Below are 72,089 nucleotides of genomic sequence, written 5' to 3'. Positions count from 1 at the left end.
TAACACTATTGTATCTAAACGATCCTTAATGTCCCCATAATATTTTAGAGCCGCAGGCAACTCCCAACTGCCATTCACTATAACTTCAGACACCGTTCCTTTAAGATGACCACGAAAATCGGAGTCGAGTTGAATCAAGTCTACCAAAGGCTCACCAAGCCAATTATCGGTCCAAAAATGAATTCGCTCACCCATTCCTACAATCCACAAAGAGTTCACCATAACTGTGCTAGTCTGTACTTTTATGCCCGACCAAACTGAGGATTTGAAGTAGTGCGTGATTGGTTTACCATTAGAAAAATAAAGCCTCATGAATAGAATAGACCATTGAGAGTCCTTTGCCATTAAATCCCAAGACAACTTCAGAATCAAAGCTTCGCTAATCAAACACGTAGGTTTGATATCCAACCCACCTTCAGACCAAGGCCAACACATCCACGAAATAGTGCAAACTTTTTTTGTAAACGCAGCAGTCGTCTAGGCCAAAAATAAACATAGAATAAATAAACAAGAATCCCATGTATGATTGATTTTACTAGCTGCACCCTGCCCATAATTGAAAGAATGCTGCCTTTCCAAGTAGCTAATTTATTTCTAATCTTGTATGTAATCATACGGAAGTGAATTACATTTGGTTTTCCTTGAAAAATAGGACACCCAAGATACAAAAAAGGCACTGATCCAACACTGAAACCCAACATATTAGCAATTATATTTGTCCGAGTTACAGACATTGAACTTGTGAAGAAACAGCTTTTTGCATTGTTCACAATCTGACCAGAGACCTCTGAATATTTATGAAAAATACTAAGAAGCTCCGGGATGTTACTCTTCATACCTGTGCAAAAGATCATGATATCATCACATGTGTCGGAAAAGAAGTCCCACGGCAATAATACATAGGAATAAGCTACCCCTAGCTGCAGAAGCAGAGAGGGCTCTGCTAAAAACCTCTTCAGCCAGACAAAATAAGAGAGTGGAAAGAGGATCTCCCTGACGAACCCCATGGGAACAAGTGAAAAAACCAACCACCTTTCCATTAACCAAAATAGATAAACGAGCAGACTTTAAAATAGTAAGAATCAAGTTAATGAAAGTTGTGGAAAAACCGAAATTGCTTAGAACCATAACCAAAAAATTCCAATCTAAAGTATCAAATGCCTTGGAGATGTCGACTTTGAGAGCAATATTTCCACCATAATGTTTATTTTCAAGAGAATTGATCGCTTCAGAGGCAAGAATAACGCAATCAGAGATGTTGCGGTCCCTGACGAAGCCCCTTTGCTCAATAGAAATGATCCGAGAAGTAATACAAGCAAGCCTATCCGCCACAATTTTAGTAACAATTAACACCTAATCACGACCTAATCACTGATATATATCTATATATATATATATATATATATATATATATATATATATATATATATATATATATATATATATATATATATATATATATATATATAGCATCATGAAGAACAATGAATCACCGACTTTTAGATCCTTTGCCCGAACAAAATCATACAATCCTTTGGTCACATATTTCTCCTTCCAATTACAAACAACACTATGAACTTCACATTCATATGTTTCCTCAGAATTATATCATCAACATGTTGAATTTGAACTTGATTCTTTTTTTTTTTTTTGGTTACAATTTTGAACTTGATTCGCATACATACTTTGAGCACCAATATCATTAGGAATATGATACATATTCCAAAAAAAACAAATACAAATAAAAATTAATATTTTCTAGGCTAAAATATGATTTTGGTCCCTGCAAATATAGCGAATTTGGGTTTTGGTCCCTGGTAATTTTTTTTTTTGATATCCATCCCTGCAAATTTTTTTGTTTTTTAAAAAGGTCCATGGGCCCACTTTCTTGCTTATTTTGCTAGTTTTTGCATAGGTGGCAGTTGATGACTATACCGATTTGTACATGTGGCACACACGTGGATTTTAACTAATTTATTACATTTTTAAAATCATTTTAATTAAAATAAATTTGTTTTCATAATTAAAAAAGAAAGATATAATTAACATAAAAAGGGGTTAGAGTTCTAAATTCAAACCCAGAATATCATCCTTCATCTTCTTTACCACCACAACACCTAACCTTCAACCTTTATTTCTTGAATCCTTCATCCTTTCTTTCTTCTTACAATTGGGATTTTCTGATTCAATTTTTTTTATCTATCTCTTGTTCATCGTCTCTTTTCCTTGTGTTCCTGGATTAATCTTTATCAAGATTCTATGTGAATCTATTTGAATCTTCTTAAACCTTCAGCAACTGCCACCTATGCGAAAACCAGCCAAATAAAAACAAAAAATTTTGCAGGGATGGATTTCAAAAAAAAAATTTACCAGGGACCAAAACCCAAATTCGCTATATTTGCAGGGACCAAAAGCATATTTTAGCCTATTTTCTATCATCCTCACAACTAACCAGTATTACATTTCAGAAAATAACATCGAAATTCATAACTAACTAAAACATTCCTCCCATCAGCCGGATCAACCCAATCCAACCAGAAGTGTTGATCCGCATTTTGAAAATTATTAAAATATGCAAATTTTGGGCCATCAACCTCAAGATCACCATCTATTACAGCAAGAGGTTCAAAAATGTCAATGGAATCATCCCACTCTGAATCGATCATAGTACTGCCATTACAAAAATTAGTTACGAAATTTGGAATTTTCATTAATACCAGACAAATGAAATAAGAATGGGCTTGGCTTATTGAGGAAAACCCTATGTCGCAAATGACCCATTTGCAGGTGAACAACATTCATTTCATTCTTGTGTTTTATGTTGATTCGAAACCACATGACAAATTTTACTCCTTTTTCATAAAATTTTTCGATTAACTTTGAAACAAATAATAAATTTAAAACAATTAAAAATTTAAACATAAAATCCAACGACATTAGAGCATTACCTGATGTCCGAAGACATTGTATAATCACAATATCCAGCACCAACCTATCGAACAATGTTTCCGGTGCCGTCGAATAAGGAGATGAAATGAAGCCATAAAAACTCAACCGTGTTATATGTTTTTTCAAGTTGGGCTATGGCCCGAAAATTTCTTACCCGGGTATAAACGGCCCAAAAAATACACCAAACTTCTTCCACCTCTTTGTCGCTGCGTGACCTCCATGGCCATCCTGGATCTGAAATTTCCGCAATCTGCATCTTCTTCTACTTTCACTAACAGAAGACAAATTCGTACAACAACCATCGAACAATTGCAACAAATTGAATTAATATAATTTTTCTTAAAAATTGAATTAATTCTACCTCTTTATCTTTTTATTTTCATATTCTAATTGAATTAATTTTTTAAGGTTTTCTAATTGAATTAATTAAATTTTCTAAAAATATTTATATTAAATTGATTAAATTTTTTTCCAATTTAAACTATGTTAATAAAAATGATAATTTTTTTACGGAATAAAAATGATAATTAGTTAATCAAATTAGTTAATTATTTTTATATAGTCTAAATAAAAACTAGAATATATTATTCATGTTTTCTAATTGATTATTCATTTTTTTCAGCACAGTCAATGAAGTACAAAATAAATTTAAACCACACTCTATTGATCATATTCTTACTGAATTAAAAACACAAGTGAAGTTCAAACTTATCCCTACATGGATCAAACGCCGTCATGATGTTTTATCGTATATTCTCCAACAAAAAACAAACGTTTTATCGTATATTTGATCACTAAAAAGGTCAATTAATTTGTTTGTTTCACATTTAGTTCCCTACTGAAACACATCTACTAACTATCTATAAAAATAACATATAAACGAATTTACTTTAATGCCCTCCAAAAGGGCATTTAAGTAATCTTCTAACTGAAATAGCTTCTCAGCACTCAGCTTCTCTAAAATTTTGGGGCAAAATCCCGCCTTTTGAAATTCAAATTCTCATTTTTTTTTTCTCTCATCCCAATCCACTTTTTTTTTCTTCATATTTCTCTCCATTCCTTCTTTCTATCCTATGCACTTACTCTTCTCCAATTATCATGTTCTTCTCTTTCATTTTCTACTTGAATATATTCAACTTTCGCAGAGTTATGAAGATGAATGTTTTGGATGACTTTGAAACAATTCATGTTTCAAGAGGTAAATTTGTTAATCCATGTTTTTTCTCCAAAGGATTCATTTTAAAGTTTTGCTAATAATAATTTTTAATTTGACACTACATTCTAATGAAATTTTATATGTCATTTGTTTTGAAGGACTGCAGAGAAGTTCATCCAACGTTTGTTAAGGACTTTCATTAAGAATTGAGTAATGAGTGGAATTTAATAGATTCAAATGGAAACTCACATTTGATCAATTTTAATGTTGACTTGAGTCACTCAAGTCTGGGCTTAACGAACTTAGACAATTTTATCATCTCCAAGGACATCAACAAATATATCTACACTACTTAGGACATAATCAATTTCACTTCGCCTTCTAAAAAATAATTTAGCAGGAGTAAAAAAATTGGTCACACTTTGTTCTTTGATGTTGCTTTGGGAGAAATGAAGATGTCTTTAACATCAGAATTAGTTGAGTCTTCAAAATCGATATTTTCATTTATATGTTTGTCTATCAAAAATCTTATATCTGTACCAATCTTATGTACTTTTTTTGGTAGATTTTGCCAAAGAAATTTAATGAAGTCTTATGGGACAATGATTTTGAGTACTTGGTTCTTAGTGGTAAGAGAGGTGTGAAAGGTTTTTGTGATATTCGTTACCATAATTATCAATTACTGACTACAACACTTGATGGAAGGGAGTACATTTGCAATGAAAATGGATTCGAGATTGGAGATATAATCCGTTTCAATTTCTTTGATGGCATTCTCAGTCATATGATTCATGTTTTTAAAGTTAATGAATGCTTAAATTAGTTCATATGTTTTTATGCATTATGTGATGTTGTATTTTGCCTTTAACTCGTCAGTTTTCTTTTCAGTTAAGAAGTTGATTAAACAATGTACTCTAATCCTGATTATCTATGAATGAAATCGTGTTTGTTGTTGTTCTATTTAAAATTCAAGTTGATGTTTTATGAGCATATGTGATTAGAACTTGGTTGCCAAAAGAATTAACAGAAGTATAATAATATTACTATCGAAAGTCATGTATATAAATTTGTAATTACGACAAAATCTGTGACCACTATCCAATAAAGTAACTAAGTTTGCAACAAAATCTAAAGTACTAATGTTATGGAGGTATCAGAGAAAGGATATACAACAGATCTTATAGTAATCTCAACAAAACCATCGTTTGGTTTTAGCTATAAAATTTCTTTATATACACGTATCAACAACATTTCGAGAAATATATATCATATTATAACATGAGTTCATAAATAGAATTCAAATTAAAACCTTTGGTTTTATTTTCGATGAGTAAATTAATTGACATGATATATTTTCTATATTAAATAAATTCTTTTGATTTTTAAAAAAAAAAAAATTTAACCAGTGTCTAGCACAGGTTTTTAACTAGTTTCCTTTAAATTACAACTTTTCATAGATCAATAAATTGAGAAAGAATCTATAAGAGTTACAAACAATCGCTCATAAGATAAGAATATCTACCTGAAGAAGAGTCATGCCTAGAAATCACACTAATCTGTATTCACTTTGGCCTGTGGAGACTTTTTAAGAAAGCAATTCAGAAGTCTTCTTACTTCCTCCGGGTCAGGTGGTATATATAACCCTTTCACTTTCAATTTCAATGACTTCAATCTAACAAAACAAGGAAGTTTACTTCTAATTGAACATGAAGTTGGGTGAATTAGAACCTGCACCAAACAAGGTATTAGACATATTCCAAAGAGGCGATAATGCTATACCGTAGCTATAGTACTATGCCGTAGCAGAATTTTAACAAGTCACCATTGTTCCGCGATAGACTATTTGGTACAAAGTGTTGTCAAATACTGACCATACAGGCACTTTAACATTGTAATATAGCATAATTTGAACAAACCTCTATTTTCCACAATCCGCGATTGAACACACTAATATTTTAAGAGAGACTGAGTATTAACAAGAGAGTAGAAACGAAGAACATCTTACTTGCAATATGAAAATTAAAAAGGAGACAAGATAAACAAGAGCTTACCTCAAGGGTACTTGGAGAAACTGTCAATATCTTAACATAATTAGCGATAGCTTCTAGCCAATTAATTAGGCCTGAAATACCATATTTAGGACATGGTGCAACATCAATATTTACTTCTTCAAGAAAAGAAAGGTTGCATACAGAGACTTGGTGAACGAGACCACGCGTGAGAGATATAGAATTAAGGTTTGGAGTAGAAAGCACAACTTTGTAACGTTCCGGAACGGTACAACCTATGGACAAACTAGATAGCTTAGAACTAGATATGCAGAGGACGTTTGCATTGCGTTGTAGAGTCCAATAGTCAAGGACCAAAGTGCTTAACATCTTACAATTTGAAAACGGATCCACAATGCCATTATCATGTGCAACAAAAGTGACAGAGATAAGATGCAAGCTTTTCAAAGCAGGCAATTCAAAGGAAGGTGGAATTTTTGTTCTCCAAGGGACACCCCAAAAGGAAAGCTTTAGACGTGTCAAAGATTTGCAAGAAAAGATGCTAGGGCGCAAAGTGTAACCGGGTTTAAAATTCAAATAAAGTTCAAGTGTGAAATTCTCGACATTATGTGACATAGCATATTTCATGACCATGTCCACAAGTTCAGGTTCAACGCCTCCTTGATGTCTTAAATCAATATCTTGTAAAGAAATTGAGTTGTCGCGATGAGACAGAACTGAAAACACAAATTGATTATAATTGGGTACACCATGAGCGAATTTTGAACTATTCAGTGCAAGAGTAGTGACACATCGCCAAAGTTTCTTCCATCTAGTCGACAATACACAAGTTTGAACAGCTTGTTTTGTGTCCATAAACTTCATTATATGGAGCAAAATAGAATCACACAAGTTACTAAGCCGGTCTCCTTCTGTTTCTTTTCTTTCTCTTTTACTCTTCATCCTTTGCTTCGACTATCCCTAATCTTCCTTTTCTTTCAGTCACACCCAACCTAAGAAATTTAAATATATATCATAAGAAATTTAGATAGAAGTATTTGTAAAAATAAAAATAACAAGACGTATAAGTGAGATACCAAAAGATGACATTTGTATAAGTGAAATCCAAAACAAAATTCCATATTTTATTTGCAATAATAAAATACAAAAATTAGACTTAAGTGGTTTGGACATGTAAAGAAAAAATATGTGGATTCAGTAATAAGATGGGGAGATCAAATAAAGAGAATCAAATCACTAGAAATAGAGAAAGACCTAAAGAAACACAAATTATTAAGAAGATTTAAAAGATCAATGGAATAAGCCTTGGTTGTTGTTGAATAATTACAAAAACTAGGGTTAGAAATCACCTTTTGTTAGAAAAGTTAACCAGATACTGACATATAATGAAGATCTAGGGTTTGAAATCACCTCTTGTTAGAAAAGTTAACCAGATTTCTTCAAAAAAAAAAAAAAGTTAACCAGATATTGGCATGAGAAAAACTAGGGTTTGAAATCACCACCTGTTAAATAAGTTAACCAGAAATTGGTATGAGAAAAACTAGGGTTTGAAATTACCTCTTGTTAAAGTTATTGACTGGAGAATCTTTTTTCAAGTTGGCTGCTTAACGCGTCTTGGATTCTTGTTGAGGGTGACGAGTGTAAGAGCTACGTAAGTTTAACGACTAATATTACAAGAAGTTGGTAAGAACTAATTTTGCAAGCCCAATTACAAAAACTCACGGACAAAGTCCAAAAATCTGTTTTGCCCCACATAAAAAAAAAAAAAAAAAAAAAACTCCAAAATAAAAAGATTATTTAAATGGTTTGAGAGAGTTGACAAAATGACTATATTTCACTCTTTACAAAAAAAAAACTATCTTCCACAAAAATTACTCGATCTCTAGATTTGTTCATTTGGAAGGCATACCGGGTAAAATAAATAAATAAACCAACTGTCTCAATGACAGCTTGAAGAGTAGTGTTATATATGGTCCAAAAGACTCAAATCGTGTGAATGGGCATCTACTTGGAGTCAAATATTATACCATAGCTAGTCCAAAAGACCTAAGATGCGAGAATCTTAATTTATACCGTAGCTAGTCCAAAAGACCTAAGATGTGAGAATCTTAAGGTGCCTATTGTGTCAAAGATTTAAATTACGATGTGTTAGAAAAAAATTTATATATCTTCAAACACCGAAAAGTTTGAAATTCTAGATTTCATATACTTTGATCCCATGCGGCTTCTGATCTCATAAATCGCATCCATAGGAATTTCAATGATACTGTTGAAGATGTTGTCATCTGGAGCAATAAAAAAATGGTACTTATTGTCCGAAAAGTGGTTACAATTGGCTCATTCATAATGCCGATCCAGCTAGTCGAAATTTGTCTTCACTCTCTTGGTCTTGGATTTGGAAGCTCCAACTGCCAGAAAAGTACAAATTCCTTTTTTGGTTGGCTTGCCATAATGTTGTACCAACTTTATCGCTGCATAGCAATTTAGCTCCTTCAGCTACTTGCTCTCGCTACGGTCTTCAGAATGAGACCTTTATACATTGTGTTCATGACTGTACTTTCTCCGCTATGTTATGGAACCACTTAGGTTTCACTAATCATGAATTCCTCTCTTCTATTGATGCTTACGAGTGGCTTAAAGGGGGGAACTAAGGGTTTCCATGCTATCACTTTTTATGTCAGAAGTTTGGTGGTCTTGGCGACATCGAAACCTTATGTGTTTGGCTCGTGAAACTTGGTTTTTACATCGTCTGGTTTGTAACAAATTTTTTGATTGAAAGCATTGTAATCAGCTTTTCTCCTTCTCCTTCTGCTTCTGCCGTTACAACTAACAGGTACATCAGATGGAACAATAACAATTTTTCAGGTGTTATTCTTAATGTGGATGGAAGTTACCATCAAGGTTATCAAAATCGGGACTTTACTTCAAGTCGAAAGGGAGTAGCAAAATCGGGACTCGTAAAATCGCAATCAAAATCGAAGGATTTTACCCAAGGACTTTTGTAGAATCGATATAGGATAGCAAAGTCGGGGCTCATAAAATCGCAATCAAAATCGAGGATTCTACCAAAACAAAAATAATGTTAAATATATGTTATATATTGCATATAGTCATGACTAAAGTTCCAAGTCCACAAAATACATATACATAAATGTGGGGGGCGAAGTGAAAGACTGAAAAAAATGTGCCTTTTGGGTATTTATAGAACGGGTCATGGATTCAAATCGGGTCAATTTACGAACCAGGTCAAAAATTGACCCTTATCAACAAAATGAACAAAATCTTTCAAAATCCTGCGATTTTGAATGGATTTCACGATTTTGTGCGACTTTGATAGGATTTTGCCTGTTTTTGGGACTTTGTTATGGATTTGAGTCGTTGAAGCTACGCAAAGTTGCAAAAACCAGGATTTTGGGACTTAAGTCGCGTTTTTGATAACAATGGTTACCATGGTACTCCTATCAAAATCGGGTTTGGTGGAGTTTTGCAATGCATGTATATTCCTTTCGGGCTTCTCTGGTTGCATTCCAGGTTCAGATGACATCTTGCTAAGTGAGATTTCTGCTATCTATCACGGGCTGATCATGGCAAAGGATTTGGGATATGCAGAACTTGCTTTCTATTCTGTTTCTCTTGCTTGCATCAAGCATATATATGGCTTGCATCAAGCATATATATGGCCCCATTGACAGGTTCCGTGTCTATGTTGTTATCATACAAGACATAAAACAAATGCTTCAACAAATCAATGTAATAGTTTCTCACAATCTTAGAGAGGGGAATCAATGTGCAGACTATATGGCAAAGCTTGGAGCTTCTTCTGATGTTGAGTTTCTGCTTCATGATTTCCCCCCTGCTGGTCTTGTTGATCTCCTAAGAAGCGATGTTGCTGGCACTTTATTTCTTAGGGAGTAGTTAGTTTTTTCTTTCTTTTTTGTTTTGTTTCTCTTGTTTTTTATCTTTGTAACAAAAAAAAATACTTTAAAAAGTATTTTTCACATTTTGAGAAAAACTAAACATGAATTATGTTTTTGTATATTTTATAAGAAAAAGTAGGGTTAAATAGTTTATTGTTCCTAAAAATGATAAAATCTAGATTTTTATCATCATAAAAGGAACGACACGTTTTCGTGTCTATAAAATTTTTGTTGAGGTATTTTTAATCCTCATTATTAAGTCAATGTGTAAATGAGTTCAAAATTTGATTTATAAGTCAAGATTTTCGTTACTTCTATTTTGAATGTTTGAAATTTAAAAATTCAAATTTAAGTCATCCCATGTTCTAAAATTATAAATTTTATAATCTTATAAACATTTCTAAAAAAATTTATTCTAAAACTTTAATGTTAAGAATAAATGCATAATTTTGAAAAACAACCGACTAAAATTGTGTGTAGGTAAATTTTGTAAAGACTAGAAAAGCATGCCTTTTTTCTATGGAAAAGAAAAGAAAATTTCATATTTCTTAGAGACAAAAACTTATTTAACGCAAAAAAAATATATTGAAAAGAACTCTGAATTTGTGTTAACATCCGTCAAGCCGGCCTTAACCTTTTTTTACCCAACAAAAATGAGTTTTTAATAGAATATTAAAAGCCATCAAATCAATTTTCTTGAACATAATTCAGTTGACAAAGACATTACGTTGTATATGCAGATTCGGGTAAGAACTCAGATTCCGTACTTATTCACCTTAAAAACATCGGGATTCTAACAATTATGCTACTCCCTCTGGTCCTATTTATAAGAAAAATTTGACTTTTTAGAGTCATTGAATAATTGATGTATCTGGTCTAGAATAAAAAAATCAAATGTTTCTTATAAATAGGACTAGAGAGAGCACATGACAAAGAAAAAGCCGTCAAATCAAGTGATGATTGAAATTCACTATGGAACTCTTTGATGCTCTGGGTCGTAAACCAAGGTTGACAAGATCATGCATCATGAAGAACTTTTTAAATTTTCCTCACTATCACACCACTCTGTTTATATAGAGCAAGCTTTCTCTCAATTGAAATTGTGTTTTGTGTACAGTTATCTTATCAGTATCAAAACTTGTATTTAGACACACATGATATTCTTTCTCTCTTAATTCCGAAGATGAATTCATTTTTGTTTCAAAGGTATTAGTTATTTTTGATGTAGTCGTTTTTGGGCATGGATTCTCTCCTGTGAAGTTTTCACTGGAGCAGGTCCAGTGCATATCCACACCATTAATTTCATTTTAATGATTAAAACTGCATTGATTATAAAGTAAACATGGGATTGAGATTTCACAGGACAAAAACTGCACTGGAGAGAATCTCCTCCCGTCGTTTTTCTCTGAGTGATTTTCCTTTAGATATAACCTTTGCGGTTTTTGACATTTCTTCTTCCTAGATGTTTTCTTTTTGCATTGATTTTGTTGAAATCACTTTTTTTTTTTTAGAGATTTTCCTTTAGGTGTAAACTTTACATTTTTTGACATCATTTTTTTCTGGATTTTTTTCGTTTACAATGATAAGTGCTCAAACCTTAAAGGTAGAACTCTATTGAAGTGAAAGAATTAGTCACAAAACGGGGGTTGAACCGTAACCCTTTTTAAATTTTGTTCATACACTTAATAAATACTTTTCTCAAGCATTGTCTTGGAAAAACAATAATGAATTAGAATAGATTTTTTTTTTTTTTGAGAAGTGAATTAGAATAGATAGTGTGCAGTGATTCATATATACTTAATATAAAGATTAAAAGTTAGAGAATTCACACACAAGAAGTATCTCGTTCACCTAATGTGGGATAGTATAGTCTTCACATCTGCGATATTTTCACCGTAGTCGTTGGAGAAATTCCCTCTAATCCGCACTTTCACTTAAGATCTTTCTTGATCTTATGATATGTCATTTCTTAGTCTCAATAGGCTTACACGCTGTTTTCTTCTTACCTTATCAGGTTTTACACAAATTCACTCAATATAACTTAAAACTGATGTTTCGAAAACCAAATCAAATTGTTCAACCAATTAAACTTTGAACTTGCATGCCTTCACAAAAATTCTTTTTTTGAAAAAAAAATACAAATCAAATTGTTCAATCCTCAAGGTTACGCACGGAGTTAACCAATTGACAAAGCCTTAATGACCAGTCATAATCTAATTTAAATCGAGCACAAAACTGAATGAAAAACTTTATTAACAAATTCCAACAAATAAGAAGGGGTTCATCGTGGAACCCTAATCAGAGGTTTAGTTTCTCATGGCAACAAACATCATCAGAAAACAATAGAAAAAGATACCCTAGAGAGAACAAAAGAAGGGTGAATCCTACCTTGAAACTCTGATACTTAACATTTGCCTTCACTGGCAAATGTTTCTGAATGAATAAAATAGTGTGCAAGGGTCTCTATTTATAGCATGAGGTTACTTAGGGTTTACAAGAAAAAAATTGGGCTTTATCTGCCAATCCAGCTTGGAAAACAAGCAAAACGCGGTTTTTACCCGCACCTGGGCGCCTGAGGCAGTCCCTCATGTGTGATTTCTTGCGTTTTCATCTTATTTGTTATCGTTCTTCCATATGAAAACGCCTATGAAATTGAATTGAATTTTGTTCACTTTGTATTGTCTTCAACAACCTTCTAAGAACCTGTGATCTTCAATTCCATATCCTTGATTCTTAACGTGATGTCTTGATCTGCTGATTTACATGATTTCTCACTACAAAACACTTATAAAGTTGCATGATCTAGGATAAAACTGAATTACAATGACTCAAGTGAAAACAATACAATATGTTCCTCAACCCATTGACAACTCCTCTAAATATCATCTTATTTGTCTTCAAATGCAAATAAAAAGTAATAAAAACATAGTCAAAATGTCATATGATGCTCTGATATCAAGTACAAGATTTGCTACCTCTTCTTCATCAAAGTTTGCATCTAAATCATCCCATGTTTCCATGAGAATCTTATTCACCCTGCTCTTAAAGTTCTCCTTCAACTTCCGGTAAATTCCTCCCTTTTCCGCGTTTGGCGCTGATCTGTCTATTTTCTAGGTTCTGAGGGTGTGTAGGTGCTACTCCTACTTTGTTTTTTGTTTTTTTGTGCATCTGAAGGTATTTAGTGCAACTGTCATAAAACAAAGGTGATTTGTGGTTTTTGCAAAAGGTAATTACATTGTGTCAAGAAGTTGGAAAATATTGGCAATGGGTCAGAGATACTGATTTTGCCCTTCTTTTCTTTTAATTGATTCTGACATTGTGTATATAAAAGATGAAATTTATGTGCCCTCTTTTTGCTATAAAATGGTTCTTGTTGCGTTCATTTCATCTCACAATAAATAATATTCACATAGCACTGTGAGGGATGAAATCTGATTGTTAATTTGTGTGATTTTCGTTTGCTATAAAAGTTCACAAGGTATGCCCATTCTTTATCATGTTTTATGTTTATTTTTCATTTTTGTATCTTCTTCGAACCTTGCATTTTTGTTTATTTCACATCAACAATATATAGTTTAGTGATTCAGTTATTGATGTTTTTGTTGTGCATATGGATTGAGTGTGTATTTGAAAGCTAATTTACTTATATCTTTGAATTTGTGTTGCTATTTTTTCAGTTTCATATATGCACACAATGTGTTTCATAAAATGTTGAGTAAATTCTCATCAACATTAGCATCACCAAGTTTGATGATGTTATTTTTCTTATTCATGAATATTTCAATAAATTTGGTTATTTGTTTTTTTTTTTTTTGCTTTGTCATAAACCCAATCCATATCTTGCATATAAAGATTGTTAAATTTCTAAATGATTTATAAAAATTTAACACCCTATTATATTTATCTTTCTTTCTTTTGCTCTCCATATTTATTTGCAAAGAGAGGGAGAGAAAACTTGTGATAAAGAGTACAACTTTTATCATGTATGTGTAAATTTAGCATATTATATTGGATAGTAAGATAGGTGAGGTTTGTTGTTTTCAGAGGAAGTTGAAGCAAAGCCAGGTTTTTCTTTTTTCATTCACTTTTGCCTTCCACATTTAATGAATCATTTGCATGTATATGCTCATACAGGTGAGATTTTGAATTCATACTTTATTTAACAAATTTGTAGTGGTTTATTCACAGGGTTGTAAATTTTATAATGGTTTGTGTCACTATGGATGATTAAATTTGCAATATTAAGAATAGAAACATGCTTTTTTTTCTTCTTTTTTTGTTACGAGTTATCTTAGTTATTTGTTTTGATAACATGAAACTGCATTTAATCATTGTTAAGATTGTCGGGCTTCTTTGTTATGGCTTTGGTTCAACGCCAGAAATGTGGAAAAAGAAGCTGATATGGGTTGTTATTCGGATACAGGTTGTGATTGATCGTTATCCAACATGGTTAGTTTACACCTTATTTATTTGTGAACAGAAAAAATGTATATGGTGAGTATGTTAGGCTGCTATTAGTAAAGGGATTTATTTCCTCTTCCTCTTCGTTGCAACAAACTTCTGATACTGATGTGCGGATTAGGTTGGTGTACCAAATCGTTTACAAGTAATAAAGTATAAGTAGAGTATCGTATCCACAGGGATTGTCGTTTCGTCAAAACAATTTGCGTTACTTATTTTATAAGTTGACGATATAATAAAAGATATAGTTGCAATTTTTATCTGTTTGCAACATAGCAGTTTACTTGTTTTTGGTTGCAGAAAAGTAAGCAGCGGTTAGGATTCTTCAAATCCCCCTATTTATATTGTTGGATATTAAATAACAATAATGTCGTGTATTTGCCTTAGATAGATTAAACAAGTTATGAGGCCGTTGAGACGTGACTAACCTAGAAGGTTGGAAGCTGCACCTGCTGATCACACGGTGATCCTTACGTGTGGGGTCTTACCGTCTCTATGGTAATTGAAAGCATAAACTTAAATTGCCATTCCAGTTTTTCCTAAGGCAATTAAGGCCAATTAAGGTTCCATTAGTTCATCCCTTCTATGAATCTTAGGACACTCATAGCACACTTTCTCACACTTACTTAGTAGTTCTACAAACGAGCAACCTTAATCTACATCAACCTTACTAAGGGTTTAAGAGAATCATTCTATTTAAATGTATTCCCCGGAGTTGCTTGTTTCCTTAATTACTAACCAGTTACTAAAGGTAAGAAAAACACAAGAAGGGGGGTTGAATTGTGTTAGCTTTTTCTTCTTTTCAAACTAAGTCCAGAGTTCAGAATCTCATAGAGTTCAGATTCTAGAACAATGTTCAGAGTCTAATGCAGCGGATAATGTAGAGTGTAACAACCCGATTTTTCGCTAGATTTATTTTATTTATTTATTTATGTGTGTTATATGTGCTCTTGTGTGATTATTGCCTATGTGTGTATTTTTGGTTGGGATTGTAGAATTCGGTGTTAGAGGGGTATTTTAGTCATTTTGGACTTAGGGGCATTTTGGTCATTTTGAGAGCAGGGGTAATTTTGTAATTTTTGCTGGAAGTTATTTTGAGTGCTTAGTAAGAGTATTATTTTACCAAGTTACTAGAGGGTGTAGTAATTATTTTATTTACCGGTAAGTGACCGTTAGTGTTATATTTTACTGTTAAGTGAGTAGTAACATTTTTGAGGTTAGAATAGAAATGGGTTAGGCCCATTAAGGTTTGTGAGATGAGCCCAATTAAGTGAGCCTATATGAACTAATGTTAGTAAAGAGTTAGGGTTTTTCACCAACATTTTTCATTTGAGAAGAGAAGAGTTAGAGGCTATAGGGAAGAACAAGAACAAGGGTTAGAGGCAAGAGGGGATTCATCATCTAAGAACTAAATTGAAGCTTGGGTTAGAGATTCTTTGTGCTAGAGGTAAGAGGGTTAGGTTTCAACCATAATTCCTAACTTTTCATTTTTACCCATTTTGTGAAATTGATGAATTGAACCTAATTGATTGTAAATTTGGGTTCATGTTTAGATGCAATGTTTGGGTATGTAAATTGAATGTTAATTGAGTTGTTGATGATGAAATTACATGCTTAAATTGTGGTTATATGTATGCGTTGCAATTTTGTCCAAAAATGATGATATGAGGTGTTGTTGTGATGAATTGTTGATGAATTCATGATGATTAGTTGCTGTTGTTGTTGAGAGAGGTTGTTGTTGATGATTAAAACCTTGGGTAATCATAATTGTGGAGTTTGCTATGACTTTGTGTGGTTTTTGAAGTTTTGATGAAAAATGGGTCAAATGATGATTTTTGTCAAGAGAATGTTTTGGGGCAAATTTTATATGGAATTGAGTGTCTTTTCATGTTTAGAAATGTTTAAACAAACTTTGGGATCAAATTTGGGCATTGGGAAGTCAAAAATTGGGGTTTTGGGGTGAAAATGGCTCTTTTTCCCGAGACTACTGTCATAACTCGCAACGCACTTTCAATGGCGAGTTGGATGCGAGCAGCAGGGGCTCCCTGGAGCCAACTCGCAATGGCGAGTGAATTTACTCGCAGTTGCGAGTTGCACAGGGCAGAACCCCCTGTTTCGCATTCTTGCATCTTTTTCCCTCGTTTCTGTCGTGAACTGGTTTTTGGTACAAACATGAAAATTGTAGATAATATTTTTAGCTTTCTAAGGGCGTTGGTTTGACTTGAATATGATTCTTGGTTTTCAAGTTATGGGGAAAATACTCTTGAAAAGTTTTGTCGAAAAATCCTGCATAACTAGTTCTAAGTCGACCCAATCCTCGTGGAATGTTTTTAATCTTTGAAACTTGATTTTTATGAGTTCAACTAAGGTGGTTAAACTGTGATGTAGTGAACCTACTTGTTTTACTTATAAATTGGGAAATTCTTTGAAAAATGATAATTGAGACGAACTTTGTGATTTTCATGAATTCGTCGCATTTGGCCGGTGAAACGCCAAGGTATCCTCTACTGCATTCATATGTGACCTAGTGGTATGCCTAGTTGAGGCATTGGAACTCGTTTACTTGGTTTTGGTTAAATGACTCAATTATTTTCAATATTGTGATTTTTGAGACGAACTTGATTGAAAATGATTATTGAGGACCAATTGCTTATGAACCCTTTATGATTAGATTGATATGATTATGAGATGATATATGAATGGTTGTTAGGTGATGAATATCATGTTTGTGATCATATGTTGTAATTGTTCTTTTATTTGGAATGTAAGGAACTATGTGGAGATATGAAACTATACGATATAGTTGAATGATGATTATAGCCGTTGACTTATAGCCGTTGATTATAGCCGTTGAATTGTTGTGAACATATGCATAGTGAATTGAGTCATATGTTCATGCATCATATGTCATGTCGGATGTTATATCCATATTGCCGTTGACTATAGTCGTTGATAATGATGTTTTTGTTGCATCATGGGTGACGACCTTGAGGTGTTTGGTACCACATGCATCTAGATGAGTCTAGAGCCATTGCATACTTGTTGGTGAATTGAAATGCATTTGAGTTGTGAATGATGATTGAATTTGTTAATTGTTGATTAAGATGGTTGATTTTGTGATGTGTGTATGATACACTTGTGGATATGAACTTGAGATGATAATATTGAATGATGTGAATGTTAAGAATACTTGTGAGTACGTGTATAGTTTGTTATCCATCGTTCTTAAATGTATCTTTCATTCTCAAAGTTTCTTTTTAATTTTAACTGGATTATGATGATGTAATGCTAACCCTCAGTGGTTTACCACCTACCTTTCTGTATGGACGGGTAGATGGAGTGCAGGATGCTTAGACTTGTGTTGATGTTGCCGAGGAGCGGAGTTCCTCTTTTTATGTGTAAGTGTCTAGATTAGGGCTCTGATCTAGGGTAGTTCTTGCACGTTGGATTTCTATTTGATTATGTAGTTTTGGTGTTGAGACATTATTATGTTGAGATTTGAGATATCATTGTATCTGAGATTGGAGGATGTTATTTTTGTATCTTTATTATGAGATTTGTAGTTGTTATGGATTATATATGTATTCCGCTGCTATGTGATGTAACATGATCTTTTTGCATGTATGTTTTAATTTGGAAGACGTAGCATCTATTTCTAGAATATATTTGTATATTCGCGCGTTTTACCGCTTAATAGAAGTAGGGTGTTACATAGAGAGAGAGAGAGAGAGAGAGAGAGAGAGAGAGGTAAGAGAAAGACACAAAACAATTATACATGTTCCTTCCACAATCCGGAAGTAGTCCTGTCCCCCTTGCACTTCCAAGGAGAGTTCACAAATGCTTAAGCACACAAGCAAGAGACTTCAAATACTCAAGCACACAAGCAAGAGATTTCCTATGCTCAAGCACAAAAGAAAGAGACTTATAAACAAACAAAATTACACAGAAAGATGTTTGGTTTGAACATTTGATATACAATCAGTGGTGTTCACAATACAAATCAGATACAGACTCTTAAGAATCTAGAATTTCTAAGATATGAAAGTTTATAAGAAATTCTAAGTGAACTGATGTGCAACAATTTCAGCAGAGTTTTAGCACAAGTAAATTGTTGTTGAGTGTCTACAAATATTCAAGTCTTCATTCCTTTCTATAGAGGTATGAGAGATACGTTGTAGAAGTGCCAGCACATCAAAAGAGTCGTTGTTGAAGCTTGATCATCACCAATGATCTGTTGCTTCATTTGGTTAATGTCCTGGGAGGGAATAATTTGAAATTCATTCCTTGTATGTAGAATTAATCAGTGTAGACACAGCTGTAACAATACTATGTGCAGACAAGAGAGTGGAGTAAGGGAGTAGTGGTAGTGCAATTGTACTATTGTCCTTTTACTATGCTTTTTAGTGGATAAACATCCAATGCCTTCTAATTCATTTGAAATAGTTGTTGCTACAGTCTTCTATTCCTTTTGCAACCTTGTGTCTTCAAATAACCAAATAAACTGACTTCTGGGTTCAGACTCTGACTATCAGCTTCTGATGGTCTTCAGACTCTGGCTTCTTCAGACTCTGACTTGCAACATAAGCTTCCTTTGTAAATTCCTTTGCTCTCATTTGTTCTTCCAGAACCAATACCTTGTTTTAAGACTTATAAATTTTAGTCTATGGTCATGCACACTTAAGCAAATATTAGTATATCAAATTGAACTTTTAATAACTTATTATCATTAAAACTCAAGGTGGTAATGTTAAACATATGTTGTTCCAACAGTTACATCCTAGGTTTAGCAGAGTTACTACTCAATCTTAGTAATGTCACCTCCTAAGTACTTACTACTAGGGTCAACTCACTTTCGGTATCTTTAGCTAGTTAATAAATAATTACTTCCAAGATAGATAGTTGCTAGTCTAATGATACACGTATGTATCTCTTAAAGCCAGTAGGGCTGGTCACGACATTTTCCCACTCCAGTCGTCACATGAATATACCTTGCTATAAATTTGAAACAATTCTAAACAGACAGTCAAAATCAGATTATTTACACACTTAGAGGACTTTGAGGGTTATAACTTGGCTTAGGTTAAGGGTGGATATATTTTGAAAAAGTAAGCTAACAAAAGAACTTGGAGTTAGTTCACTAACCTAGGGATTCCTACTAAACATTAATGTGTTGTCACCCTTCCTTCCTTGATTCAAACAAGATGGACAAAACAATAGAACCATTTGTCTTTTTATTTTTTTGACAGAAACATAATCTTTTTTTTAAGAGACCATTTTTTTTTTTTTGGCTCTTGAGTAAACATCCATCCAGTGATGTTCTCCGATCATTGAAGATATTATTGTTATGTGTATAAGAGTAGCAACAATACTGTTTTGATTTTGAATTGATATCTATTATGAACATCTATTACATCTATATATATACATAATACTGATACTATAAACTAGGAATGAATCTCAATTGCATAATGACTAAGAATTGCAATTGATTCCTGTGAGTCAACTATACTATAATGACTATGAATGACAATTGATTGTCATGAGTCAACTATATGATTTGTTGCTATCTAAACAATAACTACAGGAGATATTCTCTACATGATAATTATCCTCTAATATGCCCCCTCAAGATAAAGTTACCATTAGTAACTCTTATCTTGGAAGAAAGATCATTAAACTTGGTAGTTGGAAGAGGTTTGGTGAGGATGTCAGCAAGTTGGTCTTTGGTTGAAACATGTGAGACATGGAGTTGATTTGCTTGCACTTGTTCACGCACAAAATGATAGTCCATGGAGATGTGTTTCATCCGAGAGTGTAGGACGGGATTTGCACACAAGTATGTAGCTCCAACATTATCACAAAGAATTTTTGGGGGATTCCTCTGGTGCACCCGTATTTCGCTGAGAAGATTACGAATCCACATAACTTCTGATGCTGCAGTAGCAACAGCCCTATATTCTGCCTCGGTTGATGAGCGAGCTACCGTACCTTGCTTCTTTGAAAGCCAAGAGATGGGATTGGAGCCTAGGAAAATGATGTAAGCTGAAGTAGATGTACGATCATCAGTATTTCCGCCCCAGTCAGCATCCGAATAGGCAGTGAGATTGTGTGTGGTTGTAGGTTGTAGAAGAATGCCATGGTTGATTGTGTTTTTGAGATATCGTAAAATTCTTTTGAGATGTTGGAGATGAAGAGTGGTGGGTTTGTGCATGAATTGTGCAAGTTTGTTGATGGAGAATGATATGTCAGGTCTGGTAAGGTTTAAATATTGAAGAGCCCCAAGAATGCTTCTGTATTCGGTAGCATTTGTAGCTGGAGTTCCATCATGGAGCTGAAGAGTGGCTGTAGCTGAAAGTGGTGTGGGTGACGGCTTGGCACCCTCCATATCAAACCTTTCGAGAATGTCTCTTATGTGTTTGTGTTGAGACAAAAGTATGCCTGAAGTTGTGGGGATGATCTCTATAGATGAATGAGTGAAGTTGAATCCACAAGTAGGCGAAAACACTTTAATGGGTAATCTTTATATTTTGAGGAGTAATTGTCAGAGAAATATTTTATTCTATTTACTTTTTAATTTTGGAAAATTTTGTAGCAATTAAGCATTGATTTTGAGTTGTTAATATTGTATCTTATTCATTTTTGTAAATTCCTTATTTTATGTAATCTCCAAATCCACATAAGTGAGTTTTGATTTCATTCCTTACAGCATTTTGATTTTCATTTGCTTCCATCATAAAATGTTATATGGGTTATTAATTTGATTTTATTTGGTTTCGGGAATTCATTAAATGGGTTATCATTCATGCCAATAGATTTTGTTTATGGTTGATTTCAATTTTATGGCTTCTTACTCTTATAGTTTTTGTTTCTTTTTGAGTTCCTCGACAGAGGAATTCAATTTGAGCTTATGTAAAAATTGTTAGTTTACGAGATATGATTTTGTATTTATGGTTTGGTCATTTGGTGTTGTAATTTGTATCATTTTCTTTAGGATTTTGTGTTTGGTCATTGGTGTGGATGTGATTATGACATTGAACTAGTGTCTGGTATATCTGAGGCAGAAAGGTGGGTTGGGGCAATCCTCATAGTTTTCTGGCGAGTTGTGTTGGACAATCATTGCAAGAAATACAACAAGACACTGGGATAATGGGGTTGTCCAATCTACCCTCTTTTGAACATGATGAGTTTTCTTAAGCCTTAAATGTTTTTTTTGTTAATTACTTTTAATTTATCATGATGAGTTTAGCTTTGCTTTTTGGCTATGCACTGACCTTACTCAATAACCATTACTTGAAATTTCTGAATTTCCAGTGTCTAGATATCCTTTTTTCCTTTTTGACTTATTTTAAACACAAATTTCATATGTTAATGCTATCTTCTTTTTAAATTAACCACTGCTTTCGTACAATATGTCTCCAGCTTATTTGTTTGATCAGTATATTGTCAATTGTCTCCAACTTTTTTTTTTGTTGTCAAGTAGCCTAGTGGCTAGAGCTCACATAATTTATACTTTCTACTAAAAGGTTCTTCAACTTTCTTTAAATATCACGATATTTTTCAATGCTTTATTCTTCATAAGAGAAAGTGGGTTTGGGGATTTGGTCTCTTCATATTGTGGATATCATTTTGTGTTCTTTTGAACTTATGTAATGACATCTTTGCGAAACATAGGTTTATTCTTAATTTTATTTGACGTTGTTGTTTTTGCTGTAAATATTATATTTGTAAATCGACAATAAATTAATTTGTGCGGACACTGCAAATATAATAGACATTCTCAAATTTATGTAGTAACTTTTTAATGTAATACTCTTTTTTAACTGGAATTCTCAAATTTATGTAGTACTCGATAGCACACAGCAGTAGTTTATTCTTAACTTATTAGTGTAGTACTCTTTTTTAACTGCTTTGTAGGTTTTTTTTTTTTTGACATCTTGGATTTCGTTTTCAGAATTGAAGGTGAACGTGATTTGTTTGTATTTCTTCCGTTGTGGTGATATTGATCGGTCCGTAATAGTCTATGTTTTCAGAAACGTGTATGTGTATTAACTAGTCTAGTACCCGTGCGTGACGCACGGGTGGAAATAATAGTTGAAAAAATTATAATTACTTCAAGAGATACTTTACCTGAACAATCCAACCAAATAGACAAATACAAATCTTATACAAAATTTCAAACAACCGAAAAATCTTGACCTTCACAAACTGAACAACAAATAGAGCACATTCAACCTTTCCACTGCCAAGTTATATTTTCTTGTAACAATAACATATCTTTTAGAGAAAAAAAAACCAATTCTACAAAAATTAAAATCAAACCAACAATCACCACCCCTGCGATCTTATTTATGTATTACAAAAATTTATTATAATAAATACGACTGTTTAAGAATAAAAAATCAGTCAAATCTTCAACGTAAATGACGAATGCAAGTGTCGATATGCAACACATGAGAAATTGAAAAGTTTTCAATCATAGACACTCACTATATACTTCTCTACCTCCCCCATCCACCTCTGACGTTCCTCTACTCACTACCCTTCCCCTTGAACATGATCAAAGTGTTTGGATAGAGTCAAAGTGTTTGGATAGAGCCAAGCAAACATTTCAACATGAGCCTCCACTAATCGATCAAAGTGTTTGGATAGAGTCAAAGTGTTTGGATAGAGCCAAGCAAACATTTCAACATGAGCCTCCACTAATCACATGTCAGCAACAACCATGTCACTAATCACATGCCACTTCAATAAGAAAACGTAATTACGACCAAAATTCAAGTGGTTGATATATGCAATGGTTGTTTAGAAAGTTTATATTGCATAGATTGTCGGTCTAAAATAGTTTTACATTGTTATTTAATTAAAACTATTGATTTGACGTATCATACTTTGGCAATGCATAATAATTTTACACATGCATCCAATGATATATTCTCATATCAATTAATGAATATGATAACCCACGTGTTTTCATATCTATTAATTGACGTGACAACACACCACTTCATATATGTGTAAAATCATTGTACATTTACAGAGGCAAAATATAGCAAATTTTAACCAATTTCATAAAAAATAATGAGTGTTTAGCCCAAATCCAATCCATCCAATCCAATCCAACAAATAAGTGTTTAGCCCAACTAAAAGAGTAAAATGGTATTTAGGGTTAAGAGTTAATTTATTTATTTATCTTATAACTAGACCATCGACCCGTGCTCCGCACGGGTCCTACCAGCTTACACATGCGCGTTTGAAGTTACGATTATTAGTCTCTTCCTATATTAATTGGTTATAACTGAATCAATATGTAAGTAATATTTTATAAAATTCCAATTACGATAAATATTAGTCGCATAATGGTGACTTTAGTAATATAATTTGTTGCTACCATTGGAATGCAATAAATCAAAATATCGTACAAAAATCATTGATTTTTAGCACAACTTATCTTACATTACGAAATACTTTTGGATATACTACATTTGAAGTCACATTGGCATCTTGAACATTTTCATCCATTGTAAGCATCTTCAATCCATCTCTGGAGGTAACTCTTGATATTGCAACATATAACCGACCATGTGAAAACACATGACTTGGCAAATATATCTCAACTTTCTTCAGAGATTGTTCTTGACTTTTGTTAATAGTCATTGCGAAAGAAACAACTATCGGAAACTGTCTCTGTTGAAATTTGAAAGGTAGCATGACATCAGAAGGAGTAAGAGATAATCTTGGTATAAAAAATTTTCTTGCATATATTGCTTCGAAATATGACCTTTCCTTCAGGCACAAATTTGCCCATTCTAGTTATGATTAGTCTTGTGCCATTGCATAATCCTGATCTTTGATCTGTATTCCTTAACAACATCACTGGAACACCAACCTTTAACCTGAGTTTGTGATTTGGAAGACCAGGTGTATTAATTGTGTTGAGAAATTCAGGAGTGTGGACAACATCAATTGCATCGCCATTCGGGTTTGTTGCTAACGGCGAATCTTAACTCAGAACCATTTTTGCTTCGCCTGGAATCAAATCCAATATATAATCGTTTATTTGTTTGACAATTAAATGCTTTGGAGTTAATATGGACTTGTCTTGAAAATAAGCTATATCAGTCATGCTATCTAATATATTTGGATAGGTGATCTTGACAATAGTCGCAATAGAATTCTTTGTGTTCATTATAACTTATAGTATTATTATTGCTTTCCATTAGTGATATCGGCAAAAGGAGTGCGCGAACTTATATTACGACTTTTTTTACCTCATATATACGAATACAATGATTCTCTTTAGAGGATTCTTGTGAAACTTGTTGCCCATTTCATGCTCAGTTTGATTTTTTTTCCTTCTATGCTTTAGATAACAAAGTCAATGGTTCATTTTTTGCAATGCCGATTAGTTGTCCATCAGTTAGGTATACACACACACACACACGTGTGGAGTCCTCCCATACACATGCGGCTCATATCATAAGTACTGCACAATTATAGATGTAAAAACAGTGCATGCTTGCTGATATATACGTGCTTTGTGTATCTCGATACAATAACAACTCTTCGTTTTGGATAGGTGATCTTGACAATAGTCGCAATAGAATTCTTTGTGTTCATTATAACTTATAGTATTATTATTGCTTTCCATTAGTGATATCAGCAAAAGGAGTGCGCGAACTTATATTACGACTTTTTTTACCTCATATGAATACAATGATTCTCTTTAGAGGATTCTTGTGAAACTTGTTGCCCATTTCATGCTCTGTTTGGTTTTTTTTCCTTCTATGCTTTAGATAACAAAGTCAATGGTTCATTTTTTGCAATGCCGATTAGTTGTCCATCAGTTAGGTATACACACACACACGTGTGGAGTCCTCCCATACACATGCGGCTCATATCATAAGTACTGCACAATTATAGATGTAAAAATAGTGCATGCTTGCTGATATATACGTGCTTTGTGTATCTCAATACAATAACAACTCTTCGTTTTATGCATGATTGCATTTTGGATCCACCAAAGTTACATAACGGTACAACTCATAACCAATGTCTTTTGTATGGTGTGTACCCAAAAGCATATAATCATGCGACACATATTGCATAACAAAAAAATGCAATGTCAATTAAACTTCTCTAAATAGCGGTAAAAAGAGCATTGTAAACAAAGTGCATCAATAAACAATAAAAGCACAGAAACTAACAACAATATCCTATGACCTTAGTTTGTGAATCGATCTAAATAAATTTATTACTTAAAAAAAACACGTCAATTAAACTTTTCTAAACAACGGCAAAAAAGAGCAATGTAAAGGAAGTGCATCAATAAACAAAAACACCACAGAAACTAATGGAGAGCATTAGCATATGACCTTCATATGTGAATCAATCTAAAAGGCCCTAAGCCCCAAAATTTCTACAAATAAATTTTTTTACCAAAAAAAAAACTATTTTTTTAAAAAAATTACCGGGATTTTTTTTTACTTGAAAAAATATGAAAAAAAAATTTTTACCGGGAATTTTTTTTTTACCGAATTTTTTTTAAAGTAAAAAAATATTTTACCGAAACTTTTTTACGGAAAAATATTTACTTGAAATCAACATTAAATGATGGTACCAAAGTTTGCATAACACACCAAGGAGACATTAATGATGACATGTCCACACTTGAGAGGGAAATTCAAATTTGAAAACTTGAAATCAACATTAAATGCATCATTAAATGATGGTACCAAAGCTTGCATAACACACCTAGGAGATGTGTTTGGGAGGGAAAACACAAAAGCAATTAGGGTTAAGCATTTGCTTGACCTAACTGGCTTTTATAATAAGTATGATATGATATGATATGATTTATTTTATTTTCCCGTGAAAAAATTAAATAACTCACATCAAAATCAAAATATCTAGAGACTTCTATTCTATACCAACGTCTCTCTGTCTTGTTTCTTTTTTCTCTTCTACCTCTCTACTTCTCTCTACAGATCTCCACCGGACACAGCCGTCTCTACGTTGCCGTCCGGCCTTCTCAAGCCACACCACCACTATTTTCGAACTCATCCCTTCCTTCTCTATAAAGCGTTAATTTTTTCGGGTCACCGGAGATCTCCTTCCTTTGACGAATCTAAATCATCCAACAACATAATATCGTCGTTGTTTTCCGGCTACTGCATGTGTCATCCCAAAGCTTCTAAGTCCTTAACCACAAATGGAAATGAAATCTGCAGACGACGCCGTAGCTGAGATAAAAATAGATTCAGTAAACAACGCAACACCAAAGCTTAGATCTAAAACGGTGAGGGTTCATCTCTGTTTTTAGCTTCGTTTTTTGTTTTTATTGATTATGCATGTACTTTCATTGGTCTCTGATTTGTTGATTTTTTTTAGTTTCGAACCTAAAACGTCTGTTATTCTACTTGTAACATAGTTTTTGTTATCTTTCTAAAACCCTAACCTTTTTCAATTGAATCACTTTGATTGAACCTAATGTTGGGATTTGTGGTTAAGACTTTTATTTTATGAGTCTGAGACTGGGTTTGGGAACCTCTTGTTTTGCCAATACACTCCTCTTTTGGTCCATATCGCTTCAAAATGAGATTTTAAAAAATTTAATGAAAAATAAAAAAGGATGGGGAATGAGGTTTTAAAAAATAAATGAATAAATAATAAAGGTTAGGGTTTTGTAAAAAAGAACATGTTATAAGTTGCACAAAAACCTTTTAGACCTAAAAATCAGTAATACTTCTCTTTTTTGTATTAACATATGTATATAAATTATACATGATTTAGGTAGAAATCGTTTTATCAGCTGGGTTTTTTTGGACATCAAAGTAGAACATGTGAGTAACTTGATATGATTTTAGATTTGTTTTGATACATGGACTGTTAGTATTATAGATCTGTCATCAATTCAGTATCCTTTTTGCAAGTCTTGTTATAACTATGTTTTGCCTTTGGCTTTACGTTCTTCTCTCACAAATTTAATTCCCTATTGTGTTCTTAGATTTTCCCACTTTCCCTTAACTTTTGAGTTTGTTTTCTTTGTTTGAGGTTAATTTTCCAAGAGTCTAAGAAGGCTGATTTCTTTTGAACAGGTGTTTGGGGTTAGAACCCAAGCTGGTTGAGGATGTTGGGATTGTTGGTGATCCAATGCAGGGAAAAGTACACTTTAGTGTTGTTAGTGCTGCAAAGCCACAGGTGACAAATTATCCCTTTACCATAGTGCTTTCAAAATTGAATTTGGTTGTTATTTCCTTTAACATGATTCAAATTCAATTTGTATATTTTACCTATTCAAATCTCTCATGAAACCACAAACATATTTAATTTAAATTATTTATCTGGACTTATCTTTTGGATTTGTTCTCATTGAATACAATTGTAACTAACCTACCAACTTATGCTCTTTCTCATAACCACAAGTTTTCAAAAGATGGATATGGAGAATACTTGCTAGTGACTCATATGTCATACAAACGTGATTAACCATTATAATGGACTTGCAAGTAAAAACTACTTTTGCCATGACTTTTAATGAACTATCCTAGTCAAACTGTGAACTTGAATTTCATTGTGTGTCAATTGGACTCCTCATATTTTCCTTTCATGCAGTAAGTGAATAAATAGTAATAATATAAGAATAACTCGCTGAAACAAAAATGAGTAAGATGGCTACATCATATGTTATATTTCTTCCTTAATCTACACAAATTTGCATGTGATCATGTTCCTATTGACATACTGGTTGACATTATATGCACCTTTTATGGACTCTTGGTGTGTTGCAAATCATTAACCATTCTTGAATAGAATGCACACTGCTTAGAAAATCTGTTTCTTTGTAAATGTGATTAGGTAAATAGATTAGATTTTAAAATAAAAAAACAATTTAAACATGAATATAATGTTTTGCTAGTAGGGTTGATTCAAGATGCTTAGAATTCAAACCATCAACTTGAATATTACATAAAAACTGCTCCATAACAATAATAAATATCATTGATAGCATTTTATACTGTTAAGGTGTTTTAGCACTTGGTTTTAATCTTCCCACATAACCAAAACTAAAGAAAAGTTTGGTCTTTTCTAATGTCCGAACATGTACTATCTCTTTGCATCTGTATAGTTCAATATGCCTGTCTTTCTCTGATCAGTGACTCATAATCTATACCTCCAGTGCTCAGATTACATTGTAAAGGTAAAGCCTTGTTTGAAGCATCACTACCATTTCATTGTGGAGTCTCAAGATTGCTCACATGAAGGCTGGTATTTTGATGCACTCTGTCCAGAATTGCAGGTAAAATTTCATGTCAGTGTTCAAATAAATACTGTGTTTGAATTGCAATTAAAGACCTCTAATCCTATATTTGAACAACAAACATTATTTTCTTCTCAATTTATGCCTCAAAAGTTAGTTAAAACCACATCTACAATGTTTACAAAATATAGTTAAAGTTTGCAAACTTTAATCCAAATAGTTAAAGCAAATCAGTTTGCACCTATTTTTATTATATGAAAGAACTAGTGATTTTGTTGTCTTGCTTATGAGGGCTTCCAACTGTTGTTAAGATTTAAATGTGTGTTTAGATAGATTGCATTTTATAATAGAGAATACAAAATTTAAACTTGAATATAACATGTTGCTGGTGTGGTTGCTTCAGGCACGGCTCAATAACTAATAGACTGAATTTATCAGACAACATGAGAAATGCATATAACATGAGATATGCATAAACAACAGTAGTTCACTTTGCAAAGAGAGTATGAAGGGTTCAAGTGATTCACATACCTATCCCAAAGAGAGAGTATGAAGGGCTTGGAGCACAAGGGATGGAATGCACTTCAACAAAGGTAACATATATAGAAAATTAAATCCAAATAAGACAGTTATATGGTAGGTTTGTAACCTATATAGTAGCTCTGTAGGTATTATATGGGGAAGGATTATTTAACAAGTGGATGCAAAAAAAATGACAAACAATTGCAAGTGGATGTTACTATAATCTGATTTAATTCATTGATTGAAATAATATATTTTATTCTTCTTTGAACAGTGGGATTCTTCTTTGAACATGTTAGTTTTCTTTTTTAAATTGGTGTTTAAATAGATTTCCATTTTATGTTATTGACCCTTATTTTATGATGATTCTGCATGTTAAACTATATTTACAAATTTCAAAAGAAAATGTAAATTTTTGGGAAATATTCTAATTGTTGTATCTTTTTGTTGTGCCTTCATGTTGCTGGTGTGATTCCTTTAATGGTCCCATGAGTTGTTGTGAAAACCTGTAGTTTGGAGACAAAGGTGTGGTAAGAAATTGCATGAATAAACTATTAGTTTGGAGACAAAAGAGTGCTAAGAAATTGCATGAATAAACTATTGAATACTCGTGCAGAATGAGAGAAAAACAATCCATGAATTTGTACATGTCATGTAGAAAATAGGACACAACCCAATAAGAAAACGTGTTTTATTCCTCTAATATATCACCTGCATCATTAATTTAGAGCATGAAGAACACAATTAATGAAAGCATAATTCTCAATCATGAAGGACAGATTTATCAAAAAACTTGAAAAAAAAAAAATTCAATGACAAGAGAAATGAATAAACATTAAAGTTGATTCAATTACCTTGCAGGTTGGAGATGGCAAGAGTTCAAGTAGAATGAAGATGGCAAGAGTTCAAGAAGTGAATGGCAAGTGAAGAGGAAATCTTGTGTTTAAATACTACCTCTTTTGACAAAATATTCATATACATAGTAGGTTTGTAACCTATATTGTAGCTTTGTAGGTCTTATATGAGGAAGGCTTATTTAGCAAGTGGATGAAAAAAATGACATCCATTGCAAGTGGGGATGTTAGTTAATTTAAAAAATGCCCAATGCGGGAAGCCTACCATGTCATTTAACATACAAAAATAAGGATACTATATTTTATTCGCGTTTGAACAGTGGGATTTTTTTATGGCTGTTGTTAAGATTATTGATAATCTTTAAAAGTTTATTTTGGTAAAAAAAAAAGTCACATGTTACATTAGAGATTAGACTGGTTTGTGGTTTTTGACAAATGTTGGTCGTAGTAGCTTTTTTTTTGTCTTGCAGAATATTCCAGTAGTTATGGCCAAGCATTCTTTTTTTTTTTTTTGGTCATGAATGGCCAAGCATTCTATTATGAATCTATTATTCTGGTCAACAATGTAATAAAGATTTCATTTGTACGTGTCAAGACATTGTTGCATAAACATATTTGTTTCTATATATTTTCATAACACATAACAACTTTGATTTTTTTTATGGAAAATGTTAACAAGTGCCCCCAGAGCACTGGTTAAAGAAGCTAAAAGAAAAAAGTGAAAGTCAAAAAAGACATTTTTTAATCTTTTAATGCATTGATTACACAGCTTTCAAGACAAATATTACTACATTTGCTCCCTTAACCAGTGCCCGGGAGACACCATTTAACAAGACCCTTTTTTTATTTGTGTGATAGTAGTTAAGTAACAAGCGATCATCACACATAATAGTCCTCCTATGCATTGGCACGGATCACACACTACTGGTATCTTGTCATCTTGAACATTAAACGATCATAACTTTGATATTAATATGAACTTAAGGTGGGACATTAGGGACCATAAACAAAATAAGAATATTTTAGAAGGAACATCTATTTTTTTTACTAACGTAAAAATTTACTATATTTTTAGGACGAAAAAATTTATTTAACTCAAGTTTTAATGTTTTTACTTTTTGTACTATAACTCAATTTTTAATGTTGAAAAATCATTTTTCATTTAGAATTTAGAACTACACGTTAAACATTACATTTAGATTTAGTCAACTAAGGAAGAATACAATGATTTTAGGCCGGTTGGTCCCAGTAATAATACTGTTTCTCTTATTGACATTTTTTAAGATTTTTAAGACAAAAATGGTTGATAGTTGCATGAGATGTGTATGGAAATCTGCCACCTGGTATGGTAATCAAGATGTCACTATCTTAGTCACTAACAACTAAAAACACGAGGCAAAACAAAAATATCATTTCCCTCAAAAAAAAAAAAAAACAAAAATATCATTCTTGATACTCTCCCATTTAAATCATTCTTTTTAAGGTTCTGCATAAAAACTAAGAAAGGTATAATAATTTATAAAATTATATTTTTTTTATTAATAGAGTATTAATATTAATTATTTTCAATAGTTTTGATTGTTAATATATTATAAAATAAATGTAATAATCTAAAAATGATGAACATAAGTAAAATCAAAAATAAATAAAAAATCAATACTATATAAAAATAAAATCAAAAATAAATAAAAAATCAATACTATATAAAAATAAAAATGACAATCACTTTTATAAAAATGATTGGTGGTTTGGACAATCACTTTTATAAAAATGATCGGAGGTTTGGATATCTCAATTGGTTTGAGCTAAGATTATCTCAATTGATTTTGAAGAAGTTAAATTAGCCCACTTAAATTGACGCTAGAAGAATCGAACTTGAGACCTTGAAAAGGAGCACACTCCCAAGTCTCAAGTCAATACCACCAGACCAACCCAAATGGGGTTTATTGTCGTGTAAAATAAATTATGTTTTCATCACATAAACTCACTTTGTAAATGTAATTTTAAATTATTGAAAATTTTTAAATTTTCTTTGGACATCTATAAAAGCAAACTACATTAACGGGAAATTTTTTACGAAGTTTTCAACACCATTTAACAGTGATAAATCTTCATAGAAGAATTTGTGGGATACAATACATTGACAATTAAAAATTTTAATATCTGGTTTCATTTGGGTTAAAAAGAATCAAACATATTCTGCATCAACCACTTTTTATTTTATTTTTTTGTTGTGTGAAATAATCAACCGTTTAGAAGTTTTTTTTTAGAGGAACCGTCTAGAAGTTGACCATGAATAAATGGGGTGTTCGAATTCCAATTCCTACCTATATTATTCAATATATTTACCAACTGAATTAAATATCTAACTTATTTTTATTAATTCCCTAAAAATCTTATTTTTATTAATAAATAAAATAAACTAAAAAGAAACCGTAACCACAAATAAAAATAAAAGTAAAAATGAATTTTGAAAAAGAAAAATTGATAAAAAAAAAAAAATGGATAGTGTCCACAATTTAACGGTCAACCGTAGCGTTAAAGTAGTGATCTCACTCACTAAGCAAAAAAGTCGTTGTGAGTTTGTAACCGAAGCGTAAAAGCAGAAACATAAAGACTAGAGAGAGAGAACATTCATATCCCCAAATTACCCTTACAGTTTCAATACTATGAATCAAAACTACACAAGCTCCTTTTTCATTTTCATGGCTGAGAGATTCACTTGTTGCACTTGAAGCCATCCAACCCATTCCATTTTCGTTTCATTCTATTCCGCTTCATTCCATTTCGTTCAGAGACATACGCACACGTTCACTTTTCTTATTTTCTCGAAGATCTTTCGAGAAAATAAAACAAAAAAAAAACTGAAAAAAATATGTCAGACTTTTGTCTAAAAAATGGTCACTCCTTCGCGCTGCGAAGGAGGCTTCACAGCCGTGTATCGTTGCTCCGGAGATGTATTCTTCGAGCTCTGCACCGACTGCTTGCCTGCTCAGGCAAGCAGCCAGGTGCTAATGCTACGTACAGCATGTTAAACCCACATTCAGCATTGCCATCACCGCGGGCTTCGTTGTTGGATTCCACTGTCGAAACTTCTCTGCAACCGTCTGTTTTTCACACAAATGAATTGGATACTGATTTGGTTTCACTCAAAATTAGCTTGTTGGGTGATTGCCAAATTGGAAAAACCAGTTTTTTGGTAAGTATATGATCATTTTTTGTGTGTTCAATCTATGAAGCACGAACACTCCTCAGATTAGTCATGTCCCGGTGTCGGACCGTGTCGTGTGAGACACCGAAACTTGTAATTACATTTAATTATGTAATTTTTTAAAATTATTAGTTGTGCCGGCTTGTCAGTGTCCATGTTGTGTCCGGTATCTGTGTTGAAGGTGTTCATAATCACAGCAATATTGTTCTTTTCAATTTATGAATTTGAGCACAATATTTTTTGTTTTGTTGAAATAATGTGTTGCAGGTGAAATATGTTGGGAATGAAAAGGAGCAGGGAGTGGCACAGAGGAAAGGACCAAATCAAATGGACAAAACATTGGTTGTGAGTGGAGCACGTATATCCTATTGTATCTGGGAAGTACAAGGTATATAAATTTCTAATTTGATGATTTTACTATCACTTATAAATATAATTTGATCAATGTTTAATATTATATATGAAGGGGATGGAAAATCAGAAGACCAGCTTCCAATGGCATGTAAGGACTCAGTGGCAATTTTGATCATGTTTGATCTTACAAGTCGATGCACATTAAACAGGTAATTTTCGATTTCGGAATGTATGTAGCCGGCAAATGGATGGTAATTGGATATTGGACCGAGATCGGACTAATGTAGTTACAAAAAATCAAAATTTGTATTGAAATTTGAACTGTTTGATTTCGATCCATTAGCCACTGATGTGCTGCTGGGTAATTGTGGGAAATTATCAACTTTAGCCAATGTGAATTTGTAATTTTCTGATGTCAATTTTCATTTCAATTATATTTGGTGAAACTCTTTTTCAAAGTTAATTGTTAAGAAGAATCATTCTTATTTTTTGGTTTTATTTCAGTGTTCTGGGATGGTACAAAGAAGCAAGGAAATGGAATCAGGTAACATATTATTTTGGCACTAAATTTCTGCTGAAAATTGATTGGCATTGAATTTTAATCAAAAGTGATGTGTGCTTGATTGTTGTAGACGGCAATTCCGGTGTTGATAGGAACCAAGTTTGATGATTTCATTCAGCTCCCTATTGATATGCAATGGACCATCGCTAGTGAGGTAATCGCTTTAACTTTCTAGTTAGTGTATGTTTGGTTGAGCGGTGAGTAACACTGTGAATACAACGAATTTAGAGCTCTTCCATCTTAATTTTTAGAAGATTGAAAATCCGTCTTGAGGCTGTGGCGGTGGGAATTCCACGTGAGGTCAAAATCACGACAACTATCCGCGTTTTCATGAAATCAGGAATATCAGTTTGTTAAAATCACGTTCAAATTTGCATAGAGACGCGAGAATATATCTCCTAACGCCAATTCAAACAAACGCCGAATCATTTTTTCATTCTTAACTATATTTTCGATAAAATATAGTAAAAGTAATTGTTAAAAGTCTCACATTGAATGAGATAAGGTATGAATATAAATTTATAAGAGGGTTTAATCTTCATCTTTTAAGTTGGTTCCGGAAGGTTGTAGGTATAATCCATATTTTAAGATAAACATTGATTTTGATTTGAATTACTGATAACAACGTTTTATTCCAAAAGGAGTTCAATTCCATAAGAAGCCTACAAAATCTACATGTAAGACTAATCAATTTGGTTTATATCCTTTATTGAGAAAAGCTGAATAAGCACCAATTTAACTTTTTAGTATATGCTTCAAAATGTATCTTCCTTTATTGTTTTGTCATTCCTATGATTATGATTATTAAACATCAAAATATTAAAAAAAAAAAATTGTTTTCAGTTGCAACGTCAATTCAGATGAAAGGGATTGATAGGATTCTTAGGAGACAACACACAAAGAGACCCCTATTTTCTTTACACGTTACCTATTGACACTATTACTAATTTCTTTGTAGGGTAGTCTTATTGAAGATAATTTTAACCGCATATAGTGTTCCAATTAGAATCAATCACCTGCTTATAGCATAGTGGTGCCACTTGTGGATCCCATGCATATACCACAAATTTGGTCCTTTTTTAGTGCATGTGCATGTTTGGAAAATTTAGATATTTTGACAAAATCACAAAAGAATTTATGATTTTGTTGAAATTTTTTAGTGTGACTTTTGTCAAAATATTATGGTAGTACATACAAATTCTATCAAATTCATGATCAATTTAATTATGGACCAAGTAAGAATTTTTTTTAGACTAGTGTTCTTGTGAAATCCATTGACCAAATTGGTAAATAACACTCTATGATAGACATAGATGTCGATTTGCTCTGGTCAGTAATCCACACACTCACCACATTAATAATTATTAGATCGAGATTGAACGATCCATATTTCAAATTTGGTTTTTCTATTTTTTTTAAAAATTAATATCAGTGTCCAATCTTAGTCTAATGACTACTAATGCAGTATCAAACCTCTGCGTGAATGCGTGAATTCACTGGAAATTAAAATCATATAAATATGGACCCCATAATCCATTATAAGCAGTCAGTCCATGTTTGATGATCATTGATCCTAAGGGAGACAAGCCTACCCAACCCATAATCATTTATTTACAAACAAAGTTAAGCAATTAGTAGATTTTGACATAATGAAGATAAGATTTTGATGTATATGCTGACATTTGAACATTGAATTAACAGGCAAGAACATACGCAAAGGCATTGAATGCCACTTTGTTCTTTTCAAGTGCAACATACAACATCAATGTCAACAAGATCTTCAAGTTCATCACTGCAAAACTCTTCGACTTACCTTGGACAGTGGAAAGGAATCTAAATGTTGGAGAACCCATCATTGATTTCTGAAAATCTATGTGTACATTTAACATAGAAGAAAATGTTGAAGTAATTTGCTCAGTCTCCAAAAAGTAAGTCAACCGACCAAGTAGAGATGTTTAAGTCAAAATATCATCACTCTTGGGGCAATCGAGTTGTTAGGTACATAGACATGTCATTTCCAATGGAAATAACAATGTTCAAATCTCAATCATCACACAAAAAGTGTGGTTTTAAATGGATAGCAATAAAAGACTAGTGAGAAATAAAAGAAATGGAAACATACCAGAGAATTAGTGCGTGTTTAGAATGACAGTAAGTTTGACAAAATTATATGTGATTTTGACAAAAACTATAATTTGAGTTTCAATGAAATTGTTATGTTATTATGGTTTTGTCAAACTCACGGTCGATTCAAACATGTTATTAAGGTTACTGCAAATTAGTCTATGATGTTTTTTTATCTTGCTTTGAAGGAATTGTCTTTTTTTTTTTAATTGCTAAAAGTACTTAGAAAATTTTGAGTCAGCCTATGTACTGATTCTCCTTTTGTTTCCTTTTATTTCTCACACAGTTTTGGAGTTGTGGCAATCCAAAGTGTCTGCTGAAATAAACAAATCAAATTACATATGGTTCTTTTGTTCTTTATTTGTACATGTTTAGATTCGGTAGAGTTTCACATCATCACTTAATACTAAGGAACCAAAACTAACATTAATTATGTGGTTTTCAAATACTAGATTAGATTAGATTACGGTCAATTGATTTTAAACAAGAATAAATTTAAGAACTCAGCTTGTGAAATTTTATTAAGGAAATCAACTTCAAAGTACGTAACAGAGTAGAGCTCCTATTTATTTCTTAAAAAAATTGACACCTCTATAAATAGAATAGTAAATTGACATCTCTATAAATAGAATAGTTTTTGTCTATTGATAATCAGCATATGTATCATTAATTTTGATAACATGTCTTTTATATAATTTTTACTTTCTAAAACTATAGTTGACTATACTGGTGATGAATCCTTCCCTTTCACACCACCAAAAAAAAAAAAAATCACTCTTTATAAGGTTAATGTCTCCCCTTTAAAACTTAGATAACATGTCTTTTAAGAGTGATTTCGGTTCCTTCTTTTTAACTGGTATATTCAAATTCTCCTCTCTATTTTCTTCATTCACTTCCAAACAATAAACAAGAATCTAATGAATCTTCTCCATAGAAGTCCAAACTAAAATAATTATGTCAAACAAAAATATACTAGGTGATATATGAGGATATAGATATACGAAGATAGTTAAATGATGACAAATTCGAAAAGTGTATCAAATTGCACAATTGATAAAGTAGTAAAGAAAATAAATAGAGTTGAAATAGAATGGTGACAAACGATTAAGATTTCTTGAGTCCCCTTTATCTCCTTGGTTGATAACTTAAGTTCTTAGTTCAATTACAATTTGAGGTTTATGTTCACGACGATTAACAAAATTTATCCCAATTACGCCTCAAAGTCTCGGTTATCTAATATAGAACCATAATCTCTTAGCAGGACTAAAATTCAAAAAAGGTGAGAAGTAAAACTTTTCTTCAAAAAAGGCTACATCTGCAGAAATGTAATAACAATAAACATAATAACAATTGTGCATAAGAGAGTAACATTTGTAACCTTTTTGCAACATGGAGTATCCCAGAAAACACATTTCATGGTTGAGGAAGAAATATTATCAAGACCAAGAGACAAGTCCCCTTTTTTAAAATATGATTGAAAGGTTAAAATTAAAAATATTAATAAAATATATGTTGAACATCTACATTGTTGGTCAAACCTTAAACATTTTAGGGTAAAGTCAGGGCCGGCCTTAGGCATAGGCCAGGGGTGCGACCACCTAGGGCCCATGCCATTAGGGGGCTCAAATTTTTTTTTTTATGGAAGTGTATATATAAATATTTGGTTTATTGGGGTTTGTATAGCGAAGTTTACTGAAAGACCCCAAATATTTACATGATGGAGGGTTTGGCTCAAGTCTGTTAATGGTTTAGGCCCTTTTGATGAGATTTGCTATATATACCATCGTAAAACACAAAGATTTTTATATAAACTCCCTTATAAAAAACTTTGATTTTTCTGAATAATGTGCCAAAAAAAATTATAGGAGAAATTGGCGATATTTGTTTGGGCCATTTGTTCCTAATAATGTGCCTCACTAATATTAAAAATAATGGTGATATTTATTATCCAAGAAATTGGGATAATATTCATAACAAAACATTGGCTAGTCCACTCAAGGTTTGTTTTTAGGGGAATCAGTTCCTTCTCTGCTTGCTAGTCATTTTGGTAAGGATAAGCTTGGAATGCCAAGCTTTAGATTTGTTTCCTTTTGAGGGTTTTGGCTTGAGTCCCCCCCTCATTGTATCTATCTTTTTTTGTTTCCAATGAAATTTAGGGGTGTGCAGTCCTTCTGCCTCCTCTATTTTGCTTAAAAAAATATTCATAACAAAACAAATTACATTTTAGTTGAAAATGAACTTACAAAATTAATCTTAATCTTGTCTTTCTAAGGTTCCAAAAAAATAAATTATATCAATATTGTAATGTCAACTTTCTTGAATTGATTAAAAGGATTGCAAAATTGAATATGATACTGCCAGATCATGCGAGACGCACTCAAGATCATGAAATCAATGTGAGACACATTCTTGATCATTTCGCAGATGCTATTGTTCTTTTCTGCGGTATTTTATTTTGTTTTGGTGAATATAAAGTATTTGATTTATTTTCAGATGTTGTCTAAAATAAAATTATTTGGCAGTGAAAAGTGGGAAAAAAAATGAAGAGCTAATAAAATCACAACTATGAGCTAAAAAAAAATTATGACATATTATATAAGGGACCATTTTCTCATATTATGTCTAATGCCCATAACTCTAGGAATGACCTTGGCTAAGTTAAAAGACCTTATTGACTAACAAAGACATATACTATTGATAACCATAAGGAAGACCTTACGTGAAGATTTAATTTTGCATAGATATCTCAACAATTTTTTTTTGTGGTGTTCGAGATTCGAACCCCAGACCTTGCATATATTATGCATTATCCCTACCAACTGAGAAACTTACATGGACGCATATATCTCTCTTAATAAACTATATACATTACATTGATATTTTCCAATAAATATGTTACCTCATTATCTGATTAAATAATAATTTTTTCGTGCAATTATTAAAAGTATAATTTAATTTTATCATTATTTTATCAATATTTTTTCCGCTTTCATATTTGTTTTGAATATTTTTTATTATTGAATAATAATTATTTTAATTTGATATAACTATACCATTGTACTTTTTTTTAATGTTTTTATAATATTATCTTTTTTATGTAAATAAATTTATATTTTTTTGAATTTTTTGAATATTTTATTCATTATTTTATGTACATCATAAATATCTAAACAACCTAAATATATTATATATTTTTGTTTTGTTTTTGTTATATCTTATATTTTAAAATCTAATTTTTATAATTGTTTAAATTATCTGTTACTTCTTTTTATTTAAGCTTTAGCATCATATTTCAATTCAAACTTTAACTATAAATCTGTCCTGGTGAACTTAGCTCAGTTGGTAAGGACAATGTATAATATATGCAAGGTCCGGAGTTCGAATCCCGAACACAAAACGAACACAAAAAAAAAAAGAATATAAATCTAGGCTACTTTTTTTTTCCATTTTCTTAATGTTGTTTTATTATCTAGGCTACTTTTTTTTCCATTTTCTTAATGTTGTTTTATTTTACTTTATCATAGTTTATTTCAATAAGTTTATTATTTTCTAATTTTTAGTATATTTTATTTATTATTATTTATGTAACATAATTGTCTCAACAAACTACATATATTATATCTTTTTATTTCTTTTAAATGTTTTTGTTATATTTTATCTTTAAAACCTAATTTTTTAGATTACTTATTTTTTAAGGAAATAAATAAATAATTAAATAATTTATGCAACATTAACAACTAACATATTTTAGGACTATAAAATTAAGGGATTTTTGCTAAACAACTACTCACATAATTTTAGCACAAGTAGAATTACACCTTTGAAATCAACCTTTCTTATTCTTCAGGTTTGACAAATATCACTTCTATAATTTTTTTTCATGCATTCATTCATATACTATTGATTTTTTTTATTCATAAACTTTATTAACATTATTCACACTCTAAATACAAAATAAAAAGATTCAAGATTACGATCATTAGAATGTGAAGAATATCGAATTTTAAAGAGATCACATATATTTAATCGATGTGATTTTTATGGATGATAGAGCATGCATCAAATTTTTTTCTTCGTGAACTTTTACTAACATGATTTCACATTAACTTAATTATTTTTCTATGCTAATTTTTATTTAATTTTGTTGTTGGTGATATTCTAGGGGATTAAAATTCAATGCACTGTGTGAAGCGGCAATGTACAAAATATCAATCTATGTTATTATAAAAAGAATAATTTCAATCTACGTTGATTTATCTAATATGTTATGAGATTAAAAAGTATCTTAATTTCTAATAACAACCTTAAATTTAAAGCACCTTCTTATGAATATATAATATTTTATAAAACTATAACCATTTTGAAGCCGTATAATTTTTTTTAAGGAGTTAATTTATATGTCTTTTGTCTATTTATTCATTATACTTTTTTTTGGGTAACCATGATATAGGTTCACAAATTCCACCATTGTTAGAGATGACTAATTTCCATCAATCGGTGGGACACAAAAGGTGTGTTCTTCCTTTTCAATCGATTTTTTTTCTCATACGCATGAGCCACGAAACAAACCCATGACCACATGTTTAAAGGGACTCAAAACTCTTACCACTTGGACTAATTCATTATTGATTTTGTTACACTTTTTATTCTTGCATTAGACATTCATCTCACCATTTATATTTATTTTTAAGATATTATTTATAATTTTAAATTTAAATAAATTATATACTTATATGTGTATTCGTGCACACAAACTTATTTAACATCTAACCCGGGCAACGCCGGGGCTCTAAACTAGTATTAAAAAAAAATGTAACAAACACGATATGAATATATATATATATATATATATATATATATATATATATATATATATATATATATATATGACCAATTTTTATTCCTTTATCATTTAAAAAGTGTAACAAACTATATGAGTATATTTATACTTACTTTTTTACGTCCTCGTGAGCTTAGCTCAATTCGTATCGACAATGCATAATATATGCAGGGTTCAAACCCCAGCCACCACAAAAAAAAAAAAACTTACTTTTTTATAATCCTAACGATACCCTTAAACAATTTTTTCTATAATAAATATTGTATTGTTGTTGGTGTGATTAAAAAAATAAGAATTTAGATTATATATTTTTATATATTATTGGTGTCATTGAAATAATTAATCACAGTTAGTTTATTTATAATTTGAAAGAAAAAATCATTTATATTTTTAATTTTAATCAAAACCAAAATTTTATATAAAAAAAAAAAACTGTTCATAATTTTCAAACGTAGGCGCAATAAAAAGAGCGGAAAGACGAAGTGCCCGTCTTTTCGTTAGTTATAATAAAACAAACTAAATTCTTTTTGTGGATTTAGAAAAGACTTAATTCGGTGTTTGGTCTGTTAATTAATTTCTATTTTTCATTTGATCACATATCTAATAAATCATCCATTTTGGTATTTCAATGTTGACCTATTTTAGAGTTTTGGAAGAGTGGTATGGATATTTAGAAAATATAGTTGAGTGGTTTAAATAATTAAAAAGTGTGAAGTAATACATAATATTATGTGGGCAGAGACGTGCATTGTTATATGCAGGGGTCGGGGTTCGAACCCCGAACACCCCACTTATTTACATTGAAAAAGGTAAATTCTAGCCATCAGACTACTTGACCAAAAAAATAATACATAATATTATGTGAGATTTATACCACCCATGTATGTGGCATGGATGTGGGTGCTCTAAAGAGCATAAACATCGGTTGACTTGGTGGGTGGTTTCACCAAAAGCAATACTCCCTCCGTCCCGGAATATCTGACCCATTTTCTAAAAAAAAGTGTCCCAAAATAACTGAGTCATTTCAATTTTCAATACAACTTTCATCATTCCCAATACAATATAACTCTAATTAATACTACTTTCATCATTCCCAATACAATATATTCCACTTTCCCCTTTATTTATACATTTTTCTTAATCTGTGTGAAAAACCAAACTGACTCAGATAAAACGGGACGGAGGGAGTAACACTTTGTCCGGGTTGCAAGGATAATTCACTTAACTTTCCAGTTCTAATTAGCACTGTGGTTCTGCAATACCACGGTTCCTTTCTCTACCATTCTATCATCTTTCATTTTTTAATAATAATTTATGAGTTAAATTGATTAAAAAATAATTTGAAAAACTCGTGATAATAAATTTAGGGTATATAATGAAACTAGTGGGACCAACTTTAGAGTTTTTGGTGAGTGGTATAGATATTTAGAAAATGTAGTTGAATAGTTTAAATAATTGAGAAGTGTGAAATAATATAAACATATTAGGTGGGGTCCATTTATACCACCAAAATGGATGACATGAATGTGACGGCTCTAAGAGCACTTGTTAGCATTTTCCAAAATTAAAATCTATTTTGCGTTTGTTTACCATATTAAAAATCACTTTTTTTTTTTAATAATTTAGTTTGTTTGAATATAACTATACAAAAACATTTTTTTACCCTTCTTTTTCATCACCTCTGAAAAATCTATTTTCATATCAACTTTTTATTTAAAGTGTTTGAGATTCTATATTCTTTTTTAAATTGTAACAAATAGATACAATACTCTTAAAAAAGATTTTTTAAAAAAGATTTTTTTCATTAAAAAAGTTGTAACAAACCGGCTCTAAATCATAACAAAAATAGTCTATCTGTAATCTCGTGGGGTACCACAAAGCGGAATTATCAACGTCTTACTCCCAAGATCCCTCGTTTTCTTCCCACAAACCATTAACCAATCTCCATTCTCCCAAATCTCATAAACAAAAAAAATGGGAGTTCTGTTAAAGCTCGTAGATTTCACCTTATTCCTATTCTTCCTCTTAATAACAATCGTAGCACCTCTCATAGATGCACAAACATGTCTTCCTATATCTTACTTTCCTGAAATTCTTGTCAATGTGAAAACATGGTACACAAATGAATATGGTGATTATCTTGTTGCTGATAAGCCTCATTTCTTCGTTGGTCTTGTTTGGCTTGAACTTCTCTTTCAATGGCCTCTTGCTGTTCTTAATGTTTATGCTATTTTGTCTTCTAAGAGTTGGTTTAATACCACTTGCTTGATCTATGGTGTTTCTCTCTCCACTTCTATGGTATGGACTTTTTCTTTTATACAAATTTATATTTTTTTAATATGGAACAATTTACGTATTTGATTCATGTCATAGAGATTCGATAGAGTTTTATGTTGGTTGTCGAGGTCTATTAGTAGAAAAGAGGGTGGAAAACAGGCTTATGTGGTTTTGATACACCTGTGATATTAGCAATTTCTGGTTTATCCCTGTACAAAAATATGTTAAGATTCCAACCCTGTAATTTGAAGATTTTTGGTCTTGACCGTACAAAATCGTTGATATGACAAGGGGTAAACCGAAATTCTCTCAAATTACAGTGGACGAAAATACGGTCCAAAATCAAATAATGTTCAAATTATAAGGTTGGAATCTAAACAATTTTTTTTAAGGGGTAAACCGGAAATTGCTAATATTACAGGGGTAAACATATATTAACCCTAAATCTTTTTTGGAAATTAATGCGTTGGACCCAAATATGATTTATGATAAAACATTATGATGTAATTTGATTCAATGTAGCCTACCCCACTTTGTGGGAAAAGGCTTGGTTGTTGTTGTTGTTGTCGTCGTCCTCGTTGAGGTGTAAGACAACCCTCTCATTTTATTCTGGCTTGGGACCGGTTATGCATAGCAAAGTTAATATAGGCCGGATTAATCTCTTACAATTGAGCCCTCACTTTTTTTTGGTCATGTGGTACTATTGAATGATTAGGTTTCTGAATGTTATTTGAGGATTAATCAAATAACTATTGAATGATTAGGCTTTTATATGTTATTTAAGGCAGGAAAAACGTCAAAACTTTTTAATGTTAGGAAAACGTTCATTCATTAATCATTTGGTATCGTTACATTTGTTTGTAGGAATCTGTTGTTTGTTAATTAATTCATTTACACATTGGGTTTGTGTTTAATGACTAATATTTTCTTTTGAAGCTAAGTTTAGTTATTTGTAAGACCAAAAAAAAAAGGTTACTTATTTGAAATGACATTTTTACTTATTATCTGTTGTTGTGGTTGCATTTGTTGTTGTTAGATCCTGTTCTTATGGTTATCTAGTTTATTCTCAGAATTTGATACAAAACAAAATTAGGGTTATGCAATTTTAGAGTAGGTTTAAAATTTAATCAGAACCTATTGTCAGGGTTATCACATGGCTTGTTTAAGTTACTTTTCTAATTTGTGACCTCGCTTCGTTGGCTGTGAAAGTGACATATGTTTCGTCGATATTGGAAGCAGTATAGACTTTTATGTTGTTGGATTGAGCTTAATTCATCTTTATCAACCGCTTATAAGGTGAGTGATGCCATATTAAAAAAAATAAGATCTGGAAAGTGTTCATACAGGGTGGCACCTCTCCCATTCCAAGTCAGTTTTGTAGGGTTGAGTTAAATAGAATTCAAAATTTAAGATGATATCAGAGTCTAAGATCCGTTGGACCACCCGCTATGGCAGGTCTGTTATATATATATATTCTGATGTGTTGAGGTAAAAAGTCAAACATTTTAATGGCAAGTAAACATTCATTCATTTGGCATATCATTACAGTTGTTTGTTATTTGATTCATTTGCATTCTAGGTCTGTTGTTTTATGACTAACATTTTGATTTAAAGATAAGTTTGGTTACTGTATTGTACTAGGGTTAAATGGTCTTTTTTATTGTTATCTTCGGGTGTGTTTGCATTGGTAGATCCTGTTCTAATGGTTTCAAGTTTGTTCTCTCAATGCAAAACAAAACTGGGGTTATGTAATTTATAGATTGGATTCAGAATTTAACGAGAACCTATTATCAGGGTTATCATGTGGCCTTTTTAAATTACTATTCTGATTTGTAACCTCTTTGCAGTAGCTTTGTAAAATGGCATTTGTTTCACTGATATTGGAGATGTAATAGTCTATTAGGTTTTTGGATTGAAATTAACTCATTCTTAAAAACCAGCTTTTTGGGTGGGAGATGCCATATTAAAAAGAGAAAAGATCTGAAAAGAGTTTATAAACAGTGACATCTTTCACCTACAAGTTGGTTTTGCAGGGTTCAGTTAGACTCAATCCAAGTTTTAAGATGATTTCATTAGTCTTTCCCAGATCTGTTAGATTACCAGCTATTGGGCTAGTTGGGTCATGTTCGAGATATCCAATTTTGGGTGTAAGGGTAGTGTGTTAAGAGATTCTCACATTTGATGAGATATGACTTGAAAATGTGTTTACAAGTGAGAGACATTTTTCACCTTGTAAGTTTGTTTTGTGAGGTTAGGTTGAACTAAAATTTAGATAATCTTCATCCCAGCTATAGATGGTGTCACAATGTGATTTTGTTACAGTTAGTATAATCTATATCTTGCTTTTTACTTTACATCTTTTGATTGTTTGTGGTTTATTCAAATTTTTTAGATTAGATTTCAAATTTAATCAGAACCTATTATCAAGGTATATGCATGGCTTGTCTAAGTTAGTCCTCTAAGTTTTAATATATCTGCATTTGGCTTTGTTAAATGGCATTTGTCTCACTGATATCGGAGGTAGTATGTATAGTCTACTATGTTTTTGGATTGAGCCTAACTCATTCACCTGACTCATAAGGTGAAGAATGCCATATCTAAAACAGACAAGTCCTGAAAAATGTTTATAAAGAGTGTCATCTCTCTGCTCACTATCTCCGATATTGTAGGGTTGAGTTCGACCCAATCTACATTTTAAGATGATATCAGAGTCAGTCCTAGATCCTTTGGGTCACACTACATATCTTCATCCTTGAGAGTCATCTCTCACCATATAAACCAATTTTGCGAGGTTGAGTTAAGTCAAATGCAAATTTTGTTAAAGTTGGTATTGTACGTGAGGAGTGGGATGCATTTCTCACACTATAACTCGATTTTGAGAGGTTGAGTTCAGTAAACACAAACTAAGATAGTATTCATCCCAGCTATAGATGGTGTCACAATGAAATTTGGTGACAGTTTGGATAATCTATATCTTGCTTTTTACTTTATATATATTGATTGCTTGTGGTTTACCGATTGCAGGTTGCTGTATTATCAGAAATGATGGGATCCAAGAAAGCGTCTGATAAGCTATTGACAATGTATTTCCCTTTCATGTGTTTTGGTATTTTAGCGACTCTGAGAGGGTTGCTGGCAACTTCCTCCAAGTCTGCTTCAGCTTTTGGCAAGAGACCAGCAATGGCAAGGAAAAAACGAGCTTGAAACAGTTGTTATTGAATCAAACTTGAGAAAGTTGAAAGAGAAGCAGAGTTGTAGGTTTGAAGTCAGATGTAGCATGCAAATGTTGTCGCCTCTCCTCATCTCTAACCATATATTGGTACTTTAGTGTTGACTTTGTATTTATTTGATTAATTTGCATTTTAGTTGTTGAAATTGTTAGGATTGGTCAGTTTAGCTCCTTAAATTTGCGAAATAGCAACTTAGTCTCGTAAATTAAACAATGCCGATCAATTTAGTCATTTTGCCAAATTTAACACTACAATTTTAAAATGTTTGTCTTTCGTTAATTTTGACAGATGTTTACAAAAGAGATATTTTGATGGAGTGACTAAATTGATTGACTTTCTTTTGAGACTAATTTGCAATCTGTAAACTTTGATGGACTAAATTGCCTGACCCTTACAATTTTTGAGTACTGAAATGCTCGTCTACTCTATTTAATTTTTGGGTGCCCTTTTGTGAGCTATTTGAGAAAAAGATTTTGTTTTATGTATACATCAATTCCCATTATTTGATTACTTTATCATGGTTAGAAAAAATGCTTACTGTTCAATGATTATTCAAGATGCCATATGGTAATTGAGAATATAATTATTCAATTATGCAGAAACTGATTCTGATACAAAAACAAGATAGTGAGAACACAAAATTGAAAAAGAATGCACATAGAAACAGTTAATTTCTCTGCATACTTGTTATATGCCTTGTTAATGACATGAGGTTATAAACTTTGGTTTAGTTTTAAGATATGAATTCATCTTTTACTTTTCTTAGCATTAACAATTTACAAGTTACATGGTTGCACAAAGGGTTAAATCAGTGAACTATGTGGAACTATGTATACCTTACCCAATACCTCCTTAAGTTGCTGAATTGACATCAAATCCCTCAGCAACTTCTTAGTATATGTTTGGTTCTGTGTTTAACTCACTCGAACCTCGGTTTCTAGCCGTAAAATATGGTCGAACCACATTTTCAACTTGTATGCTTGTTAGTTATGAATGTTGTAATGTGATTATTTTTGTCTCATAACCGATTCAAAACTATATTGAAATGCAAAAATCAGTATAAATGAGAAAATCTCTCTTGCTATAAGTTTTTGCCATCTTCTCTAGGTATATAAAATGGAGAAAAAAACCATCAAGTTTCTTGAAATGACACATTATCCAACATAGTACACTTTAAAATGTGTGTATTTGTTAAAATGTCTATCTGATTTAATGGAAAGAATAACCCAAAATTCACGTCTGTTACCTATTCACACTGAACAACAAATCAATTGGGGAATTCTATTCACTCATGACAATTGAATAACTCGTTTCACCAATGTTCCTAACATCAACAAGGAAAATTGTGATCATGGATTGCATACTGTTATTTAACTTGAAAAGAAAAAAAAAAAATTAGTCCAAAAAGTGAATACTATAAAGTGCATGTTGTTGTTTGAGTGGAAAAATCAAGGTGGAGTTAAGTAAAGAAGAAAAATAAACGGTGCTTATATTCTAAGGAAAATAGTATTATTTAGGTTTTTTGAAAACCTATGATGTGTTGGTTCAAGAAGAACTTAGTCTTTTAACCTCAAGGTATATGTTATTAGCACCGTCTTAATTAATAAAAATTTCACAATTTCCCAATTATTTTTAAAGTAGGTTATATCCTAAGACTGTCTAATGTGCACAAGTAAAATTGGTATTGCACCATAGGTAAGCTTATTTTTCACCCTTGAATCATAAAATCTCATCATATGTAGTTTAATTTAATATTGAGATTTATTGATCCAATAGCATAAACACTCTTATGTATGGTGTATAAGACATATGTCCTTAGATTCACAAGTCCTAGCTTAACTGAGAAAATACCAAAACTGTTAGATCGGACACTGTGATTAGAGTTTGAACTCCAACCCTTTTACTTGTATATGTGAGTTTCAATGATTATTTGTCATTTCTTCTGTCTATATAAAAAAAAAAAATAGCATGTCATTGTATACCATAAACTACTTTGTTATGTTCTAAGCAATTCGCAAGGAGATAAAAGTTGATTATATAGTCAAACCTTCACTTTTTTATAATTCAAAACTTCTCTAAAGCACAAGGCTTAATTTGGATTAGTATTTTAGCACGTTGTAACTTTTTTTTTTTGGTCTTGCTAACAAGTGCCCTAAGGACATTGTTTAAGGAACCCACAAAAAGAAATTATGTCTTGAAATACAAGTCAAACACATGTTAAAGTCATAATCGTATAATTTCCAATGCAAAAGTTGCTACTTTTAAATACTTAAACAATGCCTTTAGGGCACTTGTTAGCATTTTCCTTTTTTTTTGAGAGAAAAAAAAAAGTTACAATAACTTGTAGCTAAGCCTCCTTGACATAAAAATTGTCCATAGCACCTAGATAGGTCCGAACTCAAGGGTCTTAATCAGAAAATTCTCTCGAATACGTATATAAGAGAAATTTGTTTTAAGCTTCAAATTGAAAACCACAAAAAAATTTAATATTAAATTCATCATTAAATTGCCTATTATAAATACCGCAAAAGTTCTTGAGCACAAGCACCACACATCTTTCTCACATTTAACAACTTCTAACTAATCAACCTCAAAACAATTGTTTGTCACACTACCATGGCTGCCAATAATCACTTATATCATATTTCATTGGCATTGCTTCTATGTTTGGGATTGTTTGCGATTCAAGTCACTTCTCGCACTCTCCAAGATGACTCCATGTATGAGAGGCACCAACAATGGATGAGTCGATATGGTAAAGTTTATAAGGATTCTCAAGAAAGGGAGAAACGTTTCAAGATATTCACTGAAAATGTGAATTACATTGAAGCGTTCAACAAAGGTGACAATAACAAGCTATACACACTAGGCATTAATCAATTTGCGGACCTCACCAACGACGAGTTCACAACATCTAGAAACAAATTCAAGGGGCATATGTGCTCTTCGATCACAAGGACAAGTACTTTTAAGTATGAAAATGCAAGTACAATTCCATCCTCAGTGGATTGGAGGAAGAAAGGAGCAGTTACACCGGTGAAGAATCAAGGCCAATGTGGTACGTTTTCGTCTCATAATGCATTCGATTTTATATGTGATAAAAAATTAATTATCGTCTAACTCTAGTTAGTTTTAATTTACATTTTGTAGGATGTTGTTGGGCGTTTTCTGCTGTTGCAGCAACCGAAGGAATTCATAAGTTGAGTACCGGAAAGTTGATCTCTTTATCAGAACAAGAACTCGTTGATTGTGACACGAAAGGTGTGGACCAAGGTTGTGAGGGTGGTCTTATGGACGATGCTTTCAAATTCATCATTCAAAATCATGGACTCACTACCGAAACCAATTACCCTTATCAAGGTGTTGACGGAACATGCAATGCAAACAAAGGATCCATCAATGCAGTAACCATTACTGGGTATGAAGATGTCCCGGCCAACAATGAGCAGGCACTACAAAAAGCAGTGGCTAATCAACCGATTTCTGTAGCCATTGATGCTAGTGGATCTGACTTTCAATTCTACAAAAGCGGTGTTTTCACCGGTTCATGCGGAACTGAGTTGGATCATGGTGTTACCGCTGTGGGTTACGGTGTTAGTGACGACGGAACTAAGTATTGGTTGGTTAAGAACTCTTGGGGAACCGATTGGGGTGAAGAAGGATACATTATGATGCAAAGAGGAGTTGATGCTGCTGAAGGAATTTGTGGCATTGCAATGCAAGCATCATACCCTACTGCTTAAATATCAAAATTAATACTTATGTTACCTAAACTTTGTAATTCAAACTAAATTGTGATGGTTTGTGCATTTATTTGCTACATTCATCATGGTTTCTAAGACTAGTTGTGTATATTCTATACATCTACTAGATATACTTGTGCATTTATCAATACAATGAAGATATTAAAGTAAATATTATCGTTTAATTTTCTTTGGTTACACTTTTATTTTCTTTTCTAATTTTGAAATCTCACTAATTTTCTTTATATCATGCAAAGGGTTGTTTCAAAGTGTTTCGAATTTCCCTCTTATAACTTGTCATCAAAGTAACATTGGTTTGGGAAATTTCGTAAAATGTCAACATTATTTTTATTGTTTCTGAAAAATTTGTTGTTTCTACTTTGTCTTCTATCTTCCCTCTATCACAATAAAATGTAATTGTATGTGTCAGTATCATATGGGTGCAATGACGGACCCGGGAAATTTGAGTAGTGGAGGCAGTATTTAAAATAATGAATAAATAAATTCAATTTAGGTTTAAAATATTAAAATATTAATTATGTATGTTTTAAAAAATGAAACCAAATAAAAGAAAAATAAAGTTTGAAAGAATTTAATTAGAGTTTTCTGTCGATGTATAAGTATTTTACACATTTATCCAATAATGTGCTACTACATCAATTAATAACGAGTTTAATGGTGGTGGGTTGACAGTCCCAAGCAAATTTGCACATACAACCAATCAAAACATTTTGAATTCGCCACATTAGTTAATGTTTTTAAATATGAAAACACACGAAACGAGTTGTCATATTCATTAATTAACACGGTAATATAACATTGGATACATGTACAAAACATACTAGTTAAACTCAATATGAAAACATAAATATTGTATATGGTTGAAATAAAGGGGAAAAATGGGTGGCAGCTCTAATGGTTGCATACATTATTATACTTATAAATATAGGTCATAGAAGAGTAAGAGATAAAAAAAAAAATATAGGTCATACAAGAGTAAGAGGCACAATGTTCTTAAGTCTTGATTAACTTAACCTTGTAAATATAGATGAAATGTTACTTGAAAAAATCTGATGCAATCTCTTCCCTTCCATCAACCAATAAATTATTCATCAGCTATCTTAAACTTTCTACAAAACAGAGACTTTGATGAGTAAAAGAATCAATATGCGAGAATTCTAGAAGATGGAGAATTTGGTAATTAAAAATTACATGATTAGTGAATTCAAAACGGATAATTTTTTTTAGATATAGTGCATCTAAAGATCTTCTCAAAGGCTTAGAAGACAGGTCCGTTGAAGTGTTATCTCATCCTTTGGAGTTGTATTTTTGTTATGTGACTCATTTCTTAACTAGATTCATATCATATGTATACTAATACACACCTTTTTAGTTAAAAAAAACTAACTAAAAGCACATTCTAAATTGTGGGGTTAATATGTATCTCATCTTTTATCTAATCTTTTTATTCATTTTGAGTTTATTATGATGGACCTTAAACATATATTAACCCCAAATAAAATATCAGAGTACCGGTTTTGACAAAGAGAAAGAACGATTGCTCTAGCGTTGAGAGATAGGTGAGGGGGTGATGCGGAGAAGAGTCTCATCGCACCACCATTGTTGAAGCTAAATCTTAAACGGTTTGATGGAGGTGGAATAGAAGTTAGAATTTGAGGGTAAGGGGGAGCAGCGGAGGAGTAGGTTTAGAGAGAGCAGCGGTTGCGGCATGGAGAGTTATATCATGTTTCACAGTTTCACTATGAAACAAATAAATAAATATTTTTAAATTAAATTTTTCTATCAACATTATTTTAGTGAATTACTAGAATGTATTCTCAAAATGTGCAAATGTTAAAACTCTTCGTTAAGAGTTTTATCATTTATATGATTTAACTTGAATCAAGTAATTAATATTGTTTTTGTCAAAAAAAAAGTAATTAATATTGTAATTGCACATTAAAATATTTAATTTTTATAATGAAAGTTGTGTGACCACTTTGCATTGTATCATTAGGAGGTATGTATACTATTAGTTTTTTGGTTTACTAACTTACTTTTTCATTTTTCGGTATATAGGTTAGAGTATTTCATCAACTACACTATTATATGTTTGACCCATCCGATTTTTAAGAAAGAAGACCTAATAACTCAAAGTTCAAGATCAAGAAGTAGACAACATATATCATTCTTGTTGCTAAAAAATATCATTGATAATGAATTTTCACCCTAAATTTATTAGAATGGAAAATGCTAATAAGTGTCCTTAAAACACTATTAACATGCCCTTGTAAGAATTTGGACATATAGCATATTTGTATTTCTTTTATGATGAATGATCACGACATAAATAACTTGACAATAATAACATTCAAACTTCGCTGACCAATCTAATAATTAAGGGTTCTAAATGACAAAGTTTGTTAGGATTAATAAATTTTACTAGTGTCCCTTGTTTGCAAGGACATGGCTAAACACATATAGCATATTAGCATTAAGAGCAAATAATGGTCAAGATCTGAAGCATACAGGTCAGTTTGATGTGATGATTAATAGCCTGCCCATAAAACAAATTAATTAAAGGTACTTCACATTAACCTCCATTAATTATATGATAGACTATATCCCTATAGTTAACTCAACCACCTTCATCATTCAATATTTGGATCATAAAAGAAATACTACAAATATTAAATCACAAGACAAAATACGTCAATATCACTTGGAGGAATGAAACATATCCATTTCAAAAGAGTTATAATGAGAAATTAAAGCAATGGTGTGTCTTAGGTTTAAACCTCACATAATACTGGTCCCTCTTCTAAAACACATAAATGATAGGGAAATTAATTAAGAGTTTTACTTCAAAACTAAAGCCTAAGCTAAACAAAAGACTGGTCCTAACCATATCTAATTAGTCCATAAAAACTTTGATAGGGTAGTAAGGTCATAGTGTTAGCTCAACATTTAATATACCTAGGGGAAGTCAATTCCCGAACCTTATGATTAATCCTCTTAGAAAGGATTTTGCAAGGTGCGCTCTTGACTTCATCCCTTTCTTGTAAATTAAGCCTAATTAAGTTCCTCACCACCTTTTGATTTTTTTTCCATAAGCAATCCAACCTCTTCATCCTTGTAAACTGCAATAGAATTGCAACAAAGTTAGAAAGAACATTAAGAGAGAAAAGTTCAAGTTGTTATAATGTCAATTAATGTTGTTCACTAATGCTAGTTTTTGTTTTTTGTTTGAAACGACAAGTTTATTGAACAAGCGCAACTTCAAGTACAAGACAAGAACGCAAAACAGGAGTACAAAAGATAGGAACCGTCAATAGACGAAACACTAACGAAAAAACCCCTATAACTCGATTATAAAAGTCGACACATCAATAATCGAATTACTAATGCTAGTACCCTATACTCCAAATGATTTGAGGAAAGTAGTACTCCTTGCCCTATAACTCGACTATAAAAGCAGACATATCAAAAGTTGAATTACTAATGCTAGTATCCTATACTTGAAATGATTTGATGAAAGTAGTACATCTTAAATATCAAGGCGATTAAAAACACATACATCTAACATTGTTATAAATTGTGATTCGAATTCACGATTGCAGCCACATTTGTCCGCATTTAGTGCAATATAAAAGTTTGCGCGTAGCTGCAACTGAGATTGCAATCACAATTTTAATCCATGTATCTAACATATGTTTCTAGAAATAGTAATCGTTCAAACTAGTTCTTAAAGTTGCAACTCCATAATGATTTATCTCAAATTTTCACTAAAAATAACTAACTGGAAAATTTTCAATATAGGCTGATACATAATGAGCTTATCACCTCAAAATCCATTATTAGTCTTGAAGCTCAACTAAGCACTTTCACCAGACAAAGAAGCTTTGATTCTCTCAACGGTACAAGCAATAAGACTATTAACAGTAGCAACTGATCCAAGAGAGAGTTTAGCAGTTGGAGTAGAATCAACCAAGATTTGAAAAGCGACGGTCAGAAGGGATCCACCAGCACCAGCTCCTCCTCCTCCGCCAGTTTCACCGCCGACTCCATTTCCATTTCCATCAGGGAGGATAGCAAATCCTGATGGAAGAAGTGCTACATAATCTGGATCTCCTCCATTTAGAACTACATTCATAGCAACCATATCTACTGGTGCATAGATAACAAATGAGCCTGTTGCATCTGTTACACTCTCTTGTAGTATTAACATGTTGCTCTGGCTCGAATTTGGACTCTGCATATAGTGTTTATAGTTTAGTAACACTTAATTCAATGATCAGTTTATATAATGTAAATTTAACTGTCCGCAACTACATTTGCGAACGCAATATCAAAGATTTTGAGGTCTGCAACAACATTGCAAACTCAATATCAACCGCACTCTCTTGCACTTTGCCACAATATAAAAGTTTACTGCTTCGGAAATTTAAAACAATGAAGTTATTATAGTGACTTACATTTACTCTAAGGAGAGAGACACAATTTCCAGTATCGCGTCCATTTGCAATGTGCGCCATTTCTTGGACAACTCCACCATTAGAAAGAATATCCCACTGTTATTTACGAGGTTAAAAAATTAAAAGACATGTAAAATATAAAAACCATAAGCAAATCTAAGGTAAATGGATATTAGTAATAGGAAAAGCATTCTTCAAAAAAGTAATAGGAAAAGCATTACCTCAGTTCTGGAGTTCTCGTTCCGAAGAAATTCAAAAACTTGTGTTGGTGGAACAGGAAGCCAGAAAGAAGTAGCAGCACTAAGAACAATACCAGGAGGTCTTCCAGGATCATCGACACTCTTACGAGTCATCACTCTCACATCATCGGCTCCTGTTCCAGACAGTGTTGTCCATGTGTGTGCTGTTGAAGCACTCACTCCACCACAGAAACTTATCACCATTCTCTCTGCAAGTTTCAACATGCTCTTCCTCCCTTCTTGGTTTGTTATCACTAAAATCCACATTATAACACTCGTCATATCACAAATTTGAAGGATTAAGAATTTACGTCTTGTGTAACACTGTTTAAATTAGTAGTCATATCAATTAAATTATAATTTTAATATATCATGAAAATAATGTAAAAGAAATGTGTTGATATAATATATATACCGCCAACATCTACGGTGGGAATGTTTGTTGCCATGGAGCTAGCAAGTCTTTCACACTGTCGATCTAAAGTTGCAACCCAACGTTTTGCACCAAATGCATGTCCAGTGCTAACAATCTGCTTGTATAGATTATGAACACCCCTCTCATCCACTTCTACATGTTCAACCCATGTCACCTATATGTTGGAAAACATTAATTAAATATTAAGCAACATTGAGAACATAACAAAATAAATCAACACAAGCTTTTAATTTATTGAGATTAATAATTATGAGTGCAAAAATTTTACATACATATCCAAATATCTTGATTATTATGATATTATTTCTTAAAATACATACATAAATTTCTAAGTGATAAGTTGTTTGGACCATAGTTCTAAATTGCGGTTGAATATAAAAAATTTAGATGTCTATTACTAGCATAAATACCACTATTATGTCAGTATCACTCATAATTTACCGCAATATAAAAGTTCGCAGCATAAGTACAATCATGACTTGAACTTAAATCTAAGTGATGATGTTTGGTTCCATTTTTACTTTGCAAACTTTCATTTGAAGGGGTTTTTTGCCGTGCGTTTCAAAAGCGACAAATCCTAGCATCTGCGTCAATGTAAAAAGCAACTGTGCTTTTGATCAACACGACACAGAACCAAACGAAGGCTACATTTTAAAGCAATAATGTGGACAACTAGTTTAATTTGAATGTATACTAATAAAATGTTAGTATACCTTTGAGTAACCATTTGGCATCTCTTGAATCAAGCAACCAGAAGGCCTTCTTCTACATCTAGATGAAGGACTGGGGCGCAGATTATCCAAAGACACATCGACAACTGCCCATGTCCCGTCAGGATGTTGTTTACAATACCTTACAAAGTAACTCTCACGAGTCGGCACAAGAGGTGAAGGTACTTGAAACTCTGCTGTCATCTGCACAATCAAACAATGCAATCACGTTTCTTCTCATTAATTTTCCTCCTTAACAGTCAAAAACTATGTGCCAAGTTAACTATAACTATTTGACACATTAATAAGAGGTTGAATACACAACTAGAAACAACGAAATTAATGACCGAAATTACAGTCAGAAAAAATAAAATTCACCGCTAAGTCTCTTATCACAGAATTTAGCGATCAAATTATAGATAAATTTCACATTTTTCGATCTAAATTTTCCGTACTGATTGAACTAAAATCAGAATTTTATTATAAAATATAAGTTCAGTTACTATGTACCACTTGTAAAGCACCATTGTAGTTCCCTGCCACTCCAGTTGACAACACTTCCACAGTCACAGCTCTTGAAACAATACCAGCAAACACCGTTGACCATTGGTTCTAAAAGGCAAAAAAAAAAAAAAAAGTTTATCAAGTTAATTTCGAAATGTAAAACAAAACGAGCATAAAATATAACCATGTTTTAGATTGCAATATCGCAATTGCGGCTGTAATATGAAGGCTTTTAAAGTCCATATACACAGTTAAATTCACAAGGGTGAAGAAAGTAATATATATATGGTAATAATGATGTAGCAGAATATGTATAAATGATATACCACATCCATGAGAATCTCAACAAGGTTGACATGATTCATGATAACAACGCTAGATTCCCTCGAAGCTTCACATTTGAAACCATTAGGTTTAGGTCCAATCCCACGAGGAAACGACCTAACATATTCATCTTCATTAAGCACAGTAGCAGCTCCATCAGGTGTAGTACTTAACCAAAGAGGATCACCCATTTGTGCCATCCCAATAAGCTCTTCCATAGCTGCAACAGCTAATTCTATTATTATCGGTTTGTCTGCTTCGGTCGGCCCACTAATTGACCTTAGAATATCTCCACTGGCTCCATACATGTCCATTGTACCAATCCCTTGATTGCCAAAACCAATTTCTGGACGCGGTGGGAGAGATGGTGAAATGTTTGAATAGTTTACCACTGGCTTCCCTACGTACTTCGCTGCCATTGTTGAAATTCTATCAATCTGAAAATAAAAAATCATGCAATTATATGTTATACAAAGAAAATGGAAAATAAGAAAGGGTTGGTTTTCATTTGGCACTCGTACTTGGATCCCTTACGGCAGTTGTTTGGTGCTGCAGTCATACCAACCATTAAATTTATAAAGAGAAGCTTTCTCTCTCTAAATGTAATGGTTGTTATGGTTGTTTGTTGCGCCATATAGCAGCCGTAGAGGATCTGAGTTCTGTGTATGCAATCTATGAATTAAATGGATGCAGTTTCTTCATAGAACTTATCAAGCATATTAAGATATTGTGATGAAGATGTTGATTATTTAACCCTAAGTCTTTAGGTTTTGTTGTGGTACTATTCAAGTAGTTTTTTAGACTACTTTTATAAGCTTGCAAAAGTATCCTTTGTACTCTCATTTTATTATAATTAGATTTTTTGTTCAAAACAAGAAAAGATAGAGAAAATGGCAAATTTCACATATCAAAAAAGTTGAAAAAACTAAAGTACCTCTTCTCTTAGCCTTGCATTTTCAAGCCTCAAATGATGTTCATCAAATGACATTTCACCTATAGCTGTTGGACCACCACAATTAGGACATGAAGCATTGCTAAGAGCTTCCCTATACCTCATGTTATCAGCTCTAAGCTTTTCATTTTCTGCTCTTAGTTGAGAATTCTCCGAACGCTCATGTTGTGTCTGCAAATAAAACACCAACTTCATTACCAAAAACACAACAAATGCAAAAAAAATCTTTGATATATATGCAAAAAAAATAGTATCATACCTTCATTTGAGTCCTTTTGTTTTGAAACCAAAACTTGACTTGCAAAGGCTCAAGCCCTAACTCTCTGCTTAACTCCTTCCTTTGCTTGTCATCTGGGTGTGGACAATCCTTGAAGAAACTGCGACAAATAAATTATCAATTTACACTGATTTTTCGATTTAATTCATATACTCTTTGAAGAAACTGAGACAAATAAAATATTTTTACATATACATATAATCATAACTCCATATTATACAAGTAATTTCTCTCAAAGAAAAAGAAAAGATGAAGAAAAAAATATTGATGAAGGAGTATAGTATTCTTACGCTTCCATTTCTTGGATCTGGTGCTGAGTGTGGCGGTGGTAACGTTTTCTTTTGGGACGTGGTCCTTGTTCTTCACCAGAAGCAGCACCACCTTCATGGTTTTCACTGCAAGATTTGGTGCCACTTTCGAAGCACTCGTCTTCTCGGATTCGAGGGACATCGCTTTCTGAAGTGTTTTGCATCATCTCTAATGGATGGAACTGACCAGCTTCCAAGAGGTTTGACTGAAACATTGTTTTCTGTCTTCTTATCTATCTTCAGATCTTATTATTCCCAAGCCTTGTTGTAGTTTTTCAAACTAATAAAAAATAATACATCATATAGTAAACAAAAAGGAAAAAGAAGCCAACTTTTATTAATTTTTCTCTAAAAAAACAAACTTTTGAGTCAAGAAAAAACTTTTGATAAATTTTATTTTTTGACTAAACTTTTTATAATTATTATTTGGTCAAAAAAACTTTTTATTTATGTTGTAATAACACTACTTTTTTTGGAGGAATTACAGTACTTAGTTATAACTGATTTTAATTTGCAATTGTAATAACATTTATAGTTTTAGTGATTCTAAATATTGCCGAAAATTGTGAGTGGTGTTTCAGTTTGGACAACATCAAAAAATGTTACTGTCATGGTGGAGATTGTGATAGCAGAAATTTATTTACAAAGCTTGATGGGTTTTTTTTCATGAAAACGTGTTTTTCTTTTTCCTTTTTTATGGAAAAAGAAAACAGTTTGAAAAAGTGAAATGATGTAAATAACGTGTATTTAGAGTATCGAGAAGGATATTAAACCTCATTGGAACAATAAATAGAAAATAATTAAAAAATTAACATAAAACCCTTGACTTTGCAATTAAAATAATAAAAAAAATACTTTTCTTTGAAGTTGTACCCAGAGAGAAAATGAGATTAGAGAGTGGAAAAAAAAAACTATGTAAAAATTGACGTGTAAATTTTTGCATTAAAAATTTCAGTCAAAAATTAATAAAGGGGAATTTAAGATGGGGATGAAGAATTGAAGAAAAGGGAAATGAAGTTAGAAAAAGACTTGAAGAAAAGGAGTTGAAAAGTTAATACAAACATTACCTACCAACCTGTCAAAGAGTTAGAATCAAAAATGATGTTGATCTAAACACACCAACGTTGCTACTCTTTCTCACATAAAGCATGCTTCTCTTTCTTCTTTTCTTGCTTATATCCTGCAAGGGTTTGCTCCTTTTTCAGTTCAGGATTAAGCTAGTGTTTTGTACACATTCTCTTTCTCACAAAACTTAACCTAGAAGAAAAATAAATACATCAAAAAATAAGAAATATAATGAATAATATATTAATATGCCATATATATTTCTCTATGAATGAAATAAAAGGAAAGAAAATATATTGTTTAGGATTTTTCTGATATTACCTTTTTTACAGAACAAAATAATCCAATTTTATTTTTCAGAAAGAAAAAAAACTCACACGAAGATCTCGCAGATTCTTACAACGTTTCCTATTTTTAAGTAAATATGTTTTCTTTTTCTTTCAAACCTAACGTTTTCTTTCACATTCAGCCAACCCTAGAAAAAAACAAAAAACCACTGGAAAATAAACTTATCAAAAGGAAACTTTTTCATCAAAACAACACCATAAAAATATAAACAAATTTACATAAAAAAAAAAAAAAAACCCTAGCTAGTCTCATTTTGCAAAAACTTTGATGATGATCTCAAAATGAAAGCTACACAAAATGAACTTTGCTAAAAACCTTATACTTACCAGAAATGAATGATTAAAGAGTTGTAAGAAAAAGAAGAAGATATAGATCTATGTTATGACTATACTATAAACTTGTTGAAAAAAGAAGAGAGATCCTGGTTTTCAGAAGGTTAATATGGGAATAAAAAAAGTTAAAGGTTAGAAGAAAGAAAGAAACGGTTGTTTTTTAGAGAGAGAGAGAGAGAGAGAGAGCATTGAAGGAAGAAAGAGAGAGAGTGGGGAACAGATAGAGGAAGAAAGGGAAGAGGAGTAATTGAAGAGCGTATTGAGAGGGTGCAATTGCATTAAATGGAGGTTTAAATGCATTGCTTGCTACTCAGGGGAGAGAGAAAGAGACGCGCCATTTTTATTTTATTTTCATTTTGTTATTATTTTTATTATTACAAAGAATTATTTGCCGGTGATTTTGTGCAACCAATGACGGCTACCAAATTCAATTCCTTCTTTATTTTGCGCGTGTGATTTGATAGAATTTTGGTTAAATATGGATTATTTTGTTATTAATTAGTAAGATTTTGGTTAGTAATTTCATTCTGGATAGATGTCTATATGTCTATTCATTGTTGCATGATACAATATTCTCTATTCTCTCTTCCTCTTCATCTCTTTAGATCAGCTACATAAATAACAATGCTGGACAATGGATAGTTTAACTGATTTAAATTAAGGGTAAAAGAATTAAAAGTTTTGAGTTTAAATTAAAATAGGAGTAAAATATTTAATCTAACAACTAATCGTTAATATTTACCATTAAAAGAAACTTTCATAATGAATGTTAAGCACGACGCTCTATAGGGTTGGCAATTAACCGAGTTAACTCGACTAAAGTTTGGAACTCGATTCGATAATTAGCTCGTTGAACTTGGTTCATGAACCTAATGAGCCGAACTTGAACCGAAAATTAAATTTCTTAAATAAATGAGCTGAACTTGAACTATACATAGTTCGACTCGATTGGTTCACGAGCTAGCTCGATTGATTTTCCGCGTGTGATTTGATAGATTTTTGATTAAATATGGATTATTTTGTTATTAATTGCTAAGATTTTGGTTAGTAATTTCATTCGGGATAGATGTCTATCTATTCATTGTTTACAAAGCATGATACAATATTCTTTATTCTCTCTTCCTCTTCATCTCTTTTAGATCAGCTACATAACATATGTTGGGCGATGGATAGTTTAACTGGATTAAGTTATGGGTAAAGAAGTCATAGGTTTTGAGTTCTAACTGAAACGTGGAGTAAAATATTTAATCTAACGACTAATTGTTAATATTTGCCATTAAAAGAAACTTTCATAATGCATGTTATCAAGCACGACGCTGTAAGAATGGTAAGTCTAATGAATCTATATTTTTCATAATTGTGTGATTTGATTATTTAGGTAAATCATAAACTTTTTTTGTTGAAATAATGTAAACCATAACCTTAAGAAATTTATTATCTTTAAGCAATTTATGGATTGTAGATTTTGTTGAGAAATTTCTTTGGCAGATATAATAATTAATTTTTTTTGTTTGCCTCTTCATTTTAAATTCTAAAAGAATTTAACATTGAAGCGTCCCTCAATAATTACTAAAGAAAATAAAATTCTTGATAATTCTTTATTAAAAACATTTACGGTAAGTTGTTGAAGAACTAATAATTTAATATAAAACGTCCGAGTTTTTTGTTATTAACAAAATAGAGCCCAAAGATATCGTTTGAATGGAATGGCATCCCAATTATTAACACTTCATCCCCTTTACCAATATTTTGCAGAACTATGAATTTTATTAAAAAGACAAACCTTTGGGGGACTAAACCAAAACTCAAAATTACAAAGTACAAAAACAATTGTTTCATCAAAAAACTTACTTGGAAAATCCATCGTAATAAAACCAAATAGAGGAAAAAGAGTTTAGTTATATACAAGCAACAAATAAACAAAACCTATATTTTAGTAAACTCAATCTCTTTCTAATGAAAGCATTTAACACACTAAGACAAATATTGTCCCACCAATCATAACCATCAAACAAAAGGCCAAGACTAGCAAGCATATCAACAAAAAGATTATCGTCCATGTTGATGTGAGAAATATTGAAGAGCATATTCTTAATCAGAGCCATGTAGTTAAGTCAACTATTTCTTATGCTCTGAGGCCCTATAGAATGCGAACTTAAAAGCCAAAGTAACCAACTAATGGTCTGTTTGGTTCGAGAGTTTTGGAGTGGAGGGGAGGGAATATTTTTAATTTGACGTGTTTGCTTCAATTTTTAGAGGAGGGGGGAAGGGGAGCAAAATCCATTCAAACTTAATATTTTATTATCCTTAATATTTTACTATCGTGCCCGTCTGTCCCCTCTTTCTACTGCACTAACGCATGTGATTATTTTATTATGTTTGCTTATATAATTTTGATTAAAATTTTTAAATTTTTAAATATTAATGGAAATTACTATGATTAAATGACATGTTATGTAAAAGAAACATTATTATGATTACGATAAAAGAATATCCTTAAAAACTACATTTTTCGTAAATATTTCATCTTCTCCTTCAATTTTTCCTTCTTTAATGAGAACTTTTGTTGAATTTTGAGAAAATTCTCTTGATAAAGCTACATATAATTGACCATGACTGAAAACATGTCGTGAAAGATAGATTCTGACATTGGGAATGGTCTGCCCTTGTGACTTATTTATGGTAATAACAAAACTTAGTCTAACGGAAAACTGTTTTCTACTAAGCACAAAGGGAAGTCCTGAACTCACATTTATTTTTAATTTGATTTTGGGTAAGAATGCTCTTTTTCCAGCATTGCTTCCTGTTAGGATTTCCATATCCAACTTATTCTTAAATAAACCACGACATAACAATCGTGTCCCATTACACAGGCCATATCTAGGGTCTATGTTTCGCAACAACCACTACCACAATTTTGGCTTTTAATAGCACAAGTTTAATAACGCTTCTGGATAAATGCTATTGAAAAGGCCACCCAGAGACCTGTTATAGCACTTTTTAGAAAGCGCTAAGAAAAACATGTTAAAAACTAGGTTAGATAGCGCTTTTCGATGAACGCTATTATTTCGTTTCTCAAAGATAGCACTTTTTATAAACGCTATTGTTGGAAGGGTGTATAGATAGCACTTTTTAGGAAACGCTATTGTTAGATGAGGGTACAGATAGCGTTTTTCAAAAAACGCTATGGTTGGACTTAATAAAAAAAAGGTGCATTTCTTTCAAAAAAAAAGGTGGATGTTAATTTTTTATTTTCTCCCACAAAACCCACGACCTCCATTCTTCCTTCTCCCAAAACGGAAAACCTTCGCATCTTCCATCTCCCTCATGATCTTCTTCGGTGAAAACCTTCTCCCTCACGATCTGGTCTAGATCTCTCTTCATTTCGGTACTGTACGTGGTGGTGAAAATGCTTTGGTGGTGGTTTTGAACACACACACACACACTCTCTCTCTCTCTCTCTCTCTCTCTCTCTCTTCATTTTGGTTCGATTGCAACACCCAGCTGCAAATCTTTCATTTGTTCGTCATTGTTGGCGAAACAATATCCAGTGGCCAAGCTATTTCTCTCATCTCTCCTCTTTTCACCAACTCATCCTCATGTCAGTTCTCGACTCTCTCGCCTCTTGTCAGAGTAAGCCAATTCACTCACCAATCTCTCCTTCCTTCTCCTATTACTTGTTTTAGGGTTTCAGAATTGAGAATTGGAAATTGTTTTAGGATTTCAAAATTGGGGATTGTTTTAGGGTGTTATAATTGAGAATTGGAAATTGTTTTAGGGTTTTAGAATTGGGGATTGTTTTAGGGTGTCAGAATTGGTAATTCGAAATTGTTAATTGGAAAATTGCTTATCATATGCTTGTTTATGATAATTGCTTATTGCTCAAAATTGCTTATTATGTAGAAAATTGCTTATTTGCTTTTTGTGTCGTGTAGAATTGTTTGTGGTAAGTTGCTTATTGTTCAGAATTGTTCATCACTGCTACAATCGTTATTTGACAACACTGCTTTGTTGGATAGCTTTACTATAATCCTACATATGCTATCTCCATGTGTACTAGTTATTTGTTATATTTTTTTTGTAAACATTGTAATGTTTGGAAGTAAGATCATGTTGAATTGTGTTGACAAGCAATAGAGATGTGTATGTGTTCATCTTACTTACTTATATATTCAAGGCTTTGAGGTTATCATGTGTGATAGAATTGTTCATAATTTAATGTTGAAACTGAACATCAAAAGTAATCCTTGCTTTTTTTCTAATTTGGGTCGGAGACCATTGAAACAAATTTATAAGTGTGTTGACTAGTACCATGCTCAAGGTGCAATGTTCTACTCTTGAACATAGAGTGCATGAACCTTGCTAGTATATGAATTATAGATAGTTTCCTCTAATAAGATGTGATGCTATATAGAATAATTAATATGGTTTCTTTTAAGTAGCAGTTTGTGTGCAGTTTTTTCTATGCTTTGTTTACAGGGTTATGAGCATTATATAATAAAGGAGTAGATGTTGAATGAGCCTCTTTTTAAAGATAATGGGAAAACTTCTTGAAGAACATCCAGTAGTAGCAAGTTAGCTTTAGTTGATTACTTGAACCAAACTATGCACTTGTAGAGTCAAGATAGGTAACTTAAACTATTTTGTACTTTGTTCTCACCTCTCAGCATGTGATACTTTCTTTTGCTTCCTTTGAATGCTGCCTTTCATATGAGAAAATGTCATATGCAGCTTGTTAATTAATAGATAAGTCAGATATATTAAAGCATGTAAGTCACTACTAGTCTTTCTATTGTAGACTTGGTCAACTCATACTAAACCAACACACAAGTTGCTATACTTTGGAGATAACAAACGTATGATACACTTCCCTTTTTCATAGGGAAGTAGAGGAGGAGGGTGTAATATAAGAGATCGTGTATTTTTAAAGCAACTCTTGTATATGATTTGCTTATGGCTATAAAATATTGGTGAAGTTAAATACAACTGGGTATGAATAAATAATAAAGAATCACTAATCCAATTAGAAGGCTTATATAGGTCTTTTATTCAGTCTTGTACATTTCCTAGTTTTACACATTAAGGTATTCCTAACTATCTATCTAGTGCGTGTGTCTTGGTCTCACTCATGATATTTCTTGATGGTAAATTGAGAGTTCTATGACTCTTGAAACTTTTGGTAGTTCTATTTTTACATTTATTCAATTTGGGTGCTCCTTAGATAGATGCTACTTCATAAGGCAATAGCATGGATTCCAACACCACTCATGATATCATTATACTTTAAGTCATTGGAATTATTATTTCTTACCTATTTTTACAAATTCTTAAATTAGTATTAGTTAGAATGGATGAATACTATGATTTGCATTGAAAGAGATATGGCAGGTACATGAACCAATTTAGTAGAACTACCAAAATAATGAATCCAAATTCAAATCCTTTTTATGTCACTAACATGCAGTTCTTTAATTCTCTTTAAAGGTACTTTATTCTGGTGTATACCAAGAAGGCGGTTTCATAATGTACATGTGATTGGCAGGGTATCATAATGGACCTTACATATTCACTTTAGGCACTAATATTTCATTTAAGAATTTTCAAAGTTCAAAGTTCATACTGCATCAATCATATCTAAAAGAAATTACTTCAAAAAAATCATATCTAAAGTAAAATATATCAAATAAATTTATAAGTACTACTATCATATATCAAGACCAACATCATAAACTTGCTATTTTATTTTTTTTTTTTATTTTTTTTTTGTCTAGACATTTGATATTTAGAAGTTACATTAAACTCTTGACTATTCACAATTTACTTGATTACATTGATAATTTGTTTCCTTTCTCATTTGTTTCCAGGTCTCAAAGGTAGGGACTACACCATTTAGCTACATTATTATTGACAACCACACGTATGTACCATTGCTTAAATGATTTTACATAAAATTTGTGTTGATTTTACCTTCCTCCTAATTTTTCACTTGTGGGGCTCTGAAAAGACAATGATACAAGTGATACAAGTATATGAAAGTTATTGGCATTACACGATCCAAAAATTATGATCAAGTTAAATTTAAGCACTAGGAGTATTAAAAAGGAACAGCCAATAACATAGTGTCTACTGTCTAGTGAGACATGCTTGATAGATAATTGGATTTCTTAAGCATGTGGTTTGATAATCGGTCTGATCTGATTCGTATTCTACACAAAGTTATTAGAGATGTAATGCAAATGCTAATTTTGACACATGGTGTCAGTTAATCTTGACTCATATAAGTAATGTATAAATTTATCCTATAACGTTGAACATTCAGGAAGACACGAACTTGTATATTCACAGAAGGATCTCCTACAATGGTACCGGAAGATCTTTCGCGTGCAAAATTGTTATCTGCATTGAATGGAGCTAGAGTGGCCTATTTTGATGCTAGGATGCCTGCAACTGCTCTTGTCATTGCTAAAGAGGTAATTAGATATTAGTTGTAGCATAATGTAATATAGGATTATCATAATTCTAAATAGATTCGGAACAATTCAATTTTCTGTGACTTCTATTAGTACTTTTCTCAAGAGGTTTCTAAGTAAATTGTCATTGTTGGAACTGTTTCATTATGTTCCCAAATTAGTACTTTTTGGAGGGTTTTGGTTTTATGTCCCCCCTCATCTTCATCTTTATTTTGTACTTTTATCTTTTTATGGAATGAATTCTGAAGATTGTAAGGAGATTATTATGAATGTAATTTGCTATATTCATATTTCAGTATCTTATTATAGCGTTTAATTATAGCATTTTTGGTTACAAATTTAAAAAAAAAAATACGCAACTTTTATTAGCGCTTTTAGTAAAACGCTAAAAAACCCCTATTTGAGTAGAAAGGCTACGATAGCGCTTCTCAAAAAGTGCTAAGAAACAACTGTTAGAAAAGCTACTTTAATAGCACTAGAATGAGGCTATATTAGCGCTTTTCTGAAAGCGCTATTGATGTGTTGCTATTTAATAGCGTTTGGAAAGCGCTATTATAGACTCCTGACCTTTTATAGCGGGGGCTTTCTTAGCGCTTGAGAAGCGCTATTAAGAGCCAAAATAAGTGCTATTAAAGGGGGTATTTTGTAGTAACATCAAAGTTGCACCTTTTTTACCTTTAAAATATGTTGTAGGATACTTCCTTAAGCAACTGAGTTTAGGAATTCCTGTTGATATAAGTTACGAGTATCCCCTGCAACCTCTTCAAATGACAACAAATTATGTTCTTTTCCTAGAAACTGATTGATAATTAATATTCAATATAGTCCAAACAAATCTTTTTCTAAATTTTTTTTAGTCCTAATCTTTTTTTAGAGGATTTAAAGTCCAATCTTTAACATTATTTTTTGCTCCCATTTGTTGCTAATCTTTTTTTCAGAGGATTTAAAGTCAAATCTTTAACATTATATTTTGCTCACGTTTGTTACTAATCTTTTTTTTGTTCAGAAGATTTAAAGTCTAATCTTTAACATTATTTTTTGCTCACGTTTGTTACTAATCTTTTTTTAGAGTATTTAAAGTCCAATCTTTAACATTATTATTTTTTGCTCACGTTTGTACTAATCTTTTTTTAGAGGATTTAAAGTCCAATCTTTAACATTATTTTTTGCACACATTTGTTACTAATCTTTTTTTTAGAGGATTTAAAGTCCAGTCTTTAACAATATTTTTTGCTCATGTTTGTTACTAATCTTTTTTTAGAGGATTTAAAATTCAATCTTTAACAATATTTTTTGTTCACGTTTGTTACTAATCATTTTTAGAGGATTTAAAGTCCAATCTTTAACATTATTTTTTGCTCACGTTTGTTACCAATCTTTTTTTAGAGGATTTAAAGTCCAATTTTTACCATTATTTTTTTCTCACATTTGTTACAGTTGATCAAAGGCTAAGGAAGAGTAACTTATATTAATAAAATAATATGGAAATACTGTTTTTTGTGGAAGTAATAAAATAATATGGAAATACTGTTTTTTGTGGAAGGAATATAAAAATACTTGGCAATCTTTATCGGTTGTATTGAGGGGAACAACACAGATGTACAATATAAATTCGGCTGATAAAAAAGTAACATGAGTTTTTGTTTTGTGCTAGTTTTGTGTGAGTTTGAGCTATGGTTAACGGAGGTAAAAGAGGGTTAACGGGTACGATTAATGACAAGGATTAGTAATCCACGTGTTATTTTATAATTGACTAACAATAAGAACAATTCATAAGGAATTATGTGTAAGTTTTCTCCTTAAATTAAATTTATTATTATCTATTTGTTACATGTGTTATTTGTATTTAAAATTAAAATTAAAAATTAAGGGTATTTTTGGAAAGAAAAGTCCAACCCAAAAGTGTGCTGAAAGGGGTAGTTTTCTTTATATATAGTATAAATTTAATTAAGTTTAAGGGTAAAACAGTCAAATAATTTTAAAATCTCTCTCATCCCCTTGTAAACCAAACACAATTTTAAATAAATCGCTCCCCTCCCCTCTTTTGAACCAAACAAATATTTAATTAAAATATCTCTCATCCCCTCCCATTGAACCAAACAGACCCTAAGAGTCAGATTCAACCTACAAACAATGCAAACCTTTTTTGTATGCAACCACAATTGCTATGATAACACTCATATTTAGCAAAGAAATATTTATTTATACCAATATTGGAAGGAAAACTGAAGGTGAGAAAAACACATGAAACAAGAGTTTGAATTGTTTTGGTCTCTTTTTATCACTATTTTTTACAAATAAGTTTTGAATGTAAACTGATAAGGGATAAGAGATAACATAGATAATTATCCCGGTTCACCCCACAACCCGGGATTATGTCCAGTCCCCTTACATTTTCAAGGGATTTTCTACTATAATCAAATATTGATTACAACAACACTAAGACACCTTGCCTTAGATTTCTTTGACTCAAACTAAAGGACTTCCTAATCTCAATCCAGAGATTTACAACAAGAAGTTGATTATAAAAGGATTGTGTTACACAAACTCAAGGAGTAGTAAACATATTTAAGCACAATATACTTTCAATGTATCTCTAATGGATTTTTATGATCGTTTCTTGGACAAGGTATACAATATAAACAAATATGAACAAGTATGTATATTGTAACACCCTAAACTCCACATAATATTTAAATATAAAATGCATCATATATCAAATACTTCAAGGTGTTACTTTTCGTCAAATCAATCCATACATAGTTTATCATGTAAATAACATGTCGCAGCGGAAAATAAAATCTCTACAACATAGACTCAAATATCATATCTCAAGATACAACATCAAAATGAACACAAGGTTCCATCAACAATCTAATTAAAACATAAAAACCTCAAACTGTCTTAATTAGAGCACCACTATACAAGACTCCAAAAGTAAGCGGTAAAAGGCTAGTAGGCTCCAAAGCCATCCTCGGAAAACTCGCAGCAAATATTTGTCTTCAACCTGCAAGTCTACACCACAAGAGCATAAGAGTCCAACCTGTAACATGTAAGGTGAGATATATAATCAACATATAGGAAATATGAATGCATGTATAGATTCAAGATAAACAGCGAAATCATATAAACATATTCATCTTAACCATACAATATTCACATGTATTCTCACTCTATTATTTATTGGCTATAACGAACTTCAAAACATCATCAGAAGAACATAAACAAATATTCATATCATCAAATAATCACCAAGTTGAATACATAGCATTCATACCTCATCACATTCATCAAATCACACGTTTTCCACATAGTTACACATAGTCAAGTACGTTCCACATAGATGCACATAGTCAAGTAAACATCTTCCACATAGACTCACATGTATGCAATGTTTCTACTCGACTCTATATGCATGTGGTACTGTTTTTGGATATCATAGGTATGTTTCTGAGTGATTCATCATCGTCAAATGTTGCTATGAGATGGAAAAGTTCAGAGCAAGAAAGATTTGATGATTCTGCAACAGAGGTCGAGTATATTGTTGTAAAAGAAGTTGTATGGATCAAGAAATTCATCTCTGAGCTTTGAATAGTTCCAAGCACCGTAGATCCCATTCAATTGCTATGTGATAACAATGGAGCAATCACACAAGCTAAAGAACTTATATCTCACCAATGATCCAAACACATACTTAGGCACTATCATGTCATTCGAGAAATCATCGATGAGGAGGTGAAAATATGCAGAGTACCAACAACAAACAATATAGCTGATCCACTGACTAAACCTCTTACGCAACAAAAGGATGATGGTCATACTAGATCTGTGGGTATAAGGGATGGCAATGGGTACCCTATGGGTAGGGTACTACAGTGCCCTTCCCCATACCCGCATTTGGAAAAAAAATACCCGTACTCGTGCTCGTACCCTCGTGGGAACAACTTTAACCCTCTTCCTCATACCCTATGGGTACCTAAGCACCCATTACCCGCACTTTAAATATGAAAAGACAATACAAACATCACAATTGAAATAAAACTACGGTCCAATTTTTTTAAAATTAACTCATAAAATAATACAAATCGTAGTATTAAGTCAAATAAAAAACATCCAAAATATCCCTAAAAAATTGTACACCGGCATGATGGAGTTAGGTTTATGCTTAAATAGCTAAATAAATTAATTAGTTATACAACAAAAATAAATAAATTAATTAGGTATATGCGGGGTTGCGGGGTTGGGCAGTACAGTACCCTTACTCGTGCCCATAACCATTTAAATTTGTGGGTATTACCCGGACTCGTGCCCAGACCCAAAAAAGCGGAGTTTTACCCTATCCATTGTGGGTATTTTTTGTGGGTACCCATTGGGTCTGGGTCCAATTATAGGTATTTAATTTATGCCTGGTTGTCTCTAGTGCAAGTGAGAGATTTTTAATGTAAGCTCTAGAGGACAATAGTTTTATGTTAAACATATGCTTATATCATGACTTTTTTATTATTATTATTATTATTATTATTATTATTATTATTATTAGGCTAAATTTCTATTTTCGTCCCTTAACTATTTAATTAGTATTGCTTTGGTCCCATAATTAAAATTTATTCTGTTTTGGTATTTTAAGTTTATCTCCGTTACACATATATGTCCTTTCCGTTAGTTTAATTAAAAAAAAATTAGGATTCTTCCCCTCTTCTTCATCTTCATATCATCTCCATCAACCTTCAACAAAAAAATCTCAGAAAATATACACTGCAAAATAATTTTTAGGTAGGATAAAATAATGAAAGAGGATGGTAAAAAATTGGGTAAGTTTTTTTTAATAGTCACAAAGTTACCAAGGAAATTGGAAGAAGAAAAAGCGAATATGGAAGATCCATACGAATCCTTTCGTATATCCACTTTTCAAGAAGAACTTCTCAACCCTTCGTCGGAGACACTCACACCTCACCCTGCAACTGCAACAACCACCACCACCACGATGCCACCACCACAATCATCCCTCCAACATCCTCCACTCCTCCCGTCATCCTCTTCTCCGCTCCAGACACCCAACACGTCGATAACCAAGATGTTTTTCACACTCCGTCAAAGGACCCATCGCTTCCATCTTCTGTCATTGATGTTCCTCACTATGAGTTTAATCAAGCTGTTATTGATGTTGATGATGTTTCTCAAAT

The 72,089-nt window shown here is 32.1% G+C and overlaps 5 protein-coding genes, 4 long non-coding RNA genes and 1 pseudogene across 16 annotated transcripts in view; 7 read left to right on the top strand and 3 right to left on the bottom strand.

Moving 5' to 3' along the window:
* LOC146929740 (F-box/LRR-repeat protein At4g14103-like) overlaps positions 1–7,056 on the bottom strand; it is a 7,833-nt gene extending 777 nt beyond the window's left edge. The window contains exons 1-2 of the mRNA XM_085707395.1: positions 6,157–7,056; positions 5,678–5,833 (exon numbers count right to left, since the gene is read on the bottom strand). Coding sequence (XP_085563521.1) covers positions 5,678–5,833; positions 6,157–7,056 — 1,056 coding nt within the window. The remainder of the gene's footprint in view (positions 1–5,677; positions 5,834–6,156) is intronic.
* A 19,359-nt stretch (positions 7,057–26,415) lies between these two features.
* On the top strand, positions 26,416–30,458 carry LOC146929738 (uncharacterized). 3 transcript variants are annotated; one of them, XR_015006118.1, is made up of 5 exons: positions 26,416–26,787; positions 27,587–27,689; positions 28,669–28,788; positions 29,153–29,342; positions 30,133–30,458. It is a non-coding gene; the product is annotated as an uncharacterized LOC146929738 (long non-coding RNA). The 3 variants fall into 3 exon arrangements; XR_015006117.1 differs by having other exon boundaries at positions 28,669–28,800; XR_015006119.1 differs by lacking the exon at positions 28,669–28,788.
* Positions 28,413–30,189, bottom strand: LOC146929739 (uncharacterized). Its single transcript, XR_015006120.1, has 4 exons — positions 30,126–30,189; positions 29,919–29,982; positions 29,281–29,777; positions 28,413–28,772 (listed from the first exon to the last, which is right to left on the bottom strand). It is a non-coding gene; the product is annotated as an uncharacterized LOC146929739 (long non-coding RNA).
* Positions 30,459–32,696: 2,238 nt separating the features above from the next.
* LOC146929737 (septum-promoting GTP-binding protein 1-like) lies at positions 32,697–36,718 on the top strand. Of its 2 annotated transcripts, XR_015006116.1 has the most exons (7): positions 32,697–33,324; positions 33,604–33,724; positions 33,803–33,899; positions 34,195–34,234; positions 34,323–34,406; positions 35,954–36,180; positions 36,663–36,718. XR_015006116.1 is itself a non-coding variant. In XM_085701501.1 (6 exons), exons 1-6 carry the CDS (start codon positions 33,001–33,003, stop codon positions 36,116–36,118), a joined length of 831 nt encoding a protein of 276 aa, XP_085557627.1. In that variant the 5' UTR covers positions 32,697–33,000; the 3' UTR covers positions 36,119–36,341. The 2 variants fall into 2 exon arrangements, 1 of the variants encoding a protein (XP_085557627.1); XM_085701501.1 differs by lacking the exon at positions 36,663–36,718 and having other exon boundaries at positions 35,954–36,341.
* Positions 36,719–43,033: 6,315 nt separating this feature from the next.
* LOC146929736 (uncharacterized) lies at positions 43,034–47,002 on the top strand. Its single transcript, XM_085701500.1, has 2 exons — positions 43,034–43,514; positions 46,518–47,002. The coding sequence occupies exons 1-2, from the start codon at positions 43,191–43,193 to the stop codon at positions 46,695–46,697; spliced, it is 504 nt and encodes a 167-aa protein (XP_085557626.1). The 5' UTR covers positions 43,034–43,190; the 3' UTR covers positions 46,698–47,002.
* Positions 47,003–49,269: 2,267 nt separating this feature from the next.
* LOC146929735 (senescence-specific cysteine protease SAG39-like) lies at positions 49,270–50,651 on the top strand. Its single transcript, XM_085701499.1, has 2 exons — positions 49,270–49,781; positions 49,874–50,651. The coding sequence occupies exons 1-2, from the start codon at positions 49,340–49,342 to the stop codon at positions 50,464–50,466; spliced, it is 1,035 nt and encodes a 344-aa protein (XP_085557625.1). The 5' UTR covers positions 49,270–49,339; the 3' UTR covers positions 50,467–50,651.
* Positions 50,652–53,188: 2,537 nt separating this feature from the next.
* Positions 53,189–60,707, bottom strand: LOC146929734 (homeobox-leucine zipper protein HDG2-like). Of its 5 annotated transcripts, none has more exons than XM_085701494.1 (13): positions 60,431–60,707; positions 59,759–59,948; positions 58,674–58,971; positions 58,366–58,483; positions 58,089–58,277; positions 57,157–57,591; positions 56,837–56,938; positions 56,330–56,530; positions 55,596–55,770; positions 55,163–55,434; positions 54,942–55,037; positions 54,310–54,718; positions 53,189–53,606 (listed from the first exon to the last, which is right to left on the bottom strand). In XM_085701494.1, exons 3-12 carry the CDS (start codon positions 58,904–58,906, stop codon positions 54,341–54,343), a joined length of 2,199 nt encoding a protein of 732 aa, XP_085557620.1. In that variant the 5' UTR covers positions 58,907–58,971; positions 59,759–59,948; positions 60,431–60,707; the 3' UTR covers positions 53,189–53,606; positions 54,310–54,340. The 5 variants fall into 5 exon arrangements, with proteins under 5 accessions (XP_085557620.1, XP_085557622.1, XP_085557621.1 ...); XM_085701496.1 differs by having other exon boundaries at positions 59,763–59,948; positions 60,431–60,697; XM_085701495.1 differs by having other exon boundaries at positions 59,767–59,948; positions 60,431–60,697.
* Positions 60,708–63,698: 2,991 nt separating this feature from the next.
* Positions 63,699–66,204, top strand: LOC146929733 (uncharacterized). Its single transcript, XR_015006115.1, has 2 exons — positions 63,699–65,064; positions 65,921–66,204. It is a non-coding gene; the product is annotated as an uncharacterized LOC146929733 (long non-coding RNA).
* Positions 66,205–66,235: 31 nt separating this feature from the next.
* Positions 66,236–67,204, top strand: LOC146929732 (uncharacterized). Its single transcript, XR_015006114.1, has 2 exons — positions 66,236–66,353; positions 66,756–67,204. It is a non-coding gene; the product is annotated as an uncharacterized LOC146929732 (long non-coding RNA).
* A 4,572-nt stretch (positions 67,205–71,776) lies between these two features.
* The window catches only part of LOC146929731 (uncharacterized), a 774-nt pseudogene continuing 461 nt past the window's right edge, over positions 71,777–72,089 (top strand).

This window comes from Medicago sativa, chromosome 4 (assembly GCF_051527215.1).
Source record: "Medicago sativa cultivar Bolivia chromosome 4, Bolivia_mono, whole genome shotgun sequence".
Taxonomy (NCBI): domain Eukaryota; kingdom Viridiplantae; phylum Streptophyta; class Magnoliopsida; order Fabales; family Fabaceae; genus Medicago; species Medicago sativa.
Note: the sequence above shows the minus strand (reverse complement) of the source record. Positions and strands in the feature narration are given on the sequence as shown.

Coding starts and splice junctions, on each gene's coding strand:
- LOC146929737 (XM_085701501.1), top strand. CDS start 33,001: ATGTCAGACTTTTGTCTAAAAAATGGTCACTCCTTCGCGCTGCGAAGG. Junction 33,725..33,802: donor TTGTATCTGGGAAGTACAAG/GTATATAAATTT, acceptor TTATATATGAAG/GGGATGGAAAATCAGAAGAC. Junction 34,235..34,322: donor AAGCAAGGAAATGGAATCAG/GTAACATATTAT, acceptor TGATTGTTGTAG/ACGGCAATTCCGGTGTTGAT.
- LOC146929736 (XM_085701500.1), top strand. CDS start 43,191: ATGGGAGTTCTGTTAAAGCTCGTAGATTTCACCTTATTCCTATTCTTC. Junction 43,515..46,517: donor TTTCTCTCTCCACTTCTATG/GTATGGACTTTT, acceptor TACCGATTGCAG/GTTGCTGTATTATCAGAAAT.
- LOC146929735 (XM_085701499.1), top strand. CDS start 49,340: ATGGCTGCCAATAATCACTTATATCATATTTCATTGGCATTGCTTCTA. Junction 49,782..49,873: donor GAAGAATCAAGGCCAATGTG/GTACGTTTTCGT, acceptor TACATTTTGTAG/GATGTTGTTGGGCGTTTTCT.
- LOC146929734 (XM_085701494.1), bottom strand. CDS start 58,906: ATGTTTCAGTCAAACCTCTTGGAAGCTGGTCAGTTCCATCCATTAGAG. Junction 57,592..58,088: donor ATGCAAGGCTAAGAGAAGAG/GTACTTTAGTTT, acceptor TTTTATTTTCAG/ATTGATAGAATTTCAACAAT. Junction 55,038..55,162: donor ACGAGAACTCCAGAACTGAG/GTAATGCTTTTC, acceptor CGTAAATAACAG/TGGGATATTCTTTCTAATGG.